Source organism: Lithobates pipiens, unplaced genomic scaffold (assembly GCF_037356315.1).
Source record: "Lithobates pipiens isolate NorthernLeopardFrog02 unplaced genomic scaffold, aLitPip1_a1.2 Scaffold_95, whole genome shotgun sequence".
Classification (NCBI taxonomy): Eukaryota; Metazoa; Chordata; class Amphibia; order Anura; family Ranidae; genus Lithobates; species Lithobates pipiens.
In genome coordinates, this window is record NW_027507918.1 from 372,181 (window position 1) to 444,269 (window position 72,089).

Sequence of the window (72,089 nt, forward strand, 5' to 3'; positions counted from 1 at the left end):
TCGCCTCAGGTCAGACAACATTTAAAAATCAATGTAAGTGAATGAGAGCCGTCTTAATACACGCTACTGAAGTCGCCTCCGACTTCAAAAGAAGTTCCTGTACTACTTCAATCCGACTTGTAGGCGACTTGTACCCATTGATTTCAATGGAGGTCGCCTCCAAGTCGGATCTCTGTCTATACAAAGGAGACTTTGACAGAATTATTAGCTCTGAAGGGGGAACTCCACGGCAAATTTCTGAAAAAAAAATTGGCGTGGGTTCCCCCTCCGAGAGCATACCAGGCCCTTAGGTCTGGTATGGATTCCAAGGAGAACCCCCTACGCCGAAAAAATGGTGTGGGGGTCCCCCCCAGATCTACACCAGACCCTTATCCGAGCACGCTTCCCGGCCGGCCAGGAAAGGGGGTGGGGACGAGCGGGCGCCCCCCTCCTGAGCCGTACCAGGCCGCGTGCCCTCAACATGGGAGGGTGCCTTGGGGGAGGGTGGGGCGTGCGCCCCCCCACCCCAAAGCACCTTGTCCCCATGTTGATGAGGACAAGGGCCTCTTCCTGACAACCCTGGCCGTTGGTTGTCGGGGTCTGCGGGCAGGGGGCTTATCGGAATCCGGGAGCCCCCTTTAATAAGGGGGCCCCCGGATACCGGCCCCCCACCCTATGTGAATGAGTATGGGGTACAATGTACCCCTACTCATTCACCTGTAAAATAAAAGTACAAAAAAAAACACAACACACAAGATAAAATAATTTATTGCACAGCTCCGGGGGTCTTCCGTCTTCGGGGGTCTTCTCGCCGGACTCCTCCACTATCTTCTTGTAGCTCTTTTACTAGCGGAGGAGCCTGGCATTCTTCTTCGTCGCCGCGGCCTCTTCTTCCGACTTCGGGGGTCTTGTCCCCCTCTTTGGTTCTTCTGCCGGGCCACCGCGCCTTCTTATAACTCTTTTACAGGCGGTGGCCCGGTCTTCTGTTTTTTTTTGTACTTTATTTTACAGGTGAATGGGTAGGGGTACATTGTACCCCATACTCATTCACATAGGGTGGGGGGCCGGTATCCGGGGGCCCCCTTATTAAAGGGGGCTCCCAGATTCCGATAAGCCCCCAGCCCGCAGACCCCGACAACCAACGGCCAGGGTTGTCGGGAAGAGGCGCTTGTCCTCATCAACATGGGGACAAGGTGCTTTGGGGTGGGGGGGCCGCACGCCCCCCCCAAGGCACCCCCCCATGTTGAGGGCACGCGGCCTGGTACGGCTCAGGAGGGGGGGGCGCCCGCTCGTCCCCACCCCCTTTCCTGGCCGGGCCAGGTAGCGTGCTCGGATAAGGGTCTGGTGTGGATCTGTGAAGGACCCCCACGCCGTTTTTTTGGCGTAGGGGGTTCCCCTTGGAATCCATACCAGACCTAAGGGCCTGGTATGCTCTCGGAGGGGGAACCCACGCCAAATTTTTTTCAGAAATTTGGCGTGGAGTTCCCCCTTCAGAGCTCATTCTCTGATTGGCCACGGCAAAAGCCGCCTGGCCTGGGGCGACTTGTAAGTCGCCCCAGGTCGTGTCTGAAAGTCGTGTTCAAACCGTCTCCAAGTTGCCTCACAAAGTCGTCCTGAAGTCGTGTCGCCCCTGTGTGAACCGAGCCTTAGAAAGTTGCTAATCAACCCAATAAATTAAATAAAAATACTAAATAGTAGGTATATATAATGTATCATAATATATAATACATGGGTCATGCAAAAAGAAGCATAATTAATTGTAGTAATAATCATGTTGACATATTTAATGTATATAATTGATAGACATAATTGGTACAAGCAATCACAATTAAAAAACTGAATGGATATACAGAGCAGGTGAACATGGTTGTACTATAAACTATAAGTAAATAGGTCGGTCACAGTCTCAAATGAAAAATCTTTGTTTCATTTGAGACTGTGACCGACCTATTTACTTACTCATTTCATCTCTTTATTTAGCCATTTTTGATGCATCCCACTCCTGATGATTGGCTGAAATCGCCATGAAACGCGTAGAGTCCATACTCAGGGATGCCAAGTCAAGTTTGCTACAATCATGAATTTCTTTTATCATTTATAGTTATATTTATTAGGATAACCATGTTCACCTGCTCTGTGTATCCATTACATTTTTTAATTGTGATTGCTTATACCAATTATGTCTATCCAATATATACATTAAATATGTCAACATGATTATTACTACAATTAATTATGCTTCTTTTTGCATGACCCATGTATTATATATGATGATACATTATATATACCTACTATTTAGTATTTGTATTTAATTTATTGGATTGATTAGCAACTTTCTATAGGTATACAGATTTTCCCCGCTGGGACAGTGACAATTAATTACATTTTAGGAATCCTAGACCATTTCAAACACATATCCATGCCTCATTTAAAGTCCCATAATCCACTCTCTTCATTTCTTTATATAAAGAGTTATCTCACATATAATATAGAATGTCATTGTATGTCACAGGATGGAAGAAGAGAGAGCTGTACTGGAGGATGATGGAAGAGATCACAGAGCTGTACTGGAGGATGATGGAAGAGATCACAGAGCTGTACTGGAGGATGATGGAAGAGAGATCACAGAGCTGTACTGGAGGATGATGGAAGAGATCACAGAGCTGTACTGGAGGATGATAGAAGAGAGATCACAGAGCTGTACTGGAGGATGATAGAAGAGAGATCACAGAGCTGTACTGGAGGATGATAGAAGAGAGATCACAGAGCTGTACTGGAGGATGATGGAAGAGAGATCACAGAGCTGTACTGGAGGATGATGGAAGAGAGATCACAGAGCTGTACTGGAGGATGATAGAAGAGAGATCACAGAGCTGTACTGGAGAAAGATGAAAGAGATCACAGAGCTGTACTGGAGGATGATAGAAGAGAGATCACAGAGCTGTACTGGAGAATGATAGAAGAGAGATCACAGAGCTTTACTGGAAGATGATAGAAGAGAGATCACACAGCTGTACTGGAGGATGATAGAAGAGAGATTACAGAGCTGTACTGGAGAAAGATGGAAGAGAGATCATGTCAGGTCACCTTGAGGCGAGGTGACAGGTGCACACCGTAGGGATGCGGAGTGCACCGCGAGGTTGTGGACCCTACGGCTGACTGCTGCAGACGGGGACAGATCCCACTGGGGATAGAGCGTGAGATTCCCTGGGGCGCGGAGTCTAAGAGCCAGCTGGTGTTCACCAGAGCTTCGAGTGGTGAAGATGGTCTTGGCTGCAACTGGCTCCAGGTCGCGACCCCCAGGGTTCCCCAGCTCACACCCACAGTAGGCAACAGGAGGATAGGGATGGTGAGGGACAAAGCCAAGGTCGGGGCCACAAGCAGAACAGAATAGTCGGATACAAGCCAAAAGGTCAGGGTAACAGGCAAGCAGGGATAGTCAGAACACGCCAAAGTCGGTAACAGAAATCAGTAGCAGAGCACACGACAGGAAACAGGAAGCTAATACACAAAGGCTACACAATGGTTGATCAGCACTGAGCCCTGCAGTGCACAGGTTTATATAGGACTCCCTGATAGGGCCTGGGGTGGAGCCATGCTTAGAGGAGAGGTTATAAAAACCACCAGGTGGAAGTAGCTGGCTTCTTAGTCTGAAGACATGAGGGAAGGTAAGCAAACACAGGAAGATCACTGCATAACCATGACAGATCACATAGCTTTACTGGAGGATGATAGAAGAGAGATCACAGAGCTGTACTGGAGGATGATAGAAGAGAGATCACAGAGCTGTACTGGAGAAAGATGGAAGAGATCACAGAGTTGTACTGGAGGGTGATGGAAGAGAGATCACAGAGCTGTACTGGAGAAAGATGGAAGAGAGATCACAGAGCTTTACTGGAGGATGATAGAAGAGAGATCACAGAGCTGTACTGGAGGATGATGGAAGAGATCACGGAGTTGTACTGGAGGGTGATGGAAGAGAGATCACAGAGCTGTACTGGAGGATGATGGAAGAGATCACAGAGCTGTACTGGAGGATGATGGAAGAGAGATCACAGAGCTGTACTGGAGGGTGATGGAAGAAATCACAGATCTGTACTGGAGGATGATGGAAGAGAGATCACAGAGCTGTACTGGAGAAAGATGGAAGAGAGATCACAGAGCTTTACTGGAGGATGATAGAAGAGAGATCACAGAGCTGTACTGGAGGATGATGGAAGAGAGATCACAGAGCTGTACTGGAGGATGATGGAAGAGAGATCACAGAGCTGTACTGGAGGATGATGATAGAAGAGATCACAGAGATGTACTGGAGAAAGATGGAAGAGAGATCACAGAGCTGTACTTGTGGATGATGGAAGAGAGATCGCAGAGCTGTACTGGAGGATGATGGAAGAGATCACAGAGCTGTACTGGAGGATGATGGAAGAGAGATCACAGAGCTGTACTGGAGAAAGATGGAAGAGATCACAGAGTTGTACTGGAGGGTGATGGAAGAGAGATCACAGAGCTGTACTGGAGAAAGATGGAAGAGAGATCACAGAGCTGTACTGGAGGATGATGGAAGAGAGATCACAGAGCTGTACTGGGGGATGATGGAAGAGAGATCACAGAGCTGTACTGGAGAAAGATGGAAGAGAGATCACAGAGCTGTACTTGTGGATGATGGAAGAGAGATCGCAGAGCTGTACTGGAGGATGATAGAAGAGAGATCACAGAGCTGTACTGGAGGATGATGGAAGAGAGATCACAGAGCTGTACTGGAGGATGATTGAAGAGAGATCACAGAGCTGTACTGGAGGATGATGGAAGAGATCACAGAGCTGTACTAGAGGATGATGGAAGAGAGATCACAGAGCTGTACTGGAGGGTGATGGAAGAGATCACAGAGCTGTACTGGAGGATGATGGAAGAGAGATCACAGAGCTGTACTGGAGAAAGATGGAAGAGAGATCACAGAGCTGTACTTGTGGATGATGGAAGAGAGATCGCAGAGCTGTACTGGAGGATCATAGAAGAGAGATCACAGAGCTGTACTGGAGGATGATGGAAGAGAGATCACAGAGCTGTACTGGAGGATGATGGAAGAGATCACAGAGCTGTACTAGAGGATGATGGAAGAGAGATCACAGAGCTGTACTGGAGGGTGATGGAAGAGATCACAGAGCTGTACTGGAGGATGATGGAAGAGAGATCACACAGCTGTACCGCAGGATGATAGAAGAGAGATCACAGAGCTGTACTGGAGGATGATGGAAGAGAGATCACAGAGCTGTACTGGAGGATGATGGAAGAGATCACAGATCTGTGTTGGGTACCAGGGGAGGGCTATGCACTTCTCTTAACATTATGTCATGGTTGCCCCCTACACATAGTTTTTTTCAACTCATTGCAATAACTCCTATTTAAAGTGTAACCCAAACAAGCTGTTTTGGGTGGAGCGGGATTTGGGGCTTTTTTGGTGACTGTGCCCCTGCAGGATGATTTGCCCCTCACATTCTCTCCATGTGACATCACATTAGTCAGGGTCTAATATGGAGTCAGAAGGACAGAAAATAATGAGGAGAACACAGACACCACATAAGAGCTGACACAGACACTTACCTTCCCACACTCAATCTAAGAAACAAGAAAGCTTTGTCTGGAGTTCCACTTTAACTGACATTTTTGTTACAGAATGATGGAAACATAAAAAGACTTTTAATAATGAAGATCCTTACGGTGATAATCCAAGGGCACTGAAATTAAAAGAAGAGAAGACACAGAGTTAGGTTTGATCTTCCATTGATATAAAAGTTACTTTATACAGAGTAATGACGATGTACCATGTGACCTGAGTCCCAGCAACCAATCAGATTTCAGCTCACTGTGGTCACATGTCATACCTCTGATTTGTTGTATAATCTGAGGACCATCTATATCAGTGGTGGTCAAAGTTCTTGATATAGCTGGGCCAGGGTCGTGGGGAAGAGGCTCTTGATCTTTTCTGGGGGATCTGCTCCACCCTACCTTCTCTTGCCAGCCACTCTGCATGCTCAGATATGGTGTTTGGTATGGATTTTCTGAGGAACCTCACACATCTAGTTCCCTGATTTATTTCTATGCACTCTGACATTTGGTGGAAGTTATGAGAGTGATCTAGACCCATCTTGGTGGACAGCTATTTTTTATCTTTCGGTGGGTGCATCACGATTGAGTTGAATGAACATCTCTGGATGGTGTGATCGATGTGGATGTACATCATGAGGCTTTTTTTATTAAATGACTTGTTAAAAACTGTGTCTTTTTTATTGTTTTTTGTGTGCCCCCCCCCCCCCCCCCCCCCCATGGCTGGTGCTACCACTAGGTGAACTAGGCAGCCACCTAGGATGGAGCCATGGACGCTGTAGAAGAACAGAGCCTGCCCAGCCCCAGCCACATACATAGGAAGATGATCCCTGTCCTTGTTGGCGCTATTCACAGTTAAGCCCAGCCGAACAATCACAGGTAATATAAAGGTGAAGGACCAATCACATGTGCTGATGTCATTAGTGGGCTGGCCATGGTTACCTTTCACCCCGCAGAGCAGTGCGGTATGGATGGCCAGGACTCAACACTCGTAGTGTCTTCTTCCCCCATGGAGGAGTGAGCAGGATCCGGTGTGCCAGGCCTGGCCTCCTCTGCCAGTTATGGAGCTGTGATGCCAGGCAGAGTGGAGGCGCTGTGCTGATCACTGTAGGTCCTGTATTGCGGCAGTGCAGACCCTGGCTAAGGTGACCTGGCTGATGTGTGTCTGGGGTCCCCCTTCATCTCCTCCTCTAGGGGTGCATGGTTTAGAAGGATGTGTGAGCTGCCAGGGCCGACTGTCCTGGAGCTGTAAGTGTCAGGTCAGCGGATTGGAGCTCTTCTGTCCTTCCTGAGAGTCCCTGCAATCTCCGGATCATTCCAAGGATTACTTCTACTGTATATCCTGAACTGCAAAGAGAACCACCTGACACCATCACCATAGGGGGGTCATCTGACACGACCATCAATATAGGTCACCTAACACCACCTCCATCATAAGGGATCACATGATACCATCATCACCATAGGGGTTCCAGGCACCATGATTGGTAGGCCTGAAGAAGGTAGTAAGAGGAGAAGCAAATCCTGATTTTTTTGGGGGGGTGCAAGTAGCACCTTTCCTGGGGACCCCCTTAAAATCCAAACAAGACTCAAAGAACCTAGTATGCATTTTGAGGGAACCAAAAGCAATTTCCTTTTCATTCATTCTGTGACATGAGCTACAGGAAAAGTGACATTTTCAAACAATATTATACAGTTTTAATTGTCTGCAAATACCAAAAAAGCACACAGACCCCTCCAAAGTGCACAGGAGGCCCAGGGCAGCCCGGCACATCCCTAAAAGGGAGCAAGGTGAAGAGGAATGGATATAGGCAGATGGTCAGCTGAGCTATTAAATGTTACTGACACAACACAATATAAAGCCGCTTGGAGAAATGTTACTGCTCCGCTACACATGACGATGAGGATGATGTCACATTTATTGATAAAGATGTAGTTACATCATCAAAGCTCATCTCTGATGATCAATACTCATCCAGTCACAGGACAAAGCAAGGCGAATAACCAAATTCAGAAATAAATGAATCTTTAATATCAGTGGCACCAATAGGAACCCAGAGCATGTGCCCCACATGTCCTATGGGGTGTCCCAGATCTCCCATGCCATGATCACCCACCACTTCAGCAGCCGACACCCCCCAAGCTTCTTGTCAGAGTATTAATATTTACAGGTGAGGGAAGCTGCCCCTAGGCTCCTCCTCAAATCTGATGTATCACATGACACAAGATGAGGAGGAACCTGGGAGGAAGAACGTCCCCGGTATTCTGCTGTGCTGGGGAGATACGGAGGAACAATTGTGCTGGGAGGGGAGGATTTGTATCTGAAGAGGGTGTTTTGCATAGAGAAGATTTGTGTTGGGTGAGGATTTGTACTTGGAGGGGGGATTGGGGGTGGGGGGGTATTTGTACTGTGAGAGGGTATTTGGGGAGAGAATATTTTCTCTAGAAGGAGGGGATTTGTAGTGGGACTAGGTTGGATTTTTTACATTTTTGTTTGGGGAGAAATTTGACTTACAGAGAGAATTTATGTTTGAGGGGTGAGTGTAAAGATGTTTGGGGCCCATTCATAAAAGATTTGGGGCCCGTGTCTGAAAGGTTTGGGCCCCATCCAGGAGAGATTTGCCCTGGGCCCGCCAATGTCTTAAAGCGGCCCTGATAAATCCGCTCATTATTAATATCTACTGTGTTACTGTATAAAGGAAATGTATAATGCCATGTGGCCTCAGGTGGGTGATCTGAGGGCCTGAGACATTGAAGATGAAACCCATGGTTCTCCTGAGAGCCGACTGGGGGAGGAGGTCTATAGATCCTGTCTGGTATCATGGAGGAAGTATGTATATTTTCTTTCCAGATGTGTAAAACTGAAAAAAAAATGATTTCAAAATATAGATTTCTTTTTTAAATAAATATAAAATAGTGTACACCAACCAGCAGAGGCAGATCTTGGCTTTTTTTCACATCTACCAATCAGGACAATAGAAGTCTACAGCCATTTGCAGCAACCAATCCTGTTCAGAGAAGAGCAGGAACTGGAAGCAGAGCGCCCAATCATTGGAGGTGTTGGGTCATGTGATCAGTACACTCTGGGGGCGGGTTTAGTGGAGATGTATATGGGAAAGGACAGCGTATTACCCTGACCTCCTGACCTCCTTTCTATAGATAACTCCGGGATAAATCCCAGCTCAAGGTATTGGGGATCTGAGAATCCTATTGGATGGAATGATGAGGAACACCAATAGAATTACAGAGGCCATGACAGTTATGGAGGGAGCCCCACCTAATTTACATGGAGATATTTCCACCTAAACCTGGAATGTGTAGAAATAGAACAGGAGAGTCTACAATATGATACTCACTGTTGTCAGGTGGAATACGACCATAATACGGGTCAGATCCGGGACGACCTGCAAGGAGAAAATCATTTAGAATTCAGTTGATTCTCAGGATTCATCTTTACACACAAACACAACATTCCTCTGTCACATCGTAACATAGAGAAGTGACAGCAAAAGAAATACCAAGAGGGGCGCTGAGTCTCCCCAATTTATTTTCCTTCATTTATAAACTGAATATTTTCGTTAACTTTTTTCTCTGAGTATAGATCTATGTTTGTCTCGAGCATGTTTGGACCCACTTATGCCCCGTACACATGATCGGATTTTCAGAAGGAAAATGTTCGATGGGAGCTTTTTGTTGGAAATTCTGCCCATGTGTAGGCTCCATCGGACATTTTCTGATCAATGTCCGATCGTGTGTACGTGGCATTATTGTTGACTGACTCTCTACCTCTGCTGGAAGTCTATTACACCCATCAACTACTCTTTTGGTAAAATAATACTTGATAAGATTCATTTTGAACTTCCCTCCTGACAGTTCCTCATCCTGTCCTCGTGTTCTTCATCTTTGCTTCATATTGAAAATCCTGCCCTCAGAACTCCATTCACCCCCTTCATGTATTTGTAGGTTTCGGTAATGTCTCCTTATTCCTCATTTCTTTATCGTACATCACGGGACACAGAGCAGCATAGTAATTACTATGTGGGTTATGCACCACCTATAGGCGAATGGACACTGGTACACTCAAAGACAGGCAGTCCCCCTTTATATAACCCCTCCCATACAGGGAGCGCCTCAGTTTTTTTGCAAGTGTCTTAGGTGTTGGTCACAGTTATGTTGTGCTAAATAAAGCTCAGTTAAAGGATTCCTGGCAGGATCATGGGGCTATGCTTTACTATCGGATCCATTCAAAGTGCTATATAAAAAAGCCAAAGTGAATGGTACCCAAGCCTCGAGGGAGAAGACAGAGGTTTTGCCTGTAACATTCCTGTTTTAAGGGCTGGACTCTGGGTTCCAACACCTTGGTTGTATTTATCATACCAGATGGTTGTCTGGCAGGGTGCTATACAGGTCCAATGGAGAGGTACCCCATATAGAAGGGACCTGGTTTTTGAAGGCATGTTACTACTCCCACTACACATGACGATGAGGATGATGTCTCATTTATTGATAAAGATGTACTTACATAATCAAAGCTTGTCTCTGATTTCCAATACTCGTCCAGTCACAGGACAAAGCAATGCAAATGACCAAATTCAGAAATAAATGAATCCTTAATATCAGTGGCATCAATAGGAACCTAAAGCATGTGCCCCACATGTCCTATGGGGAGTCCCAGATCTCCAATGCCATGATCACCAACCACTCTAGCAGCCGACACCCCCCAAGCTGCTTGTCAGAGTAGGCAATTTATGTTTGAGGGGTGAGTGTAAAGATGTGTTGGGCCCATTCATAAAAGATTTGGGGCCCGTGTATGAAAGGTTTGGGCCCCATCCAGGAGAGATTTGCACTGGGCCCACCAATGTCTTAAAGTGGCCCTGATAAATCTGCTCATTAATATCTACTGTGTTACAGTATAAAGGAAACGTATAATGCCATGTGGCCTCACGTGGGTGATCTGAGGGCCTGAGACATTGAAGATGAAACCCATGGTTCTCCTGAGAGCAGACTGAGGGAGGAGGTCTATAGATCCTGTCTGGTATCATGGAGGAAGTATGTATATTTTCTTTCCTGATGTAGAAAACTGAAAAAAATGATTTCAAAATATAGATTTCTTTTTTAAATAAATATATAATAGTGTACACCAACCAGCAGAGGCAGATCTTGGCTTTTTTTCACATTTACCAATCAGGACAATAGAAGTCTACAGCCATTTGCAGCAACCAATCCTGTTCAGAGAAGAGCAGGAACTGGAAGCAGAGCGCCCAATCATTGGAGGTGTTGGGTCATGTGATCAGTACGCTCTGGGGGCGGGTTTAGTGGAGATTTATATGGAAAGGACAGCATATTACCCTGACCTCCTGATCTCCTTTCTATAGATAACTCCGGGATCAATCCCAGCTCAGACCTGGATGGAAGGTGTAGAGGTGGAGGCTCCCATCCCCCCACATTACTCCCTGGACAATGATCTCCTCTCCAGGGACACGGCATGGACACAATGAGAAGGTATTGGGGATCTGAGAATCCTATTGGATGGTATGATGAGGAACACCAATAGAATTACAGAGGCCATGACAGTTATGGAGGGAGCCCCACCTAATTTACATGGAGATATTTCCACCTAAACCTGGAATGTGTAGAAATAGAACAGGAGAGTCTACAATATGATACTCACCATGACCACCTCCTCCTGATCCTTCATCTCCAGACGGGTCAGATAAGATATGACCTGCAAAGAGAAAATCATTTAGAATTCAGTTGATTCTCAGGATTCATCTTTACACACAAACACAACATTCCTCCGTCATATCGTAACATAGAGAAGTGACAGCAAAAGAAATACCAAGAGGGGCGCTGAGTCTCCCCAATTTATTTCCTTCATTTATAAACGGAATATTTTTGTTCACTTTTCTTGTCTGAGTATAGATCTATGTTTGTCTCGAGCATGTTTGGATCCACTTATGCTGTGTACAAGCGGTCGGATTTTCCGATGGAAAATGTTCGATGGGAGCTTTTTGTCGGAAATTCGGACCGTGTGTAGGCTCCATCGGACATTTTCCATCATAATTTCCGTTACACAAAATTTGAGAGCTGGTTCTCAAATTTTCCGACAACAATATCCATTGTCGGAAATTCCGATCGTGTGTACACAATTCCGACGCACAAAGTTCCACTCATGCTCAGAAGAGCACTGGCTATTGAACTTAATTTTTCTCTACGTGTTGTACGTCACTGTGTTCTTGACATTTGCAATTTCCAACCAACTTTGTGTGACCGCGTGTATGCAAGACAAGTTTGAGCCAACATCCGTCGGAAAAAAAACATGGATTTTGTTGTTGAAATGTCCGATCAATGTCCGATCGTGTGTACGTGGCATTATTGTTGACTGACTCACTACCTCTGCTGAAAGTGTTTTACACCCATCAACTACTATTTTGGTAAAATAATACTTGCTGAGATTAGTTTTGAACTTCCCTTCTGACAGTTTGGCATCCTGTTCTTGTATTCTTCATCTTGGCTTCATATTAAAAATCCTGCCCTCTTGATCTCCAATCACCCCCTTCATGTATTTGTAGGTTTCGGTAATGTCTCCTTATTCCTCATTTCTTTATCGTACATCATGGGACACAGAGCAGCATAGTAATTACTATGTGGGTTATACGCCATCTATAGGTGAATGGACACTGGTACACTCAAAGACAGGCAGTCCCCCTTTATATAACCTCTCCCATACAGAGAGCACCTCAGTTTTTTTTTCAGTGTCTTAGGTGTTGGTAACAGTTATGTTGTGCTAAATAAAGCTCTGTTAAAGTATTCCTGGCAGGATCATGGGGCTATGCCTTATCGGATCCATTCAAAGTGCTATATAAAAAAGCCAAAGTGAATGGTACCCAAGCCTCGAGGGAGAAGACAGAGGTTTTGCCTGTAACACTCCTCTTTTGACGGCTGGACTCTGGGTTCCAACACCTTGGTTGCATTTATCATACCAGAAGGTTGTCTGGCAGGGTGCTATACAGGTCCAATGGAGAGGAACCCCATATAGAAGGGACCTGGTCCTTGAAGGCATGTTACTACTCCCACTACACATGACGATGAGGATGATGTCTCATTTATTGATAAAGATGTACTTACATCATCAAAGCTTGTCTCTGATGTCCAATACTCATCCAGTCACAGGACAAAGCAATGCAAATAATCAATTTCAGAAATAAATGAATCCTTAATACCAGTGGCATCAATAGGAACCCAGAGCATGTGCCCCACATGTCCTATGGGTGTCCCAGATCTCCAATGCCATGATCACCCACCACTTCAGCAGCCGACACCCCCCAAGCTGCTTGTCAGAGTATTAAAATTTACAGGCAAGGAAAGCTATGTTTAGGCTCCTCCTCAAATCTGATGCATCACATGACACAAAATTAGGAGGAACCTGGGAGGAAGAACGTCCCCCGTATTCTGCTGTGCTGGGAACATATGGAGGAACAATTCTGCTGGAAGGGGAAGATTTGTGTTTGTAGAGGGTGTTTTGGGTAAAGAAAATTTGTGTTGGGGGAGGATTTGTGTTTGGAGGGGGGATTGTGGGTGGGGGGGTGTGAGACTGTATTTGGGGGAGAGAATATTTTCTCTAGAAGGAGGGGATTTGTAGTGAGACTAGGTTGGATTTTTTACATTTTTGTTTGGGGAGAAATTTGACTTACAGAGAGAATTTATGTTTGAGGGGCAAGTGTAAAGATTTTTGGGGCCCATTCATGAAAGATTTGGGGCCCGTGTATGAAAGGACTTGGCCCCATCCAGGAGAGATTTGTCCTGGGCCCACCAATGTCTTAAAGTGGCCCTGATAAATCCGCTCATTATTAATATCTACTGTGTTATAGTATAAAGGAAACGTATAATGCCATGTGGCCTCAGGTGGGTGATCTGAGGGCCTGAGACATTGAAGATGAAACCCATGGTTCTCCTGAGAGCCGACTGAGGGAGGAGGTCTATAGATCCTGTCTGGTATCATGGAGGAAGTATGTATATTTTCTTTCCTGATGTATAAAACTGAAAAAAAAATATTTCAAAATATAGATTTTTTTTTAAATAAATATAAAATAGTGTACACCAACCTGCAGGGGCAGCTCTCGGCTCTTGTTGACATCTACCAATCAGGACAATAGAAGTCTACAGCCATTAGCAGCAACCAATCCTGTTCAGAGAAGAGCAGGAACTGGAAGCAGATCGCCCAATCACTGGAGGTGTTGGGTCATGTGATCAGTACACTCTGGGGGCGGGTTTAGTGGAGATGTATATGGGAAAGGACAGCGTATTACCCTGACCTCCTGATCTCCTTTCTATAGATAACTCCGGGATCAATCCCAGCTCAGACCTGGATGGAAGGTGGAGCGGTGGAGGCTCCCATCCCCCCACATTACTCCCTGGACAATGATCTCCTCTCCAGGGACACGGCATGGACACAATGAGAAGGTATTGGGGATCTGAGAATCCTATTGGATGGAATGATGAGGAACACCAATAGAATTACAGAGGCCATGACAGTTATGGAGGGAGCCCCACCTAATTTACATGGAGATATTTCCACCTAAACCTGGAATGTGTAGAAATAGAACAGGAGAGTCTACAATATGATACTCACCATCATTTCTTAATAATCCTTCATCTTCAGACGGGTCAGATCCGGGACGACCTGCAAAGAGAAAATCATTTATAATTCAGTTAATTCTCAGGATTCATCTTTACACACAAATGCCGTGTACATGCGATCAAACTATCCGGCGGACCAGAGTCCACCGGACAATCCGCCCGTGTGTGGGCTCCGGCTGACTTTTTTTCCCCCAAAAATCCGGAGGACTTAGAAAGTAGTTTTGACTCAAAAATTGTCCGCCGGACTGCGAGTCCGGAGGACAATCTGGCTGTCTGTGTGTTAGTCCGCCAGACTTTTGAAATGAATGGACTTTCCAGCACATGGAGAAAAGTCAGTTAATTTTGAATGCCGCTCCAGGTAGGCGGGACTAGCGCAGGAGGTCAATGTCACCGAAGATTGATACGTCGCTGGCCCCGTCACCTGGTATGGACTTAATGGTCCATATAGGACCCTTATCTGAGCACGCAACCCAGCCGGTAAGGAAAGGGGGTGGGGATGCGCTGCGGCCCCCATACCCCAAAGCACCTTGTCCCCATGTTGATGAGGACAAGGGCCTCTTCCCGACAACCCTGGTCGTTGGTTGTCGGGGTCTGCAGGCGGGGGCATATCGGATTCCGGGAGCCCCCTTTAATAAAGAGGCCCTTAGATACCGGCGCCCCACCTTATGTGAATGAGTATGGGGTACAATGTACCCCTACCCATTCACCTGGTGAAAAAAAATGTAAAAAAAAAACCCACCAAACAAGGGTTTAAAATAATTTATTGCCCAGCTCTGGGGGTCTTCTTCCGTCTTGCGGGGTCTTCTCGCCAGATTCCTCCGCTATCTTCTGCTTGCTCTTTTACTAGCGGCTTTCTTGGTCTTCTTCCGACTTCGGCGGTCTTATCCCCCTCTTCGGTTCTTCTTGCCGGGCCTCCGCTTTCTTCTTCCAGCTCTTTTACTAGTGGTAGCTCGGCCTTTTGTCGCCGCCGCCTTTTCTTCCGACTTCGGGGGTCTTGTCCCCCTCTTTGGTTCTTTTTGACGGGCCTCCGCTCCTTATTCTAGCTCTTTTACTAGCGGCGGCCCGGTCTTCTGTTGTCGTCGCCGTCTCTTTTCTTCTTTTTCCTCTTCTTCCGTGAGATGTTGACTCAACACTCTCTCTGGCTGCAATGACAGGGACGCGTTGCGCGGCGACTTATATAGGGACAATGGGTGGGGTCACCTTATGATGTCACAGTCCCAGCTGCGACAGCGGCGATAGAAGACTGGGCCACTGCTTGTAAAAGAGCTAGAAGAAGGCGCGGAGGCCCAGCAACAAGAAACGAAGAGGGGGAAAAGACCCCCGAAGAGGGGGACAAGACCCCCAAAGTTGGAAGAAGACCCTCAGACGTCGGCGAAGAAGAAGGCCAGGCTCCTCCGCTAGTAAAAGAGCTAGAAGAAGATAGCGGAGGAGTCCGGCGAGAAGACCCCCCAAGATGGAAGAAGACCCCCAGAGCTGTGCAATAAACAATTTTTAACCCTTGTGTGTTATTTAAATTTTTTTAACAGGAGAATGGGTAGGGGTACATTGTACCCCATATGCATTCACATAGGGTGGGGGGCTGGTATCTGGGGGCCCCCTTACTAAAGGGGGCTCCCAGATTCCGATAAGACCCCCGCCTGCAGAACCCAACAACCAACGGCCAGGGTTGTCGGGAAGAGGCCCTTGTCCTCATCAACATGGGGACAAGGTACTTTGGGGTGGGGGGGCTGTGCAGCCCCACTTCCCCAAAGCACCCCCCATGTTGAGGGCACGTGGCCTGGTACGGCTCAGGAGGGGGGCGCTCGCTCGTCCCCACCCCCTTTCCTGACCGGCCAGGTAGCGTGCTCGGATAAGGGTCTGATATGGACCTGGGGGGGACCCCCACGCCATTTTTTTGGCCTCCCCTTTAAGTCTGTACCAGGTGATGGGGCCAGTGACACTTCCTTCGCTAGTCCCGGCTACCTGTAGCCGCACTCAAAATGAACAGACTTTCCTCCGTGTGTGGGCAGGTCCGCTCGTTCGGACAGTCCGGCGGACTTTACGGCGGTTTTTCCGCCAGACTAAGTCCGCTGGATAGTCTGATCGTGTGTACGCAGCATAAGGGTTAGAGAGGGTTTAGTTATTATCGATTTTGAGGAATGTCAATGACAATTTACCAATGTACACGAATGTTGTGTTGTTTATGAAGGACAGAGTAATAACTTGTGTTTATAAGTGTCTTTTCAGGTCCAAGGAGTTCCTGAAAGTGTATAAGAAGGTAAAAGTATAATAGGCTACTTCATTGTTTTTTTCTGCACCATTCTAAACCCTGTGTGTCTTCCTCCAGTTTGTAATGAGGAGGAAAAGGGGGGGGGGGGGGGATGAGAGAGGTGAGAATGCCAATTTATTCAAACCAATAATACTAACTACTCTAATTCTAGCCAAGGTTGTGACAGATGACTAGTTTGTTGTAAAGAAGATTGAAGAACGAGACAAGGATGAGAAGTATCTTTATATTTTTAAAGTGTATTTTCCAACTAGCTAAGAAAGTGAACACGACCTATGCATTTGGTAATACACCCCTTCCCGTAAATCTTCCATTTACCCTACCCCATACCTTTTCCCTTTTCCTTACCCCCCAATAAATAGACCACACCGGAGTTTAGAGTATAAAATGGACATAGCAGCCTTTATTTAACAAATGTTCAACCAAAATAAAATAAATAACTTTTATTACTATAATAGAAAAATACATATATTGCAACAGCAATTACAACTCCCAGTCGTTTGGTCTTTGACGGTACCTCAGTTTTCCTTTTAACGTTACCCTTTTCACCAATACACTTCGGGACCAAATTTTCACCACACCAGGCCTCCGGCCGTTTATCAGCCCGGAGACAACCCACTTTCCTGCAGTGTCACCAAACCCGTATTCCAGCCTACCCTTCCGCTGGGATACACCAAAAGGGGGCACATACCACCTATGAGCCCCCCCCCACACTTCCATCACATCAGTTTCTTTACCCCGTCAAAGACCAAAGACACCGCCACAGCCCGCAAGTATGACCAACTTAGCCTTAAGGGCCCCTCCACACCCGGAGGTCCCCACAGCCTTGAGATGCACACCATCCCCCCGCAGGTACATGCCCACATTCACCGCCTACCCACCATTCCTCTTTATAAACCTCCCTAAGGCCTTATTCACTTTACTCCTGGCCTTATTGAGCCTGACCACCGATCGGGCCATACGCCACGCAGTCCGTGCAACGATGTCGGACCAAACTAATACCATACCAGGAAAATCCCTGCGAAGCATCAAAAAGTCCCTTTTGATGTCTGCGATGATATCCCTGGTTGACCGGGCCCCCAAGTCATTGCCCCCCACATGTAGTACCAACACAGCCGGGGGCCTATCCAGTCTGGCGTACCGATGAATTTCCAGCACAACCCTGCTCCATTTCATCCCAGGGATCCCCAGCCACCATATGCACGCTTCCCTACGAGAAATCCCCAGCTGCCTTCCTTCTGGCCTGACATCCACTCTCCTGGCACCCCAAAAAATGTATGAATGCCTTAATATCCAGACGAGGCGTTCGCGACCTCCTTCTGAAATGACAAAACAAAGTACTAACAACAACTGTGTACACCCCTTTGTGCCCCCATGTCCATCTAAACCCCTTCTTCCCCCATGCACCGTAACCAGCACCCACCCCATACAGACCGCCTCCGAGCACCCACCTACACTAGTTGAGGCCTCACATAGGACTTAAACCGCCTTGATTCCCATCTCCCAATCCTCTTGACCGCCGCCTCATCCAAACCACATCTGGCAGCCTCTGTGGCCCGCCCCAATGTGGAAGGAGTGGGAGGCAAATTGCGAGCAATCCAAGCCCCCAGCCCGTAAACACTTCCAGAACACGGCCACAAATTGAAATCTGGATAAAAAGGACCCGTCCTCATGTACCAACAAAGGGCCCTCCCCCCGAGGTCTAATCCCCAGAAATTCCGACACCACCTGCACCGGGCATACCCCCGATCCTGGCAGGGTGAATAGCCATATATCCACCCCTCTCCCCCCTTGATCCGTCTTAGACCTACGCAGCTTCAACATCACCCTATCCGCCCACAGCGCCACATCCTGTCCCAACAGACCTCCCCCAACTTTCTTTGCTGGACTCGCCAATTCCCCCACCTGAAAAGCTCAAAAAAAATGCTAGCGAAAATGCTGTTCGGAACAACTGCGCTTCATAACGTGAAGTACATTGTTCCATCAATTGATCACAAATGACCTGTAAGATAGAGAATGTCACAGGTCTTCGCATATCCTTCCGCGGATTGCCCTTGCGGTACCCTTTCAGTGCCTGCTTCACCCAAAACCCTTTCGTGTTCATCTGTAAGCACCGTAGCACCAGATAGCACAACAGCCTGATCACCGGCTGCGAAGATGCCGAAACCCGATTAATCACCTGCACCACGCCCATGTTGTCATAGTGCAACCTGATCTTTAGATCCCAGCATGTCTCTCCCCACAGTTCCACTGCCAGTACCACTGGAAACAATTCCAGCAGCACCAGGTTCCTCGTGAACCCTGCCTCAACCCACGTCCATGGCCAGGCTTCCGTGCTCCATTGTCCCTGGAAAAAGGCCCCATATCCCGGGGACCCTGCCGCATCCGTCATCAACTCCAGGTGGAAGTTACTTACCGGCCCTCTCATCCAGACCGACCATCCATTGAACCCTTCCAAAAACGTCTGCCAAATCTATAAGTCCTCCCTATGCTCCCTAATCAACCGAATGAAATGGGTCAGAACCTGAGTTCCCGCTGTAGCCGCCAACAGCCGTCGGCAAAAAACCCTGCCCATCAGTATGATTCGGCAATCAAAATTCAACTTACCCAAGACCGACTGCAACCTCCGAAGTTGCACCTTCCTCAGGCCCACCAACTCCCTCAACTCCCCTTTGAGTCCTTCCACCTTGTCCGTAGGCAATCGGCATTCCATGGCGTCCGTATCTATCTCAATGCCCAAAAAAATTAAAACCGTAGCCGGCCCTTCCGTCTTGTCGGCTGCCAGTGGCACCCTGAACTTCTCCGCAATGTTCTGCAACGTGGCCAAGAGGATTGCACACACATTGGAAGAAGGGGGGCCCACAACGAGGAAGTCGTCCAGGTAATGAATCACCGATGCCCAGCCAGACACATCCCCCACTACCCATTCCAAAAATGAACTAAAAAGTTCAAACAAGGCACAGGATACGGAACAGCCCATGGGCAAACACTGGTCCACGTAGAACTGCTCCTGCCAACAACACCCCAAAAGACGAAAGCTCTCTGGGTGTAACTGCAACAGCCAAAACGCCGCCTTGATGTCAGAGTTCGCCATAAGGGCCCCCCATCCATAGTGCCGAACCCAGCCCACCGCAGCGTCAAACGATGTGTATGACACCGTGCAGGCTTCCGGATCTATGGCATCATTCACAGAACCCCCTTTGGGAAAGGAAAGGTGCTGAATAAGCCGGAACTTGTTAGGCTCCTTCTTAGGCACCACCCCCAACGGAGACACCACTAAATCCGGAAACGGTCGCTCTGTGAAAGGGCCGCACATTCTCCCCAACGACACCTCCTTCGCCAATTTCTCGGTGACCACCCCCGGATTCCGCAATGCGGGCCGTAAGTTTCGCGCCATCGAAGGAACCACTCGCAATGAACACGGAATTCTAAAACCCACTGTGAACCCTTCCCCTAACACCCGCGCAGCCCCCCTGTCCGGATACCTATTTAGGAAAGGCTGCATCTTTTCCACTCTCACCGGGGTTATCCCTCTAGAACGCAGGCTTGCCGACACGCTTGCCTTTTTTAAAACAACGGGAGAGTGAGTGATTTCCCCCGCACCCTGAACACTCATGCCTAAAACGACAGGACCCCCGAACTTGCAGGACCCCTCGTTAAATTGCCAGCACACCCCCAATTTTTTCCCGGGCTGGAAGTCCAGAGGCGGAGTTCCCCCTGGCCCCCCCTAAAAAAACTGCAGAGGTGCCCTCGCCGATGACATCAAGTGCATCCAGAGGCTGATATCCTTGTGGTCCCACCGAAATATCAGGACGTACGGCCCTCCTTTGCCGAAACTGCTCATCATAGCGCAGCCAAGCCGCACCCCCATACACTCTATACGCTTCCCCGATAGCATCCATATAACAGAACAGTGCAGAGCAGTGATCTGGCGCTGTCTCACCAATCACGCTCGCCATTATGGAAAACGCTTGCAGCCAATTGGTGAAAGTCCTCGGTATCAGCCGATACCTTCTCTTCTCATTGTCTTTCTTAGAATCATCTGGCTTGACCCTATCCAAATTGAACTTCTCAGGGGGCAGTAGCGAAAAGATTTCCACATACTCACCCTTCTTTATCTTGTCCCTCATGTCCTGCTTGAGATGTGCCCCCAAGGGTCCCTCATAACAGACATACACTTCGCACTTTGCAGCATCAGCCAGCTGGACCAGATCGACCCGTGCCGCAGACTCCTTCAATGTCTTCTCCTCCGCCGGACTCACCGAACTCGTTCCAGCCGACGCCGCCCCTTACTGTGAACTTACCCCTGCCAACATGCCCTCTGACGCCGGAGCCGCTTGCTGTGCGCCCGGAGCAGGCGACGCACTAACCACCTGCAGCAGGACCATCCCTGGCCCTGCCTCCACCCCTTGAGGCACGTCCACCACATGGGACACCCCCTCACTCGCGGGGAACCCAACCCCGACCTTGCCCCCAGGTCCTCCACCCAGGGCGTAACTTGCGGGGGCCCCCCTGCAGCATTATCAGCAAAGCGCTGGATCAGATCCTTCAAACCACCCAGCAAAGCCTGTAACGACTCCTGGGTCCCGCAGGAGGCAGGCTGCCCGCCCACCCCCTGCGGCACTCCCGCCCCCGACCCAGCTTCCCTACGGCCCCCCGCAGTAGCCCCAACATCCCCATCCAGCATTACCCCCAAAGCCTCTTGTAAAACATGAAAAGATCATGGTAATACCTTACCTGGCTGCCTGGGTCTGCTCCCTTCAGCCGTCACTCCGGATGCTCCCGCCGCCTCCTCGCGACCATGGACCTCTTCCTCCGAATCCAACAGCTCCCCTTCGGATTGCACATCTGCCGTGGATAGCATAGGCGTTGGTAACCCTCCAGTCGCCGGGCGTCCCGGGGGTGTGTCTGCGGTGCTAGTAGTTGCTCTGCCGTCGCCATAGGCCCGCCCCTCAGCCTCTCTGCTGTGCAAGGCACCCACACCGCTCCCCCATGTGGGCCCCACAGGCCTGCCTCTGCTCTCCCTCTCGGCTCCACTTCCACCCCTCACCGGCCTCCCAGCAGCGTCTGGTAGCTGCCGCGCAGGCGTACCACTGCCTCTCCGCCATCAGATCTCCCCCCGCGGTGACAACACTGCCGTGGCCAGGGGGACAGTTCTCCCTCGGTCTCCTGTCTACGCCGGTGGGGAGGGGGTGGCATCCGTCCCTAATACCCTGCTCCCCGAGCCCCGCCCAAGAAGAGGATTCCGCCCGGACCCCCCATGCGCCCCCGCTGAAGACCATTTTGCCGGGGGGGGGGGGGGGGGGGGGGCGGTGAGTCAGCTATCGGGCTCCTAGGAAGGCGCTGGGCTCTGGTGGAGGGGCCAGGTGAAAAGCGCTCTGGTGGCCTGGACCGCCGAGTGCGTGGTGTGCAATCCCCCCCCGCAGCAGGCCCCCCCGCCGCCTCCCTCGTGATGGCTGTCACTTGTGACTGCAGCCAGTCAGTCCCCCTTGTTGCTGCCACTGCGCGGAGCCTATCCAGTAGCTCAGCCACGTCCGCCATGCCGCCCAATTGACTATACTAAGGCTGGGAAGACTTTCACTCACCCCCCGCCCTGCCGCAAATACATCCCCGCTCTGGTCCACGGTCCGTCCGCGCTGTGCACCGCTGAGTACCTCTCTCTGCCAACTTAATGCACGTTGTGACCCACGCTTGCCGCTCGACTCCTCCCCTCATTTAAATAGTGTTCCGCTCACTTCCCTCCTGACTCTCAGCTCCTCCCTCCTTCTCCTCTTCTATCTTTTAATTTAACCCTGCAGGGGTTTACCCTAGCATCAGTCATGCCAGCCCTGCACCTCCGTCTTTGCCTGCGTTTCCGTGCCTCCCTGGACACATGGTTGGGTCTACTCTGAGTCTTCACTGAGCTCTAAGTGCCCCAGAAATGACAGTGGTGTATGATATATAGGCATACTGGTGTGAGGAGTTTTGACTAGTAAACTAGTACAAGCCAAACAGACACTTGTCAATAGAATTTAACAATACATTTCTGGAGGGTAAAATTAATTATAATTTTAACAATCGCTCTGGTTCTTGCCAGCTTTGGTAATGGGATAATTAGGTAGCCCACAAGTGTGATTCAACTTTAGCTTGGTATTAATGTGGATCTACAGTTTACAAGGTAATTCCCCTAATGCAAGAGGTTCATGTGTGCTGGTGAGAAGGTATGAATGGCAGGGACAGCTGTAAGGGAATTGCTTGTACACGGTGGGGGATGAGCTTATGAAATGATTGAACAATTTCTCATCCATTGAGGATGGGATGTTTTCATGTAACTGTTGAAGCTACAAGGAAGTTCCCACAATCCAAGGGTGGTTCCTGGGATTTCATAAGTAAAGATCGCTATACCTGGATCGGGGATACTGGTGACAAAGTTCAGGCCCATATGGATAAGGCTAAGAAACCTAAAAGGCAAAGTCAGAGCTATAGCCAGTGAAGGTTGGAATCCTCTTAAGGGTCTGGGAATCTGTGGGCATTTCATTTTTATTTTTGCAGCAGATCATAGTTGAAGGAAGTAGGGGTATATTTACTCATGTTGTTTTTGTTTCTATTCCTTCTATATGCCGTGATGAGGCGCCCCTGTTGCCTAATTGGACACGTGACCAGAGCCTGAGCAGATGAGCACATCTTCCTCAATGAGACGACCAAGAAGCCCGACCCACGAACAAGACACAGAGGATCCCAGACCAACCGGCGATTACTACAGCTCACCATGTCATCCCTCCTGAGGAACAGAGTCTACATGTCAAGCCGTGTTTTCCTTTTTATGGACTCATATGGACTGTAAGGCCAGGTGTAAGAAGAAGATCAAAATTCATCGAGGGACACATGGGATCATATGACAAAGAGGAGGAGCTGTTGTGGAAAATTGTATTGGATGTATTTTTAATATGTATTGTCATAAGAGTCCTCCTGTGTTCATTTTCCCCTAGCCCTCTCTGAAAGAGCTGACTGGGGCAGACTGACGCTGGTTGAGATCCGTTAGGTAGTAGATAACTTCCTGGGATTGGAAAGAGGTGTTTGTGGAGTGGGGGTATGTCCGCCAGCGAAAGGGCCCCTGTACATTATACAGACGATCGTCTGGGGGCATATGCTTGCTCTGCAAGGATTGGTTGTGGGCGGATGTGCGCTCATTGTCTCTGCTGTGTCTGATCACCACACAGAGATACGCAGCGCACATCTGTGGATAACCTTCCACCCACAAGGAGGTGTAGAGTAATCCAGGTATACATTGTTCTCTGGAACAATGTATCTACATTTCTATCAACAGAATTGTAGTCATCGTTCATTGGTTTTGTGTGGTTTCCATCATTGACTATTTGAATGTATACATGTCTGTGATTGTTTTTTTTTGAAGGAAAACAAATGTCTGATTGCCTGTCTGTGAAGACACCACCTTCTTCTGAATTGTATTGCATTGCATTGTCCTTATATGGTCATTCACATCCTGTGTTGCTGCTGTGAGGTCACAAGCGTTGTAGGAGGTGTTTAGCTGTTGGAGGCAAACCCTCCAGGGCGTGATTTCCTGTTGAAATGTAAATAAAAGATTGCTCAGCTCAGAGAGGTCACACATGCTGACCGATTGGAGAATGTAAGAATGCTGGTGATGTCTCTTTAATGGGGAACCAGAGGGGCCTGGCTGAGGAGCAGCCAGGCTGAGATGAGGATGTAGGAATGCGGGGGGAAGTCTGAATACTTGGATGAGTGGGTTGAAAGGTAAGAAGTATTATATCATTAAAATGTAAATGTTATTATTAGAAACAGGAGATTTGGCTGTGTGCTCTATGTACGACCAAAATTTCGCTGACAATACTGCCTAGCCCTGGGCTCTACAAGACTTCCAAAGTCAGCTTATCTTCCTTTAGAGGTCAGCTTAAAAATGTCACTGTTCTGTCTCCAGGACAGAGAGCTAAACCTGCTCAAATCTCTGAGGAGGAACCTGAGAGAAAGAACACCCCCAGTATTCTGCTGTGCTGGGGACAGACAGAGGAACAATTGTGTTGGGAGAGGAGGAATTGTGATCGAAGAGGGTGTTTTGGGTAGAGAAGATTTGTGTTGGGTGAGGATTTGTGCTTGGAGGGGGGATTGGGGGTGGGGGGAGTATTTGTGCTGTGAGAGGGTATTTGGTGGAGAGAATATTTTAGCTAGAAGGAGGGAATTTGTAGTGGGACTAGGTTGGATTTTTTTAATTTTTGTTTGGGGAGAAATTTGACTTACAGAGGGAATTTATGTTTGAGGGGTGCGTGTAAAGATGTTTGGGGCCCATTCATAAAATATTTTGGGCCCCTTGTATTAAAGGTTTGGGCCCCATCCAGGAGAGATTTGCCCTGGGCCCACCAATGTCTTAAAGTGGCCCTGATTATTAATGTCTACTGTTACTGTATAACCACTTGCCGTCCAAATGACAGCCACAGCGCGGACCTGAATTTCCAGGAAGCGGTCATATGATGTCCTCCTTATGCACGAGCCCGTCACGCCTCCTGCAGGGCACGCGCAGCATGCGCTGTGATCACCGAGTCACTGAGACTTGGGTGATCACAGATCCGAGTAAGGGGCCAATCCTGGCCCCTTACCATGTGATAAGCTGTCAGCCAATGACAGCTGATCACGGGATGTAAACAAAAGCTCTCCTCAGGCTGATAGCCTGAGGAGAAAAAAAAGCCGATCACCGGCTTATGTGCAAGGGACATCGGTCCCGAAGAAGAAGGCAGCACATCTGCCTCATCTGTGCCCATTTTTCGCCTGCCAGTGCCCACCAGTGCCACCTATCAATGCCCATGAATGCCACTTATCAATGCCCACCAGTGGTGCCAATCAGTGCCTCATCAGTGCCACCTAGCAGTGCTGCCTATCAGTGTAACCTACCAGTGCCGATCAGTGCCCATCACTGCCAGCTATCAGTGCCACCTATTAGTTCCATTTCTCTGTGCCCATCAATGACACCTATCAATGCCCTTCATTGCCACCTATCAGTGGCCATCAGTGCAGCCTATCGGTGCCCATCAGTGCAGCCTCATCAGCGTACATCATACTGGAAACTGAGTTCTCCTCCCTCTATTGCACACTGGATCAGGAAAATAGAAGATATAAAGAAAATGGAAGACCTGATTCTGACGGCTCAGAATAAACAAGATGTTTTTAAACAGACCTAGGACATCTGGGACGCCTTCGTATTCTTGCTGGAAGGGCGCCGTCTTCTGGTGTCTTAATGCTTGGTAGCTCTTATTGCCTGGCCCATGTGGTATGGTCTGCCATCGTGTCCCGCCTCTCTCTTTTCTGTTCTGTTACTATTCTCTTTTTATTTTTCTCTCCCCCCTCCCCTTTTCTTCCCCTCTTCACCCTCTCTCATCCTTTGGATAGAGTGAAAATTGGGAATGACAGCCCCCTTCCCCTCTGGTGCCGGATAGTGCCGGAGGGGCCTGGTGTTAGGGAGACCGCGGATCTTGTTACTGTTCCCTTGTTATCTCTTTTAAAGGTTTAGATTGGCAGAAGGTAGGCTTATTATTGCTTGTATATCCCTGTTAGGTATTACTTGCCTGCCTCTTGTTTTACATTTATCTGTTTGGTATTGTACCTTGGGGACTGTCTTCCCTTGTTTGGAGCTGAATAAAAATTATATTTGAAAAAAAAGAAAGAGAAAAATTACCTGAAAAATTTTATAACAAAATATATATAAAAAATAAAATTGGGGGGGCGTGGCCTGCAGCGGAGCCGGATGGTCGCATAATCCCGAAGCTCTGTTTTCACAGGGACCAAGCGACACATAGCAACCCTTCTAAGGCACCCCTTCACCCCATTTTCACAGCGGATCAGACTGAGATGACACAGTGAACATGCCCAATAAACAGCAAAATGATAGACGCCTGCAGCATCTGACAGACTTTTACTCCCTAAAAAACACAGGAGGTAAGCAAGATGGTGCCAAGGCCTACACTCCTCCGGCAGCCTCGATTAACAAAAAAGCATCAAAAAAAGAGTAATCATCCTCCCAAAACGACATCACCTAACAGCCAACACTCCTATCTCCCCTCCCCTTCATCAAACAGCCCAGCTAAATCCAGACCCAGGCTGGATGGCATCGGATTGAGCTTGGCAATGAGCCCGGCGCCAGACTCAGGAGAAGACACAAGGGAGATGCCAGAATCTATTGAATCCTTTCCCACACAAAACCAACCTGTGCTTGATACAGTACTGAAAGACATGCTACTGTCTTTTATGCCGCGTACACACGAGCGGACTTTTCAACATCCAAAGTCCGAAGGACTGAGTCCGTCAGACTATCCGATCGTGTGTGGGCTGCAACGGACTTTTGACTCGCCAAAGTCCGAAGGACTTTAGAATATGGAACATGCTTCAAATTTTTCCGAAGGAACTCCGCCGGACCCGGTCCCCTTTGAAAAATCCGCTCGTGTGTATGCTACTCCGACGGACTAAAACCGACGCTAGGGCAGCTATTGGCTACTGGCTATGAACTTCCTTATTCGAGCCGAGTCGTACGTCATCACGTTCGAATCCGTCGGAGTTTAGTGTGATCGTGTGTGGCCAAGTCCGCTCAGCCGAAAAGTCTGTCAGAACTCCGTCGGAATTCCAGCAGAACTCCGACGGAACTCCTTCGGAAGTCTGTCGGACATAAGTCCTCTCGTGTGTACGGGGCTTAAGAAGCACAATCCAGGCTGATATGGCCTCGTGTATGGACAGATTCAATAGAGATATCCAGGCAATGGGGGATAGCGTGGACCACATTGAGGTTAAGATGGGAGAATACGCTGACACCATAAGTTATCTTGTCAATGCCTAGGAAGAAAAAGAAGGGGAGAATAAGTGGATCAAGGCAAAACTAGCTGATATGGAAGACAGGTCGAGGAGAAATTACTTGAAAATAAGACGGATACCAGAATCAGTGCAACAAAGTGATCTAGGCCCTTACACAGCGACCCTGTTTAAAACCCTCATACCGAGCCTAACTGACCTGGATGTTACGATCGTCAGGATCATCCGCCTACCCAAACCGTCTCATCTGTCCGATCATATTCCAAGAGATATGATTCTACGTTTACATTTCTTCCATGTGAAAGAAAATCTAATGCCTTATATGCAGAAACAAGATCAAATACCAACACACTACCAGAACCTACAATTCTTTGCGGACCTCTCGCAATACACACTCCAAAAAAGGAAAAATTTGAATACAGTGACCAAAGTATTAAGGAACCACAAAATTCCTTACAGATGGGGATACCCAACAAAAATCACTAACCAGAGAAAATAGTTTCTATGTGATATCATCCCTAGATAAGGGAATTGCTCTCCTACAAGATTGGGGTATTCTCCTAGAACCAAATGGTGATAACCCCACAACCAGCACACCGCACCAAGTTGAAATTGAGTGGAAGGAAGTCACATAGTTACATAGTTACATAGTTACATAGTTAGTCAGGTTGAAAAAAGACACAAGTCCATCCAGTTCAACCAAAAAAAAAAAAACAAGAATATATATATAATAAATATACCAGCCCATATACCCAATTCTATACCCACAGTTGATCCAGAGGAAGGCAAAAAACCCCAGCAGAGCATGATCCAATTTGCTAAAGCAGGGGAAAAAATTCCTTCCTGATCCCCCGAGAGGCAATCGGATTTTCCCCGGATCAACTTTACCTATAAATTTTAGTACCCAGTTATATTACGTACACTTAGGAAATAATCCAGGCCTTTCTTAAAGCAATCTACTGAGCTGGTCATAACCACCTCTGCAGGGAGTCTATTCCACATTTTCACAGCTCTTACTGTGAAGAAACCTTTCCGTATTTGGAGATGAAATCTCTTCTCCTCTAGACGTAAAGAGTGCCCCCTTGTCCTCATTGTTGACTGTAAAGCGAATAACTCGACACCAAGTTCCCTATATGGACCCCTTATATATTTGTACATGTTTATCAAATCCCCCCTTAATCTCCTCTTATCAAGACAGAATAAATTCAGTTCCTCTAATCTTTCCTCATAGCTGAGTTCCTCCATGCCTCTTATCAGTTTGGTTGCCCTTCTCTGCACTTTCTCCAGTTCCCCGATATCCTTTTTGAGAACTGGTGCCCAAAACTGAACGGCATATTCCAGATGAGGTCTTACTAATGATTTGAACAGGGGCAAAATTATATCTCTCTCTCTGGAGTCCACACCTCTCTTAATACAGGAAAGGACTTTGCTCGCTTTGGAAACCGCAGCTTGGCATTGCATGTTATTATTGAGCTTATGATCTACCAAAACCCCCAGATCCTTCTCCACTATGGATCCCCCAGATCCTTCTCCACTATGGATTCCCCCAGTTGTACTCCCCCTAGTGTGTATGATGCATGCATATTCTTAGCCCCCAAGTGCATAACCTTACATTTCTCAACATTAAACCTCATCTGCCACATAGTCGCCCAATTAGACAGAGCATTGAGGTCGGCTTGTAAATTGGAGACATCCTGTAAGGACGTTATTGCACTGCATAGCTTGGTGTCATCTGCAAAGACGGAAATGTTACTCTTGATCCCAGACCCAATATCATTTATAAAGATAATAAAAAGCAAGGGTCCCAGCACTGAACCTTGGGGTACACCACTCATAACCTTAGACCATTCAGAGTAAGAATCATTAACCACTACTCTCTGAATTCTGTCATTAAGCCAATTTTCTATCCATCTACAAACTGATGTTTCTAAACCTGTAGACTTTACCTTACACATGAGCCGTGTGTGCGGAACTGTATCGAACGCTTTTGCAAAATCCAAATATATCACGTCCACCGCCACCCCTCTGTCCAAGGTTTTACTTACCACCTCATAAAAAGAAATCAGGTTTGTCTGACAACTCCTGTCTTTCATGAATCCATGCTGTCTGTTGCTCAAAATATTTTTTTCCTGCAAGAACTCGTCTATGTGGTCTTTTATTAATCCCTCCACCTCCAAAAATGCAAAATTGCACTCGTGAATTGGGCCAGAAGGTTCTTTTCTGGCTCCCTAGTCTTTGGAGAGGTGAAGTCAGGGATTATCAGGTTGAACTAAAACCCCCCGGTATAAACTAGCAGCAGATAGCTGCCCATAGGTGCCTGCACCTGCCCTACCTGTTGCACCATATTGGGTGCTTTAAACTTGTCTTTTTTGATCTATCGTTTTTCTCATTTTCTTTTTCTAATTTTCTTTCATACTTCATGTTGACAAACTCAAGTGACTAGAAAGAACATTTCACCATAAGACGACTACAACTAAGAACCACCAAAGAGAGACTTCCCTTCGGACATCATATGGAGGTATGGTCAATACACACATTATACATACTGAATACTGCCAAATTTGCTGGTACTGGACTTAGTTCACAAATACTAACAAAATAACCTTATAGAACCCTAGCAATAACACTTCCTTCAAAAGATGGCACTTAATATTATATATTTTAATGCTAAAGGGCTTAACCATCCAGCAAAACATAAGTCTCCTTGGAGGAAAGCTCTTCTGCATAAAAGTGACATACTCAGTGCACAGAAGACTCATTTCATGTCATCGGCTCCACCTAAATGCACACATAAGATCTATCCTTTTATCTTCACTGCAAATGCGGACTCAAAAACCAAAAGACTTCTTATAGCCATCAAGGACACAATAGCGTTTAAACTGCATGAAAAAATAAAAGACCCACTGTCATAGAACTGCCACCTAGAGGTTTGCCTTATTTAAACACCTCAGCAGCACTGTGTCTTTGCTGTCTGATCTGCAGCTCATACCTGTTCCTGTGACTTCCTGCTCCCGTGATCCGATCTGTTTCCTGTGTTTGACCTGGCTTGTTTGACTAGGATTAATCTCTGTTATCCTGACCCTGGCCTGACTTGTAACCACGCTCAACTCTACACTGCTTGATATTCTGTTGCCGAACTTTGCCTGTATCCTGACCATTCTCTGCCTGTTGTCTATATCTACATCTGATCATCTGTTACCAAACCCAGCTTGTCTGACTACTTCAGTGGTTCCCCAGCTTACCAGCCTGCTTCCTTTTTCCTGCTACACCAACTGGACTGACAAGACCAAAGATGAAACAGGCGCCCATACACCACCAGGCTCTTGTGGCCACTGTTGTAACACCGGTGGCCCTTGAGCCGGGGCTGTACGAGACAGCCTTCCCACTGCGCGTCAGGCTCATCTGGCAGGTACATAACACCCACAAGGCAGATTTCTAATACTCTTTTGTGACCTAAACTCAACCTCGTACATGATTGTCACGGTGTATTCCCCCAACAAACATCAGGTCCCCTTTTTCAACAAACTAATGAAAAAGATTCACATCCACCTCAAAGGCATGTTGGTCATATGTGGAGACTTTAATGTTATAGCAGATCAATCACTAGATTCCACATCTCAACCAAAACGTCATGCTCCTACTCTAGTTCCTTCTATTCATAACCACAATTTGTTTGACGCATGGCGCTGCCTACACGCCGGTGAAAAGGATTTTACATACTTCTCTCCACCCCATCAAGTCTCTACTAGGATTGATCTCTTCTTAATAGACCAATGAGTTCTGCTCCAAACCACCTCTGCTAACATCAATACAATAATTTGGCTGACCATGCCTCCATTGTCCTGTCCATAGCAGACTTCTCATCCACCAGACAGAAACCAATATGGCGATTGAACCCTTATTTTTTACAACAAGAAGATTCAAAAACAGCTCTCCGTAGAGGAATTTTTTTCTAAAAATGGGGGATCTGTTCAAGATCCTTTTATCCTATGGAACGCCTACAAGGCGTTTATGAGAGGCATATTGGTACATTTAGGAGCTAGAGTAAAGAGGCAGAGGCAAAAGCGGCTAGATGATCTCACAAAAGAAATTACATTTATAGAAGCTCAAAATAAAATTACAACTACACCATCTCTATCCAAAAAATGAACACAACTTAGACATGACCTCAGACTGTTATTATTAGACAATTTTGAAAAAACCTCCCGATGTCTAAAAATTAACTATTATGTGTATGGTAATAGAGCTAGTAAACTCCTAGCTCAAAACCTTAAAAGGACATAGATATAGAACTAAAGTACCACATATAATTCACTCAGGCACTAAACAAAAAAAATACCATCAATAAAAGATAGCTGACTCTTTTAGTTTCTACTATGGAGCTCTGTAAAGCTTGAAAGATGATACAATACAACCGGACCTTGACATTATTAACAAATTCCTTACCAAAATAGACATAATTAAACTATCTTCTGACCAGCTTCAGTCTCTAAACCAACCTTTTACTATACAGTGGTGTGAAAAAGTGTTTGCCCCCTTCCTCATTTCCTGTTCCTTTGCATGTTTGTCACACTTAAGTGTTTCGGAACATCAAACCAATTTAAACAATAGTCAAGGACAACACAAGTAAACACAAAATGCAATTTGTAAATGAAGGTGTTTATTATTAAAGGTGAAAAAAAAATCCAAACCATCATGGGCCTGTGTGAAAAAGTGATTGCCCCCTAAACCTAATAACTGGTTGGGCCACCCTTAGCAGCAACAACTGCAACCAAGCGTTTGCGATAACGTGCAATGAGGCTTTTACAGCGTCCTGGAGGAATTTTGGCCCACTCATCTTTGCAGAATTGTCCTAATTCAGTTACATTAGAGGGTTTTCGAGCATGAACGGCCTTTTTAAGGTCATACCACAACATCTCAATAGGATTCAGGTCAGGACTTTGGCTAGGCCACTCCAAAGTCTTCATTTTGTTTTTCTTCAGCCATTCGGTGGTGGACTTGCTGGTGTGTTTAGGATCATTGTCCTGCTGCAGAACCCAAGTTCGTTTCAGCTTGAGTACACGAACAGATGGTCGGACATTCTCCTTCAGGATCTCTTGGTAGACAGCAGAATTCATAGTTCCTTTTATCACGGCAAGTCTTCCAGGTCCTGAAGCAGCAAAACAGCCCCAGACCATCACACTACCACCACCATATTTTACTGTTGGTATAATGTTCTTTTTATGAAATGCAGTGTTCCTTCTACGCCAGATATACTTGGACACACACCTTCCAAAGAGTTCCACTTTTGTCTCATCGGTCCACAGAATGTTGTCCCAAAAGTCTTGGGGATCATCAAGATGTGTTGTGGAGAAATTGAGACGAGCTTTGATGTTCTTTTTGCTCAGCAGTGGTTTTCTCCTTGGAACTCTGCCATGCAGGCCATTTTTGCCCAGTCTTTTCCTGATGGTGGAGGCATGAATGCTGACCTTAACTGAGGCAAGTGAGGCCTGCAGTTCCTTGGACGTTGTTGTGGGGTCTTTTGTGACCTCTTGGATGAGTCGTCGCTGCGCTCTTGGGGTAATTTTGGGCGGCCGGCCACTCCTGGGAAGGTTCACCACTGTTCCACTGTTCCATGTCTTCGCCATTTGTGGATAATGGCTCTCACTGTGGTTCGCTGGATTCCCAAAGCTTTGGAAATGGCTTTATAACCCTTTCCAGACTGATAGATCTCAATTACTTTCTTTCTCAATTGTTCCTGAATTTCTTTGGGTCTCGGCATGATGTGTAGCTTTTAGGCCGGGTTCACACTATAGCGATGCGGGAACGCCGCGAATCCGCGGCGTTTACCCGCATCGCACACCTCCCGCCGGCAGTTCACACTGCCCTATGCGGACGGCTGGGAGTGTCAATGTTATGTTAATGACACCCCCAGATCCGTCGGCATATCGCAGTGCGATCTGCCGACTCGCACAGGAATCGGATCGCATGGTGTGAACCCCCATGCGATCTGATTCTGTTGCGGACCCAAAAAAGGGTCCCGTGCGAGTTTGCTGCAGGAGCGCTACGAATTCAGCCATACTATCTGTATGGCTGAACTCGCATCGCTACGGAGATCGGATGTGATTTGCTGTGCGAATCACATCCGGATCTCCCCCCGCAGCGGTGTGAACCGGGCCTTAAGGATCTTCTGGTGGACCTTACTGTGTCAAGCAGCTCCTATTTAAGTGATGCCTTGATTGTGAACAGGTGTGGCAATAATCAGGCCTGGGTGTGGCTAGAGAAATTGAACTCAGGTGTGGACAACCACAGTTATAGTATGTTTTAACAAGGGGGGCAATCACTTTTTCACACAGGGCCATGATGGTTTGGATTTTTTTTCACCTTTAATAATAAACACCTTCATTTACAAATTGCATTTTGTGTTTACTTGTGTTGTCCTTGACTATTGTTTAAATTGGTTTGATGTTCCGAAATACTTAAGTGTGACAAACATGCAAAGGAACAGGAAATGAGGAAGGGGGCAAACACTTTTTCACACCACTGTACCTGAAATCTATAATGCTATAAAATCTCTTCCCTCTAATAAATCACCAGAGCCCGATGGCTTCAGTGGGGAATATTACAGGGAATTTATGACTCTTCTATCCCCGCATTTACTCCAAATTTTTTTCCGCTGCTGCCTCTGCCTCTTTTCCTCCTGAAATGTTGGAAGCATTGATTGTTACCTTGCCAAAAACAGGGAAGGATCCAGACACACCTGCAAATTTCAGACCAATTTCGCTTTTAAATATTGACTTAAAGCTATATGCTAAGCTGGTAGCTGTAGGCCTCGTCTCCATTCTACTCACACCCATTCACCCTGATCAAACGGGTTTAACCCAAAACAGGCAAACCTCCGATGCTACCCGAAATCTAGTGAATATCATTCACATGGCGGAACAACAGAAAAGGCCTTCTCTGCTTCTGACGCTAGACGCAGAGAAGGCCTTTGACTGAATACATTGGCTATATTTGGCCAGGGTGTTGCGGTCATTTGGATTTGATGGTAACATATTTACAGCTATAATGGTGTTGTACTCCAAGCTATCAGCCGGAGTATATATGTCAGGAGTATTGTCCTCGCCCTTCACTATATCAAATGGAACTAGACAAGGGTGTCCATTATCACCTTTAATCTTTAACCTCCTGATGGAGCCCCTGGCTATTTATATTAGAAATCACCCTGACATTAAAGGCTTCCCAGCAGGTGACGGGGTATACACTATCAGCTTATTCGCAGACGACATCATTTTGATTTTGACCAATGTGGGCCCTTCCCTCGCTGAGGCACATGAATCCTTAGTCATGTTTAATAGTATTTCTTATTATAAGGTTAACGAAAGTAAATCTCACATACTTGGATTTGGAATTGACAAACATATGGAAGCTAAACTCAAATCACAGTATCCATATTCATGGAGCACTGAGGGAATACACTATTTTGTGTAACATTGGGGTGTTTAGCTCAAGTAGTTAGAGGCATTTTTCAGTCCACATCAGGCAGGCGTTTATAGTTAAGGGCCTGGTAGCCCACATTTATTAAAAGGAAAAACAAAATAGTCCATCCAGGAATCCCACGCAGGGGTCCAAGCTTAAATTAAATACACACAATCCAAATGAAAATGTTAGCCCACCTGGCTACTCTTCAGCAGTAGTGCTGCTATAGGTACTTGCCCCTCCAACGAACTGCTTGGACGCACACAGCTTGAAACCCTTCAACACACAGCTTTGGGCTCCTTGGACGCACACAGCTTCAAACCCTTCAACACACACAGCTTTGGGCTCCTTGGACGCACACAGCTTCAACCCTTCAACGCACACAGCTTTGGGCTCCTTGGACATGCACAGCTTCAAGCAGCAGCAAGCTGCTCACACACCACCATCCTCCACTCTACTACCAACAGCCCTTTGTTATATGGCCGGTGTGCAGCTGGGCACACACCCTGCTCGTTATCCTCAAGACCTGGACACAGGGCTGGAGATATGCAAACTCTGTCTCTTTTTCCTCCGATTTCATAAGGACAGAGCCTCGCTCTGTCACACTTGGTATAACACTGACATCCAATAATGAACAGTTGATAGATGCAAACTACACCCCATTCCTCAATGACCATACTACCACGATTCATCTACATATTATGAACCCTCCCTATCCCAGTCCCAAATTCATTCTTTTCTAAAGCAGAATCATTAATTAACAAATTCCCATGGCAAGGGAAAAAGACCAGATGCGCTTTCCAAAAATTGATCAAAACTAGGAGTGTGGGAGGTGTGGGACATGTCCTCATAAAGCAGATATTTTAGCACAAATCAGACAGTGGTTCACCCAGAGCCACACACCCAGATGGTATGAACTAGAGAATTATCAAAGCCCAAACAAAAAAAATATTTGACCTACTCATGGCTAGTAGCTTAATGACACAAACTCCCAAGGAAATCTCACCTATCATTACAAGCCTGGAAAATCTCCTAAAAATTCATACAGCTGATGCACCTTCAAAGCTGATCCCTTTACCTATCACAAGTCTACAACTCTTAATACCTAACTTAAATGTTAGACATTGGGTATCTAAAGGCATAACAACTGTTAACGATATCCAAATTGGCCCTTCACTCAAAACCTTTAGAACACTCCAAATAGAATATGGATTAAAAAATAGTGACATCTTTACCTATATCCAGATATCCCATATATTAGCAACGATTTCTAACCCCTCCATTGAATTACCATGGAGAATACCTCTATACTTTACTACCCCTACCACCACAATAAAGGGCATTTCTCTACTTTACAATATTTGAAACCAAAAATCAGTATTCACTAAATCACCCTCTATGAAGACGTGGGAAATCAACCTCACGACTTCTTACTCCAATGAACAATGGAAAAAAGCATTGTCATCTACCTACAAAGCCACTAAAACTGTTAATCTATGAGAATTGCATCAAAAACTACTATTAATATGGTACCTAACACCCACAAGAATAGCAGGTTTTGTTCTGCAATCATCCCCACAATGCTGGAGACAATGCGGCAATAGAGGATCACTAATCCACATATTTTGGAAATGCCCTTTATTGCAACCTCTGTGGTCAGCCATTTTTCAAATTATTCATCAAATAACAGGTATACAAGTTCCTAAAAATCCAGGGATGGCCATTTTATCATCAGACTTAATTCCACCCCCTTTCAGGAAAATAATTTCCATTATTCTACTAGGTGTAAGACTGGAAATTGCTAGACACTGCAAACAAACAGAAACCATTACTGAAATACTACAAACCATTAATCTACATATCTCCTACAAAGTTATGTTCGCTATCTCCCAAGGCTACTCCCAATCACTACAACCATACTGGAAACCCTGGACAGATTGGTATAATAAAAATGTAGTGCCGGCCCCTGACGAGCATGCGCTATATGTTTTTTTCAATTTAATATTCCTAAAAACACAGTTGGGTTTTAGGGTTAATTGTGCCAAATTATGGTTTCATTACCAGTCTTGCTGGGTTGCACTGGGTTCTCCTTGGCCACAGGTGAAGCTGTCACCACTGGCAAGTGTGAGAACGCCATTTAGCTATGCGTATTGAGGGCCATCCTTTTTTGGAACCAGCCCAGTTGGAGTGTCATCCTGCTGTGAATTCTGGGAGGTGGTATTTAAGGTACTGAGATCATGTGCTTCTGAGTTCCGGTCCAGAAGATCTTTCTGTCTGCTTGGTCCTGGTCCTCCTGACCAGCCGCCATGGCCCTCATGGCCTGGGGTGTGGATCCATCCAATTCCAAGTCTTGGGGCTGGATAGCCCGAGGCAAAGTAACTGAGAGGAGGATTCAAAGGTGGTCCGGTGCCGTCTCATCTGAGGAGAGGCCCAGTAACCGGAAAAGCACCCAGGGGAGGACTCTTCGGGAGGAGGCCATGCACAAGGCTGGCTCCTCTGAAGGAGCCTGGAGGCTCAGTTGAAGGACACTAAATGGATTTAAACTCATACGGTATCGCTGGACTGGCTGCGAGATATTGGTACCGTATGATACCTTAAATTTACCTACGTCCCTCAGCTACATCCAAGTTGTGGCAGAGACTTTGCTCAAATATTCTACAGTGAAGTCTGTGGCAGAGACTTTGCTTTACTTAAACACTCGGCTGCTAGTTCTAGTGAGAGGAGGCCTATCCGGTAGCTGTAAGAATCCAGTTGTGAAATGCTAATTCTCTGGATTTCTATTGTGAGAGACTTTCTATTTCTGCAGTTCCAAAAGTACCTGAACTTTCTTTCCTAACCCTCTACCCGTTATTGAGAAACTGTGTTATCTTTTCAATAAATATCCTAAAAAGAGGATCCAGTGTCAGTTTCTGCAATTCTTTGGGCCATTTACCATGGGAAACCCCTAGACGCAGATAAGGTCAAGAAGGTAATGGTAAGCACAACAAAACCAGCAGCTCCTTCAGGGGTCAGTACTGCATGTGGAGGCTTGTCGTCCGGGATTTACTGTTACCCCCTCGCAACGAAAGGAAAAAAGAGAACTGTACACGCGGTGATCATATGGTAGAGGGTTCATTTTTTTGGACTGCGCCATTTCTGTAAGGAATGATTGACATCCACTGTTGGCACGTAAACCATGGGAGAAGTTGTGTGACCGGAGGAGCCAGTGGGAAGAGCCTTGCCTGTTTCTTTTCCCTGCTCGAGGCACCACGTGAGGGTGTCGTAGGAGAGAGAGGAAGTAGGCTGTGTTTTACTGCAGAAAGAGAAGAAGTGAAAATGTTCTGAGTGCCAGGGACATCATCCAACATGGGACCCAGGATGCCTTCAGTGAGACTGCCTGGGACTGTGTTGACAGATACGGGAATTCGTCTGTCACCTCAGGGGCGTTTTGTCCTGTATACGTCTGGTGACATCGAGGCTCTTGGAATGCTTTATGGAAAGTGTGAGGGACTGGTCACAAGTCCCCGGTCATTTGTTCGTTGCCTCCGGTGTGGGGACTACCTATTCAAGGTGGAACAACCCATCGTGCCACCAAGGGCTTATCGCATGGACTGGGCCATGGGCGTTGCCACCGAGGAGTCCATTATCTACACTCCTGTGGTGAGGCCTACAACCTCTACATTGTCTGCTGCTGCCAGTGTCCCAGAGGGAGATGCTGTTACTGCCGTTACCGGAGGAACTACTCTGGATGTCATGGACACCACTTCGTCCACTGTCACCACAACTACCGCGCCTGCGTCAAGGAAAGTGGGCCATGTCAAGGCCTCATGCGGCCACAGTAGAGGACCATCTCAAAGTTTATCTGAACCGGATTGGAGGTAGGAGATCGTTCCGGAGAAGTCTGCCAACATTACTGGTGAGAAATCTGTGGCAGAGACTTTGTTCAAATATTCTACATTCAAGTCTGTGGCAGAGATTTTGCTTTACTTAAACACTCTATTGGCTGCTAGACCTAGTGAGAGGAGGCCTATCCGGGAGCTGTGAAAACCCAGTTGTGAAACGGTAATTCTCTGTATTTCTATTGTGAGAGACTTTCTATTTCTGCAGTTCCAAAAGTACCTGAACTTTCTTTCCTAACCCTCTACCCGTTATTGAAAAACTGTGTTATCTTTTCAATAAATATCCCAAAAACAGGATCCAGTGTCAGTTTCTGCAATTCTTTTGGCCATCTACCACGGGAAACCCCTAGATGCAGACGAGGCCAAGAAGGTAAGCCCAATAAAACCAGTAGCTCCTTCGGGGGTCAGTGCTACACAAAGTCTGCTAAATACTATTTTCAGAACAAACTGAAATTGAGTCTCCCCAATTTATTTTCCTTCATTTATAAACTGAATAGTTTTCTTAACTTTTCTTGTCTGAGTATAGATCTATGGTTGTATCGAGCATGTTTGGATCCACTTATTGTTGACTGACTCTCTACCTCTGCTGGAAGTCTATTACACCCATCAACTACTCCTTTGGTAAAATAATACTTGCTGAGATTAGTTTTGAACTTCCCTCCTGACAGTTTGGTATCCTGTCCTCGTGTTCTTCATCTTGGCTGCATATTGAAAATCCTGCCCTCAGAATTCCATTCACCCCCTTCATGTATTTGAAAGTTTTGGTAATGTCTCCTTATTCATCATTATTCCTTCCTCATAACTGAGCTCCTCCACCCCCCATAACTGAGCTCCTCTATCCCCCATAACTGAGCTCCTCTATCCCCCATAACTGAGCTCCTCAATCCCCTATAACTGAACTTCTCCACCCCTCATAACTGAGGTCCATCATCCCCCATACCTGAGGTCCACCACCCCCCTTAACTCAGGTCCGCCAGGCCCTTAACTGAGATCCTCTATGCCCCATAACTGAGCTCCTCTATCCCCCATAACTGAGCTCCACCATCCCCCATAACTGAGGTCCGCCATCCCCCATAACTGAGGTCCGCCATCCCCCATAACTGAGCTCCTCTATCCCCCATAACTGAGCTCCTCTATCCCCCATAACTGAGCTCCACCATCCCCCATAAGTGAGCCCCACCATCCCCTATAACTGAGCTCCACCATCCCCCATAACTGAGGTCCGCCATCCCCCATAACTGAGGTCCGCCATCCCCCATAACTGAGGTCCGCCATCCCCCATAACTGAGGTCTGCCATCCCCCATAAGTGAGGTCTGCCATCCCCTATAACTGAGCTCCTCCATCCCCCATAACTGAGGTCCCCCAGCCCCATACTTTAGGTCCTCTATCCGCCATAACTGAGGTCCTCCATCCCCCATAACTGAGCACCTCCATCCCCTACAACTAAGCTCTTCCACCCCATAACTGAACTTCTCTACCCCACATAACAGAGCTTGTCCATCCACTATAACTGAGCTCCTCCATTCCCCATAAATGTGCTCCTCGATCCACTATAATTAAACTCCCCCACCCCCATAACTAAGTTCATCCACCTCCCATAACTGAGCTCCTTTATCCCCAATAACTGAAGTACTCCACCCCCCTATACCTGAGGTCCTCCATCCCATAAGTGAACTCCTCTGAACCCCATAATTGAGGTCCTCCACCCTGTATAATTGAACTCCTCTATAACTGAGCTCCTCCACCCCATTATTGAGGTCCTGCACCCCACATAACAGAGCTCCTCCATCCACTATAATTGAGCTCCTCCATTCCACATAACAGGCAACCATCACAAATTTTGGTTTCCCCTACACAGCTTTAGATCTGGGTCCCCACTGGGCTTGACCACAAAAATTCCCCAGGGCCTATCCACTGGCCATCCCACAAGTCCCTCAGTGTACCCTCATTTATTGTAACACTCTTAGCCCCTGTACACACGGTCGGAGATTCTGACAACCAAATCCGTCGGATTTTGTCTGTCGGATTTTATCCGAAACTGTTGCATACACACGGTCGGACAAAGTTGTAGGAAAATCCGATCTTTCAGAACGTTATTTCGTTACGATGGGACTACATTCAGGCTAGTAGCCAATAGCTTTGATGTAGGAATTTGATCTGAGTATGCGTGGCACTTGGTCCGATCAGAATTCTCTACACATGATTGGAGTATGTCCGATCGGAGCATTTTGTCGGAAAATATTTCCAGCAAGTTGGAAAATTTGGTCCGACGGATATTCCAACGGAAACAGTCCGGTGCATACCACACACAGTCGGAATATCCAACAAAATGCTCCGATCGGACACATTCCGTCTGAATCTCCGACCGTGTGTACAAGGGCTTACAGCTTAATACATGAAAATGAAAAGTGTATTCCAAATCATAAGTGGTTTCAAGATTTAACAGTAAGGAATTATATTTTGCTCAAAGAGAAACAAACAGACAGCCCCATATATTCAGCAAAGAGACAGCTCAGTCCAGCAAAGAAACAGCTCCGTATATTCAGCAAGGAGACATACCGATATATTCAGCAAAGAGACTGTCCAATCCAGCAAAGAGACAGCTCCATGTATTCAGCAAGGAGAAATACCCATATATTCAGCAAAGAGACAGTCCAATTCAGAAAAGAGACAGCTCCATGCATTCAGCAATGAGACATCCTGTTATATTCAGCAAAGAAATGGCTCAATCCAGCAAAGAGACATCCCAATCCAGCAAGGAGACAGCGCCATAAATTCAGCAAGGAGACATCCCTACATATTCAAAGAGATTGCCCAATCCAGAAACGAGACATCTCAATCCAGAAAAGAGACATCCCCATATATCCAGCAAAGATACATGCCAATCCAGCAAAGAGACACCCCATATATAAAATAGTGTACACCAACCAGCAGGGAAAGCTCTCGGCTCTTGTTCACATATTCCAATCAGGACTATAGAAGTCTACAGCCATTAGCAGAAACCAATCCAGTTCAGAGAAGAGCGGGAACTGGAAGCAGAGCGCCCAATCGCTGGAGGTGTTGGTTCATGTGATCAGTACACTCTGGGGGCGGGTTTAGTGGAGATATATATGGAAAGGACAGCGTATTACCCTGACCTCCTGACCTCCTTTCTATAGATAACTCCGGGATAAATCCCAGTTCAGACCTGGATGGAAGGTGGAGCAGTGGAGGCTCCCATCCCCCCACATTACTCCCTGGACAATGATCTCCTCTCCAGGGACACACGTCCACAGCCATTAGCAGCAACTAATCATTTAGAATTCAGTTAGTTCTCAGTATTCAACTTTACACACAAACACAACATTCCTCCATCACATAGTGACATGGAAATTTATAGATAGGCAACTCTTATCCTCATAATGATTAGTGGTTCCAAATTAATAATAACTACTGCAGTAGGGAACAGACACAAAATATACACTCCACATCTTTCCAAATATCTGTTCTGCTTTATTACTCAATTGACTCAATTGAAGGTTTTATACACATGATTAGGTAGGTATCACATTAATATTACAATTGTACTTTCATGGTAATAAGGGGCGTAACATAGGCAGGCTAATTCTAATCAGGACATGAAAGAATGAAAACATTTCCTGAAAACATTATTAGTGCCGTGTGTAATACATATAAAATAGAATACAATTATATACAGAACTTACAAATTTCCTTTACAGTCTCCTCTCTTTGGATCGATATTTTGATCACTAACCATACCTGTTATCACCTTTAACCTGGAACCTCCACACGCTTAGGTGAAGGTAGTCCTGGCCAATAGTGATGGACGAACTTCCGACGGGACGTTTCGCGAACGCGGCCGATAGCTCGCGAAACGGAAAGTTCGCGGCGGGCCCCATTGACTTCAATGGGAGGCGAACTTCGCAAACCTTTAGGTCAAATTTGCTGCCACAAAATAATTATTAGCTGGGCAAACATAGTCCCACCACATGGCCAATGACATAACACATGTATGAGGTGAATTTGGGATCGACAACTACAAGCATTCTTTTTTTATATGGGAAATTGTTCTGACAATTCAGGACTGTGGAGCGCATGAAGGCAATGGAGGAGAGGGAAGGTCAGGGACCAGGGTAGGCAAAGAAGAGGGTGCAGGAGATGATCACCAGCAGCGTGACATACAGCAATGACACCTGCACTGTGATAGAGTCATCTGACAGCAGCACCGTGATAGAGAGCACTGACATCAGAAGCGTGACATTAAGCACTGACATCAGCACCGTGATATACAGCACTGACAGCAGCACCGTGATAGACAGCACTGACATCAGAAGCGTGACATTAAGCACTGACATCAGCACCGTGATATACAGCACTGACAGCAGCACCGTGATAGACAGCACTGACATCAGAAGCGTGACATTAAGCACTGACATCAGCACCGTGATATACAGCACTGACAGCAGCACCGTGATAGACAGCACTGACATCAGAAGCGTGACATTAAGCACTGACATCAGCACCGTGATATACAGCACTGACAGCAGCACCGTGATAGAGAGCACTGACATCAGAAGCGCGACATTAAGCACTGACATCAGCACCGTGATATACAGCACTGACAGCAGCACCGTGATAGAGAGCACTGACATCAGAAGCGGGACATTAAGCACTGACATCAGCACCGTGATATACAGCACTGACAGCAGCACCGTGATAGAGAGCACTGACATCAGAAGCGGGACATTAAGCACTGACATCAGCACCGTGATATACAGTGCTGACAGCAGCACCGTGATAGAGAGCACTGACAACAGCAGCGTGACATTAAGCACTCACACCAGCACCGTGATATACAGCACTGACAGCAGCACCATAAGCAGCCCCAGGAGGAAGTCAGCACAGCACAGGGATGGTGTGATCCCCTCATAATAAGCAGGCCCAGGAGGAAGTCAGCACAGCACAGGGATGGTGTGATCCCCTCATAATAAGCAGGCCCAGGAGGAAGTCAGCACAGCACAGGGATATCATAAGCAGCCCCGGTAGAAATATGACACCGCTCAACCTCTTCAAAGAGGAGGGTAGGGGCATATAGTACGGTGTGCTTTTTTGGGACAAGGAAGTGAGCCAAATGAAGAAAGAAGGTCTGTGTGCTTGATTAAAAAAATTGTTTATAGACATATACATGGTCTACTGGTCACATGTGTTGAATTCCTCCGAGATCCATGCCTCATTCATTTTTAGAAATGTGAGGTAGTTAACACTGTCGTTAGCTAGGCGAGTACGCTTATCGGACACGACCCCCCCTGCTGCGCTGAACGTCCTTTCGGACAGGACACTGGATGAGGGGCAAGCCAACAGTTCCATTGCAAATTGGGCAAGCTCTGGCCAGAGGTCAAGCCTGCCCACCCAGTAGTCCAGGGGTTCATCACTCCTCAGAGCGTCCACATCGGCCGTTAACACCATGTAGTCGGACACCTGATGGTCTAGGCGTTCCCTGATGCTGGATCCGCATGACACCTGTCGATGGGTCGGCTGAAAGAATGACCTCATATCTTTTTTTTTTTTTTTTTTTTTTGCCACGTCAGCGATACTTCATCAGAGACTATCAATCAACTTTACGTTCATCATCGTCTCTTATTTTTAGTCTTCACATCATTGTGGCTGTTTTATTATTAATCTCTTTTATGACTGAAAGAAATGTTTATACAACTATTTATTATATATTCTTTAAAAATATTTTTCCATCCTATACCTATTATTTAATAAATGTTAATCTCCAACCTCCCCCCACCCCCCTTACCCCCATGTCAGTAGTGTCCCTTTGCCAATTAGTTCCCTCTTAACCTAATCTTTGTGTTCTTAGTTGTGTAATATAGCTCCATTCTCGCTTAAAATCCTTCCAACCTCTCCACTTTTCTATAAATACTGCCCTTTCTTCTTCTTCTCTCAAACTTAGGCTTTCCAGATTAAATATTTCTTCTACCACATCTACCCATTCCCATGTTGTTGGACCTTCAACCTCCTGCCATTTTTTGGGGATCAGTTTTTTCGCTGCGTTTAAAAGATGCGGGATGATTGTGTCCTGATATTGTTTGACCCCCCCTCTGTACCATGGAAGAGTACTATCCAGGGATCTAGTTTCAATGTTATTTGAGTTATTTCCTTTATCATTTGTAGGATCTTTTCCCAATATGTCTTGATTTTGGCACACTCCCACCAGATATGTGTCATAGATCCTATTATTCCACAACCCCGCCAGCACTCGGCAGTCCCTTCCTGGTGGTATTTGGATACCTTATCCGGGGTATTATACCATCGGGAGATACGTTTGTAATTCATCTCGGCTGTTTTATTATCCGTTGCCGAAGAGTGTGTCATTTTCAGTATTTTATTTATTACTTCTTTATCCTTTTGTGACCCCAATTCCCTTTCCCACTTATTTATATATGGCGGTGTTTCTCTACCGCTGGCCCACATCAACAACCCATATAGCTTTGAGATTGTACCCTTAACTCTATTGGCTGTACATAATTGTTCCAGCCCAGTCAGTTCATCTTCGGATCTAATTGGCTGGGGTAGTTTTTCTATGAAATGGGTCAGCTGTAGATAGCGCCACCTATCTCTCCTCATAAATCCTATGTGTACTAACTCTTCATGTGAAAAAAGTTTCCCTTTTTTAGTTATACACTTTATTTGTGACCCTACGTATCTTATCCAATTCCCTCCTATCTCCCTTCTACCCGGGGGAAAATATTCATTATCTTTCAAAGTTATCAACGGTGAATTATAGTGACCATTTAATATTTCGTATACCTTATCCCATATCTTCAGTGCAATCCGTGTCAACTCATTTGTGTCTATATCTAATTCCCTTTTTTTTGGAGGGTTCCATATTATCTTACTAAGTTGTGCTTTACTATATATGTATTCTAAGTTAACCCATCTTTTCTCATCTTTTCTTCCCTTCGCCCATTCGACAATTCTTGACAACACTGCCGCCTGATAATAGTATTGTAAGTCAGGGACCGCCAATCCTCCTCTCCTTTTTTCTTGTTTTAATACACTATGGGAGATCCTGGGTTTTTTATTATTCCAAATGTATTTACTCATTAGTGATTTTAATTTTATAAAATAACTGGGGGGTATTTCGATCGGCAACATCTGGAATTTATATAAAATTTTTGGAAGGATAGACATTTTGAACACATTTATTCGACCTATCCAGGAGATCGGTCTGTTACCTATCCTTCTGAGTTCCGTTTTTATTTTGTTTAATAAAGGGATAAAATTTAGATGGCATATCTTATCTAAAGTACTTGCCAATCTTATTCCCAAATATTTCAAGTCTTTAGTCCACTTGAATTTACATTGTTCTTGGATTAGTTGTACCTCTTGCGTGCTTACATTTATATTGAGGATTTCTGATTTTATTTGATTAATTTTAAAATTTGATAATTTGCCGTAATCGTCCAGGGCCTTAATTATCCTAGGTAATGAGCCTTTAGGATTACTTATATAAAACAGTACATCGTCCGCATATGCTGCGATTTTATGTTCCTCCTGCCCCGCCATAATTCCTATTATTTCCGGGTTGTTTCTTATCGTCGCAAGTAGGGGTTCCAGCGCCAGCACAAAAAGAAGGGGCGACAGTGGGCATCCCTGTCTAGTCCCATTTTCCATCTCAAAGGAAGAGGAGGGCAACCCGTTAATATTTACGGTCGCTGTCGGATGATAATACAACATTTTAATCCATTTGACCATCCTTGGGCTGATACCCATTTTGTCCATTGTCTGAAACATGAAACTCCAGTCGACCCTGTCGAAGGCCTTTTGGGCATCTGTTGACAATAATAAGGCCGGGGGTTCCGTCCTCTTCCTTTGAGATAGAATCAATAGGGTTCTTACTCCATTATCTTTTCCCTCCCTGCCGGGAACAAACCCTACCTGATCCGGGTGTACCAGTATATTCATTACTGTCTTCATTCTATTTGCCAATACCTTAGCAAATAGTTTAGTATCTACATTTAGAAGTGATATTGGTCTATAGCTGGCACACTTGGTCTCATCTTTTCCTTCCTTTCATATGAGCGTAATTGAGGCAGATAGCGCCTCTTTACTCATAGCGTACTCTGTACCTATTCCATTCATATACTTACAGAGTTTTGGTATCAGAATATCTTTAAACCTTTTATAATAACTAATTGTCAATCCGTCAGGTCCAGGGCTTTTCCCAGGAGCTGATTTTGCCAGCGCCTCATTTATTTCTACTTCCGTTATGGGGTTTTCTAAATATTCTTTATCAATTTCACTGATCCTAGGGAGTCTTGCCTTATTTAAATATTTATCAGTTTCTTTTAATTTCTCTTCTATATTTATCAAACTATTTTTTACTGCATATAGTCTCCCATAATATGTTTTAAATGATTCAGCTATTTCTTTTGAAGAGTATACCATATCCCCGAATTCTGTTTGTATTTTCTCTATATAATTCATGGCTTTTTTCTTTTGGAGCATCTTAGCTAAGTATTTAGTGGGTTTGTTTTCTTCTTGATATCTTACATTACTGAGTTGGTTATAATATTTTTTGGTTTCTTGTTCCATTAGCCCACGTAGTTCTTCTCTTTTGGATATTAATCTCTGATATATCTTTTTATCTACGATACCCTGTTTATGTTGTTGTTCTATTCTTAAAATTTCCTCCTTTAGTTTATTGCTCTTTTCTGCCCGTTCTTTTTTTTTCTGCGAACCCCGGGCGATCAGGATCCCTCGAATATACGCCTTATGGGCGTCCCACAAAGCCTGCCCAGATATTCCCTCCGTCTCATTAATCATAAAGTACTTCTCTAATTCCTTACTCACTATTTCACCTCCTTCCTTATCGTATATTAGTGTATCATTTAACCGCCATCTAGAGGCTTGTTTGCTTTGTCCGGGAATCTGCATTTTCATCTTTATAGGCGCGTGATCTGACTGTGTTATTATTTCTATACTTGTTTCCATTACCATCTCTAGAGCTCTGTGCTCCACAAAAATATAATCAATCCTGGAGTACGTCCCGTGCACCGGGGAGAAGAACGTATAATCCAATATTTTGGGGTGTTGTACCCTCCATACGTCCACTAGTTGATTTTTACTTAAGTTTTGTTTTAGCTTTTTTAATTGGACGCTACCCCTTCCCAGTGCGCGGGACATACTATCTAGTCCGGGGTCCAGGCAGACATTTAGATCCCCCATTATAACTACATGACCACTTTTAAATTCTTGTATTTTAGCTAGTATTCCTTTAAAATTTTTTATAGGATTTTTATTCGGGGCGTAGATATTGACCAATGTATACCTGATGTTTCCCAATTTTCCTTTCAGAAATAAATATCTTCCTTCTGGGTCTGTTTCCCTTCCTTCTACCGTGAAACAAATATCTTTCCCAAACCCTATCGCTACTCCTCTTGCACTTTTTGAGATCGTATCCCCGTAATACCATCTCAGATGGTCTTTAGAATAAAGCCTAATCCTTGACGTGTGTGATATATGTGTCTCTTGGAGGAAAATCACGTCTGCCTTAAACTGTTTTAATTCTACCAGGATTTTATGCCTCTTTTTTACTGTGTTAAGCCCCCTGACGTTATAAGACAGGAAATTTAAATCAATTTTTTTGTTATCCATGATCTCTATTTAAGCCTTGTTTTCTTTTTTTTTCCTTGAGGGTATCACTACTGACATATCCTTCCCTCCCCCTCCAACCCAAACCCCTCCTTCCCCCCCCACCCCTCCTTCCCCCCTTGTTTTGGCCACCATACGGCCCTCGACTTATTAATTGGCCTGAAGTCTCTGGCCATTTCTAAGTCTTTTAATGCCCTGAGGTGGGGTCCTGCCTTTTGCCTCCATTCCCTCCCTCCCTAGATATATTTCCAGAATAGGAAGGGGGGGAATGGGACTGCCCCCCATCCGGCCTAATATTCGTACTATCTCCTCCCGCCTCCATCCCTCCTCCCGTCTCCCCGAAGATTTTTATCTCTTCTTCTTTTATTTTAACACGCATGTCTTCAAGATAATTCCTCTGGCCTGTCTGTCCATCCAGGTAAAATTGGAGTTTGAATCTCCAATTTCTCGCAGAATTCTCCCAACTCTTCAGGAAAACTTAATTTGGCTGTTCTTCCATCTTTAAATGCTAACAGGCAAGCTGGGAAGCCCCATCTGTATCTGATATTCCGTGCTCTCATCTGTTCCAGCAGGGGTTTTAGAAGACGTTTTCTAGAAAAGGTCTCAGGTGCCAGGTCTGGAAAAATTTGTATCTCTGTTTCTGCATATTTAAATGGGGCTTTTCCCCTTAATTTCCTCCATATTTTGGCTTTATCCTCAAAGTGTTCAAATCTTACAATAATATCGCGTGATCTTCCCCTTCCTATTTCTTCCGGTTTTATCTTCCCGACCCGATGCACCCTCTCTATTCTGGGAAATGCCTCCTCTCCATTATCTAATATAGGACCAAATATGTCTTTCATAATGTCTCTTATTTCTTCTTTTTCGTTCTCTGGGACATATCGTATTCTCAGATTTTGCCTTCTATTGCTATTTTCTTGATCTTCGAGTCGATAAAGAACTCTTCTCTGATTCTGGAAAACTATCTTGACTTGTGCCTGTACTTTATTTAACTCTTGTACATGTATGTTAGTTCTTTCTTCCACTGCTTCGACTCTGGTTAATAAGTGCCCTAAGTCGCTTCTTAGCATACTGATATCTGATTTTATGGAGTTCTCCAGTTTTAGGAGCATCTCCCTCATCGTGCCTTTTGTTATTTCCAGCTCGTCTGTCCTTTGATCTTCACTTTTACTTAATTCCAATTCACTTTCTGTTGTTAGATCATCTCTAGATTGATCTGGGGTTTCCCCTGTTGTTTTTTCAGTCTCTTTGTTTTTCCCATGGTTAGGGGGCGCCTTTTCCTTCCCTCCACCTCTCGGACTTGCTCCTTGGGTCATGTATTGTTTTATGGTGCTTTCAGTGATAGTATTTTTTGGGGTCTTCAGGCCTCCCCCTTTAGTGGTTTGCTTTGAGGCTCTACTCATGTTGCGTTTTTTTTTTATTTCACATGGTCGTCTCCCCAGTTTGCTGGTCTCCTAGTATCCTTTCTTCGCGGCAGGGAATTTTCAGCAGGGATGCCCTTTTTGCTTTTCTAAATACCCAACTGAGATCACCTTTATTGCCTACTACTTCCAACCCAATCTTTCCCAATTAGTTTAACTAATCTCTCTGGAAGATATGTAGAGTTTATTTATTTATTTTTTTATTATAGATTATTTATTTATTTATTTATTCCCCCCCCCCCCCCCCGTATGATATCCCTATTGGGGGTGGCTATTATTACTCCCTCGTGGCTTATTTTATGAGACTTCTTTGATATGCCTCATTGCATTCCTCTAGAGAGGTGTTCCATTCCTTTATGGGTATATCCATAAGGGTAAGAAGGTCCCCGGCGGAAAAAAGAAAAGAAATTTACCCACAGCCGCTTTACTTATCTAGCTGGGAGTTATTCCACTTATTCCCAGCTACTTATCCACCAAACGGCCTCTTATATATATCCACCAATGTGGTCACCTTATACATAGCTGAGGGATTTTTTTTTTTTTCCAGTAAATATATCAATCTAGTTATTCCTTCACAGTTATTCTTCCGTATTTGTAATCCGTCAAAAAGGAATACTTTCTAGACCAATGTGTAAGAAGAGTCCATGGATAGTATATAGTGCAACAATCAGACTTATCTGTTCCGCCGCAGTCTCCTCAATCACCACTCACCCAACACACGCCTGTAGGGTACTATACTAGGAGATTAGTAAGTTACTAATGAGTTTCCCCTGCTGTTTATGCCTTTCTCCTCTTCTGGTCTGTGCCTATTTTCTTTTAACAGTCCCTCAATTTATATAAGGACATTTGCCATGTATGTAGTCATGGTTACTATGATAGGCTCCTACTATGCTGCTTGAGGGTAGCAAGGTAGTTATCCACACATATAATGTCCTTCATGCAGATTGTTACTGTATTACCCGGTAGTCTTGTACAGTAACTCATGTATTGATAGATGAACAACCGTGAGTAACTATAAGGGACTACCATCCGTTTCTATCCAGGTTTCTCCTTCAAAATTCCTGATATTGTCCTCGGATCCCCTTAATTAGAGGTCCGCGGTGGTAGTCTGCAGATAAGCGACTGAGGGAGTATCCATGCATTTATATCATACTTATTTCTTTCCCTCTTCCACTTTAAACAAGTATGTATTTTGGACAATTTCCCCCTGCGTTTCTTTCCCTGCAGTCTGGTGCCTGATATTTATTCACAGACAGTCACGGCATTAATCACAGCATTAATCTTAGTTACATCTCCCCAGGAGGACTTATATCACCATTCATGCTGTACCTTGTTCTTACTTCATTTTTTCACAGTGAGTGTTAAAACATGATCTTATTATATAAACAGCTATTGTTTGCAGGAGTCTGCGGCACTTATCTGTTTCGCTCGCTATTCCTCCATGTGTACATCTGCATCCAGGTCTCCTTATCTGCCTGTATGTTGTTGTTTAGCGTTCTGCTGAGACACCTGCACCGAAGGGATGGGTGGGACGGGGGGGGGGGGGGATTGAACGGAGAGCCAGCTACTGTCACCAGCGCAATTTCTTTATCCTTCGGCCGGCGGGTAGGCAGGTTTCGGAGTGGCGTCCTGCGGCGGAATCTTTCGTCTGCCTGAGCCTCTCACCCTCCGGCATGTCCCGTTCTTAACTTTCCTTCCGCGCGCCTTCTCCGACCAAGCCTCCTCGTTACCCCTCCCTCTCACTAGAGCGTCCCTACGTCATCCCCAATGATGATGATGAAGAATGACCTCATATCTGAAGTCACCAACACATCTTCAAACCGGCCTCTTCTTGCAGGCGCTGTTGGATTGGTACCCGCAAATCCTTCTCTGGGAGTGGGAATTGCTCCTCTGCCAGCGCATGCAAAAGCAGAATGCAGCATTTCTCGAATCAAGGCCTGGAAGTGCTGCATTCTGACAGCCCTCTGCGACGGCGGTAACATTTCCGCCATTTTGTGTTTGTACCGGGGGTCTAAGTACGTTGCCACCCAGTACTGGTCCTTGACCCTTATGCTTTTTATACGGGGGTCCCTATTAAAACACTGGAGCATGAAGGCCCCCATTTGCACTAAAGTGGAAGCGGTGTGGTGGCCTGGCTCCTGCTCATCATCCAGGATAATGTCGTCCTCTTCATTCTCCTCTCCCCATCCACGCACAACAGGGATCCCAGAAAGGTTTAAAGCATGCTCTTCTTGCTCCTCCTCATCTGCCCCGGCACCATCCTCCTCTGACTCCTCATCAGACTCCTGTTGTTGACTTGTCTCAGATAGATTAGCCCCCCCTGGGAATTCATCCAGCATTGCGACTTCCTCATCTTCCCGCTCCTGCTCCTCCACAGCTTGATCAATGACACGACGCAATGCACGCTCCATAAAGAAGGCATAAGGTACCATGTCACTGATGGCGCCAGGGCTGCGACTGACCAGTTTGGTGATCTCCTCAAATGGCCGCAGAAGTCTGCATGCGTCGCGCATGAGCAGCCACTGGCGCGGTGAAAAAACCCCCAGCTCCCCAGAACCGGTTCTGCCGCAGAGTTCATACAGGTAGACGTTAACTGCACGTTTCTGCTGGAGCAGCCTATCAAGCATATAGAAGGTTGAGTTCCATCGCGTCGGGCAATCGCAAATAAGACGTCTGACCGGCAGATGGTGTCCCCGCTGAATGTCAGCAAGGCGAGCCATGGCCGTGTAAGATCTTCTGAAATGGGCCGAGATTTTCCTTGCCTGCCGCAAGATGTCCTGGACCCCAGGGTATTTGACAAGGAATCGCTGCGCGACCAAGTTTAAGACGTGTGCCATGCATGGCACGTGTGTGATTTTGCCCTGTTTCAATGCGCTAATCAGATTGCCACCATTGTCACACACCACTTTACCAACTGTCAAATTGAGCGGTGTTAGCCACTGATCTGCCTGTGAACGCAAAGCTGAAAGGAGTGCCGGGCCAGTGTGGCTCTTGGCTTCCAGGCACAACAGACGCAGCGCGGCATGGCAACGTCTCACCTGGCATGTGGAATAGGTTCTGGGGAGCTTGGGCGGTGCAGCGGAAGAGACGCTAGCAGCGGAAAAGGAGGAGTCAGCCGAGGAGGAGAGGGAGGAGGATGGAGTAGGAGGAGGAGGAGAAGAAGAGTCAGGCCTGCATGCAATCCGTGGCGGTAAAACCAAATCTACACGGGTGCCACGGGTTACATGCTTGACGGCCATCAGAAGGTTCACCCAGTGGGCAGTAAAAGTGATATACCTTCCCTGCCCGTGTTTGCTAGACCACGTGTCTGTGGTCAGATGTATCTTGGCACCGACACTGTGTGCCAGAGATACATTCACTTGCCGCTGAACGTGGCCATATAGCTCTGGGATGCCCTTCTCTGAGAAATACTTCCTTCCTGGGACCTTCCATTGTGGTGTTCCAATGGCCACAAATTTGCGAAAGGCCTTCGAGTCCACCAGTTTATATGGCAGTAGTTGGCGGGCTATGAGTTCTGACAAGCCAGCCGTCAATCGTTGGGCAAGAGGGTTATCCGGCGTCATCATTTTTTTTACACTCGAACATTAGGCCCACGAAAGCCTGCCTTTTTGCAGAAAAATGTGAGCTTGGCGTGATGGAAGGTGGAGTGGAGGACAATTGTGAGGAGAGAGGAGAAGTAGAAGACGAGGCTGGACGGTGAGAGCCTGGAGTGTGGCTTTGTGTGTTCCGTTGCTCCCACTGGGCTCGGTGATGGCTGCCCATGTGCCTTCTTAAGGCGGTCGTCCCTAGGTGAGTGTTGGGCTTACCGCGACTAATGCGTTGACTGCAAAGATTGCAGATGGCAACGCTATTGTCAGCAGCGGACACGTTAAAAAAAGCCCACACTGCGGAGCCATGTGCCGGTGTCCTGGGAGCGCCAGATGTGACCGTACATGGTCGATGACTCGCTCCTGATACATTTGCAGTCTGCTTTGTCCCTCCTGTGCAATGTAAGTTATTCCTGCTTCTCCTCCCTATCTGCTGGTCCATATCTCCCTCTGAACTCCCCTCCTCTTCCTCTCTTGTGGGCACCCACGTGACATCACTAGACACGTCATCATCAACGTCACCTTCCCCACCGCTATAAGTAGAGATCTCGGAGTAGGCAGCAACACCGGGGATCAACCTCCTCCTTGGGCTGATCTGGGTACTGTCGTCAGACTGCTGAGTAGCGGTTGTTGCTACCTCCTCTTCCTGATCCAATACCAAGAGTGGCTGCGCATCAGAAATGTCCTCTTGATATGGATCGGAAAATAATTCCTGTGACTCAAGCGGAAGGTATGTGGTGGTGTTGTTGGTGGTAGTGTCTTTGGGGGGTGCACATAGCAGAGAGTGAAGAAGAGGGTGCAGATCGAGAGGATGAGGAGGGTGCAGAAGAGTAAGGCTGAACGAGCCATTCAACCAAGTCTGGTGCGTCCTTTAAAGTAATTGAACGCACCTTCTGCAACTTCCCACTTTGGCTCAAGCCTGTTGCTCCTGCCCTACCCCTACCACCCCTGTGGAAAGGCCTGCCTCTTCCTCTGCCTGTCATTTTTTAAATGACCCTGTGACAAAACTCTTAGTCCCTATACCGATGAAGGACTGCTGCAGTATAGGGCAGCGGTCAGCAGTAGTGCACCTCAACCCTATGTATTGTGGACCGATAGCGGTCCTTACAGAACAGCAGACTGTACCGCACTCAACCCTATGTACTGTAGCACCCTTCACCAAGTTACCAGTCCTTATAAGGACCTTTGTGGACCAAGCAGGTTGTGTGTGACTGATTAGCAGACTGTACGTCAGTCCCTATACTGCTGAAGGACTGCTGCAGTATAGGGCAGCGGTCAGCAGTGGTGTACCTCAACCCTATCTATTGTGGACCGATAGCGGTCCTTACAGAACAGCAGACTGTACCGCACTCAACCCTATGTACTGTAGCACCCTAGACAGACCAAGTTACCAGTCCTGATAAAGAGCTTTGTGGAACAAGTGAGTTGTGAATGTTTAGCAGACTGCAGCAGAAGGGCAGCAGTCAAGTATAATATTCTTTCTATATTTGGAAGAAAGAATATTATACGTGTACAAGCCTATTACCGTACCACTGATACCAGTCCTGAAAAGAACCTTTGTGGAACTAATAGTAACAGCAACTCTTTAAACTGACCCTCACTGCCTGACACACTGCTTCCTTCCTGTCCCTATACAAACTGGCAAAACAGAGGAGACTGGAACAATTAATGGTCACTCGAATGGCACTTTTGTGGACCTGATAGTAACAGCTAATGATGATGATGATGATGATGACTAATCTGGCTGTCCCTAAAATAGCAGCAGACACAGCGCTCTGTCCCTTTATCTAAACTGACAAAAGACACTCAGGCTGCTGCAACAATCAGTAGCACAGCAAACCTATATACACCTAACACCTATACCAGTCCTGAAAAGAACTTTTGTGTACCAAATAGCTAGCGTTTTATCTCTCCCTACTCCACACAGCAACCTTTCCCTATCGTGACAGAAGAAAGAATGTAAAATGGCCGCCTAACTTATTTATAAGTTAGGGGGAATGTCCAAGTGTCCATGTGCTGTCATGTCTCAATTGGCTGTCCTGTACCCCATGATGGATGTGTCATCAGGTCAAAGTTCCTTTACACAGTAAAAACACGGAAGTCCGCCGGGCGAACGGCGCCAATAGTCCGCCGAAATGGCGGACCGCGAACAGCCGAAATTCGCCGTGAAACGACCGCCGGGCGAACTGTTCGGCCATCACTACTGGCCAAAGAGGTAAAAACTCCATTGTGGAGAAAATAATAACTGAGCAGCTTTTTCATTACAAAATGACTTTTCATTGTGAAAAACAAATGATATATTTACAGAGTATTGGCTGCACACTCCTGTGTCCAGAAAGGCCTTCTAGCTTAACTGTTGACATGCTGACTTATCAGCATTAGGGATGAGCCGAACACCCCCCAGTTCGGTTCGCACCAGAACCTGCGAATGGACTGTAAATTTTCACAAACTTTAGAACCCCGTTAAAGTCTATGGGACTCGAACATTTAAATTTCAAAAGTGCTAACTTTAAAGGCTAATATGCAAGATATTTTCCTAAAAAGGGTTTGGAGACCTGGGGACTAGTGATGGCCCGAACCTCCGACGGGACGTTTCGCGAACGCGGACCGCGAACGAGGCCGACCGTTCGCGAAACCGAACGTTCGCGGCGGGCCCCATTGACTTCAATGGGAGGCGAACGTTTCACACCTTCAGGTCGAATTTGCAGCCACGGGGTAATTATTAGCAGGGAAAACATAGTCCCACCACATGACCAATGACATAATACATGTATGAGGTGAATTTGGGATCGACAACTACAAGCATTCTTTTTTTATATGGGAAATTGTTCTGACAATTCAGGACTGTGGAGCGCATGAAGGCAATGGAGGAGAGGGAAGGTCAAGGACCAGGGTAGGCAAAGAAGAGGGTGCAGGAGATGATCACCAGCAGCGTGACATACAGCAATGACACCTGCACCGTGATAGAGAGCACTGACATCAGCACCGTGACATACAGCATTGACAGCAACACCGTGATAGAGAGTACTGACAGCAGCACCGTGACATTAAGCACTCACACCAGCACCGTGATATATAGCACTGACAGCAGCACCGTAAGCAGCCCCAGGAGGAAGTCAGCACAGCACAGGGATGGTGTGATCCCCTCACAATAAGAACCCCCAGGAGGAAGTCAGCACAGCACAGGACTTTTGTGGACCAAGTAGGTTGTGTGTTAGTGATTAGCAGACTGTACGTCAGTCCCTATACCAATGAAGGACTGCTGCAGTATAGGGCAGCGGTCAGCAGTAGTGCACCTCAACCCTATCTATTGTGGACCGATAGCGGTCCTTACAGAACAGCAGACTGTACCTCACTCAACCCTATGTACTGTAGCACCCTAGACCAAGTTACCAGTCCTTATAGGAACTTTTGTGGACCAAGCAGGTTGTGTGTTAGTGATTAGCAGACTGTACTTCAGTCCCTATACCAATGAAGGACTGCTGCAGTATAGGGCAGCGGTCAGCAGTAGTGCACCTCAACCCTATCTATTGTGGACCGATAGCGGTCCTTACAGAACAGCAGACTGTACTGCACTCAACCCTATGTACTGTAGCACACTAGACCAAGTTACCAGTCCTTATAGGAACTTTTGTGGACCAAGCAGGTTGTGTGTTAGTGATTAGCAGACTGTACTTCAGTCCCTATACCAATGAAGGACTGCTGCAGTATAGGGCAGCAGTCAGCAGTAGTGCACCTCAACCCTATCTATTGTGGACCGATAGCGGTCCTTACAGAACAGCAGACTGTACCTCACTCAACTCTATGTACTGTAGCACCTTAGACCAAGTTACCAGTCCTGATAAAGAGCTTTGTGGAACAAGTGAGTTGTGAATGATTAGCAGACTGCAGCAGAAGGGCAGCAGTCAAGTATAATATTCTTTCTATATTTGGAAGAAAGAATATTATACGTGTACAAGCCTATTACCATACCACTGATACCAGTCCTGAAAAGAACCTTTGTGGAACTAATAGTAACAGCAAGTCTTTAAACTGACCCTCACTGCCTGACACACTGCTTCCTGCCTGTCCCTATAGAAAGTGGCAAAAAAGAGGAGCCTGGAACAATTACTGGTTACTGGAATAGCTCTTTTGTGGACCTGATAGTAACAGCTAATGATGATGATGATGATGACGACTAAACTGACTGTCCCTGCAGCACACAGCGTCCTTTCCCTTTCTCTAAACTGACAAAAGACACTCAGGCTGCTGCAACAATCAGTAGCACAGCAAACCTATATACACCTAACACCTATACCAGTCCTGAAAAGAACTTTTGTGTACCAAATAGCTAGCGTTTTATCTGTCCCTACTCCACACAGCAACCTTTCCCTATAGTGACAGAAGAAAGAATGTAAAATGGCCACCAGATCGGGTGTATTTATAGGTTAGGGGGAATGTCCATGTGCTGTCATGTCTCAATTGGCTGTCCTGTACCCCATGATGGATGTGTCATCATAGGTCAAAGTTCCTTTACACATTAAACACGTAAGTCCGCCGGGGCGAACAACGGGAAAAGGCGAGCGAACGAGCGGACCGCGAACGACCGAAATTCGCTGCGAAACGACCGCCGGGCGAACCATTCGGCCATCACTACTGGGGACATGGATCAATGCAAAAAAAGTTTTAAAAACTAAGGTTTTTTCAGGAGCACTGCTTTTGACGCTTAAAGTGAAAAAAAGTGAATATTCCTTTAAATATCATGCCTGGGGGGTGTCTATAGTATGCCTGTGAAGTCGCACATGTTTCCCGTGTTTAGAGCAGTCCCTGCACAAAATGACATTTCTAACGGAAAAATAGTCATTTCAAACTGCTTGCGGTTTTAATGTAATGTCTGGTCCCGGCAATATGGATGAAAATCATTGAGAAAAATGGCATGGGAACCCCCTTGTATGGATATTAAGGGGAACCCCATACCCAAATTAAAAAAAGGAAAGGTGTGGGGCCCCCAGCAGCTATATACTGTGAACAGCAGTATACAGGCGGTGCAAACAAGACAGGGACTGTGTCTGTTTGTTGTCAAGTAGAATGTGTTTGTAATTTTGAACTGGTAAATTCTTAAAGTGTAGCTCCAGTCAAAAGATCTTTTTTTAAGCTTTTTGGAAAACATAGGGAAGGGTTATCACCCCTGTAACTTTTTTTGCTGTCTGTATACCTCTTCAGAAGATTTCACCGGACTTTCTGTCCCAATGACCAATGTTTTTTGAAAGTTTGGGTTTTTTAGTAAAACAAGGATTGGGATAAAGCATCAGTGGAGAGGAGACACGTTTTTCCCATATCAACTCTTAGCCCTTGTACACACGGTTGGAAATTCTGATGGAATGTGTCCTATCGGACCGTTTTGTCGGATATTCCGACTGTGTGTGGTCTCCATCGGACTGTTTCCGTCGGAATATCCGACGGACCAACTTTTCCAACTTGCCGGTAAAATTTTCAGACAAAATGCTCCGATCGGACATACTCCGATCATGTGTAGCCTACTCCGATGGACAATGTGCCACGCATGCTCAGATCAAATTCCTAGACCAAAGCTATTGGCTACTAGCCTGAACGTAGTCCCGTCTAACGAATTAACATCATCACGTTCTGAAAGATCGGATTTTCCGACAACTTAGGCCGCGTACACAGGGGCGGATTGTCTGCCCAACTAAGTTCGTCAGACAATCCGACAGACAGTCCGTCCAAATTTTGAATGAACGGACTTGCCCACACACGGCACTTTTTGAGCGGACTAATACGGCAGACTAAGTTCGCCGTACTAAGTCCGCCCAACTTTTGAAATGAACGGACTCGCCCACACACGCGGAGGAAAGTCCGCTCATTTCGAGCGCGTGTCAAGGTAGGCCGCCTGGAATGGACTTAAAGGGGAACCCCAACGCCGAAAAAAATCGGCGTGGGGGTCCCCCCAAAGTCCACAACAGACCCTTGTCCGAGCACGCTACCCGGCCGGCCAGGAAAGGGGGGCGAGCGAGCGCCCCCCCCCCCTCCTGAGCCATACCAGGCCGCGTGCCCTCAACATGGGGGGTGCCTTGGGGAAGGGGGGGGGCGCGCGGCCCCCCCACCCCAAAGCACCTTGTCCCCATGTTGATGAGGACAAGGGCCTCTTCCCGACAACCCTGGCCGTTGGTTGTCGGGGTCTGCGGGCGGGGGGCTTATCGGAATCCGGGAGCCCCCTTTAATAAGGGGCCCCCGGATACCGGCCCCCCACCCTATGTGAATGAGTATGACAATGTACCCCTACCCGTTCACCTGTAAAATAAAAGTACCAAAAAAAAAACACAACACACGAGATAAAATATTTTATTGCACAGCTCCGGGGGTCTTCCGTCTTCGGGGGGTCTTGTCCCCCTCTTCGGTTCTTCTGCCGGGCCACCGCGCCTTCTTATAGCTCTTTTAGAGGCGGTGGCCCGGTCTTCTGTCACCGCTGTCGCTGTCGCCGCCTTCCGTTCTTCTTCTTCTTCTCCTTCTTCTTCTTCTTCTCCAGGAGATGTTGACACGACGCTCTCTCCGGCCGGAATGCCAGAGCCGCGCTGCGCGGCCACTTATATAGTGACAATGGGGCGGTGTCACATGGTATATGTCACATGGGTTGGTGTCACATGGTGACCCCGCCCCCCTTACGATGTCATAGTCCCCATGTGACATCAACCCATGTGACCAACCCAGTGACATATACCATGTGACATCGCCTCATTGTCTGGCATTCCGGCCGGAGAGAGCGTCGTGTCAACATCTCCTGGAGAAGAAGAAGAAGAAGAAGAACGGAAGGCGGCGACAGCGACAGCGGCGACAGAAGACCGGGCCACCGCCTCTAAAAGAGCTATAAGAAGGCGCGGTGGCCCGGCAGAAGAACTGAAGAGGGGGACAAGACCCCCGAAGTCGGGAGAAGAGGCCGGCGGCGGGAGGAAGAAAGCCGGACTCCTCCGCTAGCAAAAGAGCTACAAGAAGATAGCGGAGGAGTCCGGCGAGAAGACCTCCGAAGACGGAAGACCCCCGGAGCTGTGCAATAAAATATTTTAACCCTGTGTTGTGTTTTTTTTTTGTACTTTTTTCACAGGTGAATGGGTAGGGGTACATTGTACCCCATACTCATTCACATAGGGTGGGGGGCCGGTATCCGGGGGCCCCCTTATTAAAGGGGGCTCCCGGATTCCGATAAGCCCCCCGCCCGCAGACCCCGACAACCAACGGCCAGGGTTGTCGGGAAGAGGCCCTTGTCCTCATCAACATGGGGACAAGGTGCTTTGGGGTGGGGGGGCCGCGCGGCCCCCCCTTCCCCAAGGCACCCCCCATGTTGAGGGCACGCGGCCTGGTACGGCTCGGGGGGGGCGCTCGCCCCCCTTTCCTGGCCGGCCGGGTAGCGTGCTCGGACAAGGGTCTGTTGTGGACTTGGGGGGGACCCCCACGCCGATTTTTTTCGGCGTTGGGGTTCCCCTTTAAGTCCATACCAGGCGGCGGGGCCCGCGACGTCTCCTTCGCGGGCCCCGCCTACCTGGAGACGCGCTCGAAATAAGCAGACTTTTCTCCGGGCGGGAAAAGTCCGCTCATTTCGAAAGTACAGCGGACTGGCACACACACGGGCGGACTGTCCGCTCAAACCAAGTTTGGATGGACAGTCTTATGGAAATTCCGTAAGACTTTGTTCGTCAGACAGTCCGCTGAAAAAGTCCGCTGAAGCCCACACACGAGCGGACTGTCCGTTCAAATGTGTTTCGGCGGACTAAGTTGGGCAGACAGTCCGCCCGTGTGTACGCGGCCTTAGTCTGACAGTGTGTATGCAACATCACTTCCGGACTTATTCCGGAATTAATCCGTCGGAATTACTCCGATGGATTTGGTTTCGGAATCTCCGACCGTGTGTACAAGGGCTAACAGGAGAGAATTTCCCTTCCTAGGTGTGGATTTCATCTCACTTCCTGTTGTCTCCCTCTGTTTGCAAGTAGGAGATGTTTGTAAGTTGGATGTTTGAAAGTAGGGGCCTGCCCTATATGCTCTGCAGAAATGGCGGCACAAGGTGTTGGTTTTGCCACAACATTGTAAGGCCTCAAAGTGACTCTTGGTGGGAGCTGGAGCGCCCTGCTGTGAACTATTATATCAAGAATTGTAATTCAAAACTGATGGCAATGAGTGTAGCCCTTCAAAAGCGCACTGCCCCAACTGTTCCAATAAATAATCAGTGACAATTATCCGTGATAAACTAAAAACAAACGAAAAAACATATGTCAGTTAAAAAACCAAAGCTGCTACCTTAGTGAAAATAATGCTTATACAAATAACTTATACCTCCAAACATGTACTGCAAAAATATTTGAAAAATAATTAAGTAGCCATCATAATATAACAAATGTGCAAAATGAAAATAATTCAATATTATATATAATATATCTGACTTGTCCCAGCAAGAAGTCAGAGTGACGAAACATGTTGAGGGTGTGGCCACACGGATACGAATGTCATTGACAGAAAGACACTGGTGCTCATGGTTAATCTAGTTTATCGGGAGCAGTGGCTGGGAAGTGGTTAAATCTGATAATGCACACTTTGGGTTCCGCTATATCCACATTGCAACGTCTGATCGTTTGATGAAAGTTTGCTGTGATCTTTTCAATTGATACTGGCATTTTTTTATCTAATATGTGAGTTGATATATTGAAGTGATGTGTGTGGTGTTTGAATACATTTTTAAAATGATATCACGCTATGTGGAGCATTGTATTTCACTTTTTACATATGGATGAGCCTTGCCTGGAATGATAGTGGGATAGACCCAAGGGGGGTTTACACTGCTTTTTTGCCAAACACGAAAGTGGGAGGCAACATCAGTCGGTGAGTGCGTTTCTACTGGGCAAGGTGTCACAAGCACATTGGCGTGGTGGAAGTCTGAAAGAATTTGTGAAGATTGATTTTCTTTTGTGATTTTCAACATTCTGTTAAATGGACTTTTAGTTCTCTATATCACTGTATCACGGGGTGATAATATTGAAGTATTTTCATTTTTGCACATTTGTTATATTATGAGTGCTACTTAAATATCTTCCAAATATTTTTGCAGTACACGTTTGGAGGTATAATTTAATTGTATAAGAATTGTAATTACATGCCATTGTTGAACAGTAGTAGAAAAAATGGACCTTTGGTGGTTGTCAAGGACGTCCCGGTAATCCAGCTGTATATGGAAGACCTGCCCACAGAATCCCTATCCTAAGAGCTAACCGGTGCACAAGGGTGCGTGTTAGCGTGAACGGGCGCACGCGGGTGCGTGATGGCGTGGACGGGTGCACGCGGGTGCGCGATGTCACGAACGGCGTACGCGGACGCACGCGGGTGCGCGCAGACATGCCGTGTGACTGTTTTTGGAGCCCAGAAGGCTATTTAAGGAAATCTGTCACTTTGCCTCCTTGCTGTCCAGTCTACAGCGTTTCCTGTGATCCTGCTACCTGTTACCAGTTGACTTGATTCCTGTCTACCCGGCCTGCTCCTGACGACATCTGTTTGCTGCCTGCCTCCAACCCCGGCCTGCCTGACTACGCTTCTGCCTCTTCCTTTGGATTAATCGCTGCCCGCCTGTTACCGACCCGGCCTGTACCTCGACTACCTTTCTGCTTCTGTGTGGTACCTGATCTGCCCGCTAGTATTCATCTGACCTGTCTGACTCTACCTGTGTTCCTGCCTGACCTCTGAGTACCTTCCTGCTACCTGCTGTTCCAGCCTCCTGCCGTACTACAGACACCTGCTCGCTGTCAGCTCTTTCAGAGTTCCTGCCTAGCTCAGGCATCTCCATACGTCCACTGTTCCAGTGTTCCTGCCAAGTTTTTGTGCACCACTTCACAGCCTGCAGATCCTGCGCTCCTGCTGCACTACAGAACTCCTCCCAGCGGTCTGCTGTCTTCCGGTCACCAGTTCCAGCTTGCTATTCCTGCCTGCCTTTCTACTGCTACTTCAGGGGTCCGGACCAGTCCCACACCTGACATCTATCAGGCACTTGTGCCCTCTGAACTCTTGAGTCCCTGTCTCCTCTACCAGGGGTTCTTGAGCCAGAGGCTTATGAGAGGCCGCTCCCTGCATTCTGGGCTTCAACACCAGGTATGTGACAGTGGTGATGGTGCTGGTGCCACAACACTGTAAGTCTTCACAGTTACTTTTGGTGGGCGCTGGAACGGGCCCTGCTGTGAAATATTATACCAAGACTTGTAATTAGATGCACCTGTTGAACAGGGGAAGAAAAATTGGGCCTTAGGCATTGGTGCCACAACACTGCAACACCTCACAGATACTCTAGTTGGAGCGCAGGAATGAGCCCTGCTGCAAAGTATTGCATCACAAATTGTAATTACTGGCCCCTGTTAAACAGGGGCTTAAAAATTGGGCCTTAGTCACTGGTACTGGTGACACAACATTGCAACCCCTCACAGATACTCTAGTTGGAGAGCAGGATTGAGCCCTGCTGCAAAGTATTGCATCAAAAATTGTAATTACATGCCCCTGTTAAACAGGGGGTACAAAATTGGGCCTTAACCACTGGTGGTGGCGCCCAGAACCAAAAATGTTCTTACAAGCTATCAGCATGATCATTGAGGAGGAAGAGGATAGTCACTCAGCATAACAGGATAGTCACTCAGCAGCAGCATAGGCAGTCTTTAAGGGATCTGACATTTCAAAAAAAAATATTCGGTTACATCAGCATCAGGTGCATGGTAGCTGGTGGTGATCCAAGAATGATTCATTTTTATGAAGGTCAGTCAATTTCAGGGCTGGCTTAGCCGTTTCTTCTCAGGGCTGGCTGCTCAGCTGCCGGCTAATTGCCAGCTCTCATCTCTCTCCACAGTTACCAGCTGTTCTTGATCATGCTCGTCTGACCTGCCTACTTAAAGCTGTCCAGCTCACTTCCCCTCTGCCTTCGGTTCTGTTAAAGACTGGATTGCTGACATCCCTTCTGGCTCCTTATCCTGCTTGCTGTTGCTCTACTTGGATCCCTGACTTCTGGCCTGGCTGATTACCCGATCTGGTTATTGAACTCTGGCCTGGCTGACTACTCGATCCAGTTACTGGACTCTGGCTATGCTTTAACTACGCTTTCTCTATTTACCTATTTTCATTTTTATTTAATAAACAAGTGTGATTTAATTGTACTTCTGTCTCGGTCTGATTCATGGTTTCTGACAGTCGATAAACTGAGTCGGCGGACAGGCGCACCCTGTGATCGGTTACAAAGCTTCTAGCAGCACTGAATGTGCGTTCCAAAAGAGCACTGGATGCAGGACAGGCCAGTAGCTCAATTGTATACTGTGCAAGCTCTGGCCAGTGATCCATCCTCAAGACCCAGTAAACCAGAGGATTTTCGGTGGGAAAGGTGTCCAAGTCTGACCTTGCCCCTAGGTATTCATGGACCGTGTAAATCAGATGCTGGTGGTGGTTGCTGGAACCGATCATACCTTGGGGCTGTGGACTAAAAAATTGTCTGAACGCAGATGGCCACCTTCTCCACCGCTCCTTCTGTGACTGACCAAAGCCTCAGCAACACGTTGTCCAGGATCAGGAATTTGGAACCTCCCAGTCTCTGGGAATGCATTGCACAGACCTTTCTGCAAGGCCTCCCGAAGATGTTTCACCCTCTGCTCCCTCTGCGAAGGCAAGACAAGTTCCGCAACCTTACCTTGTAACGTGGATCAAGGAGGGTTGCCAGCCAGTAATGATCGCCCTCCTTGATCCGACAAATAGAAGGATCCTTCCGCAGACTTTGCAGGATCAGGGAGGCCATGCAGCGTAGGTTAGCAGAGGCATTTGGTCCGGAATCCTCTGGGTCACTAAGGATGACATGATCCGCAGCCACCTCCTCCCAGCCACATACAATTCCACAGGTTTCTTGGGACTGTGAATGATCCCTAAAAGACTGCTACTTATGCTGAGTGCCAGGCTCCACCTCCATGCTGACACAATCCTCCTCCTCCTCCTCTCCCTGTGTGATCGGCGGGCCAGCAGGAACACTGTCTGGATAAAGGGAGCCTTGAGAGGCAAGGAAGTCTTCCTCTTCCTGCCTCTGTTCTGCCTCAAGTGCCTTGTCCATTATTCCACGCAGCGTATGCTCCAACAGGTGGACAAGAGGTACAGTGTCACTGATGCATGCACTGCCACTGCTCACCATCCTCGTGGCCTCCTCAAATGGTTACAGGACAGTGCATGCATTCCTGATCATGGCCCACTGGCATGGGGGAAAAAAAACAAGCTCCCCTGACCCTTTCCTGGTGCCATAGTCGCACAGGTACTCATTGATGGCCCTCTGCTGTGTGTGCAGCCGCTACAGCATGGCCAACGTTGATTTCCACCTGGTGGGCATGTCACAGATTAGGTGGTTCTTGGGCAGGTTAAATTCCTTTTGGAGGTCAGCCAGCTGAGCACTGGCATTATATGACCTGAGGAAATGCACACAGACTTTCCTGGCCTGCCTCAGGACATCCTGTAAGCCCGGGTACCTACCCAAGAACTGCTGCACCACCAAGTTAAGGACGTGAGCCACACAGGGCACATGGGTCAGTTGTCCCTGTCGGAGGGCAGAGAGGAGGTTGGTGTCATTGTCGCAAACCACCATTCTTGGCTTAAGCTGGCTGTGGCGTCAACAATCTCTCGGCTTTCCCTGCAGAGCTTACAGAACCTCTGTCCCAGTGTAGCTCCTGTCCCCCAAGCAAACCAGCTCAAGCACAGCAAGGCATCTTTTTGCCTGCGTACTTGCATAGCCCTTTGAATGCCTATGGAGCACCGCTGGTTCCGAGGACAAAGCACAGGAAGAGGCCATGGAGGAAGAAGAAGAGGAGGGGGTGGAGGAGAGAGGTGTGTCACAACCAATAGTAGCATTTTGGAGGCGTGGTGGCGAAACAAACTCCAACACTACTGCACCTTGTCCTGCATCCTTCCCAGCTGCCAGAAGAGTCACCCAATGCACAGTGAAAGATAGGTAACGTCCCTGTCCATGCCTGCTGGACCATGAGTCAGCGGTAATATGCACCTTACCGCTGACCGCCCTGTCCAGTGGTGCCAAGACATTGCCTTCCACATGCCAGTAGAGAGCCGGAATCACCTTACATGAGAAAAAGTGGCATTTGGGAACCTGCCACTGAGGAACCGCACATTCCACAAGCTCACGGAAGGAGGAGAGAGAGGGAGAAGAAAGGAGAGTGGTAAAAGGAGTAGCAAGAAACAGAGTAAAGAAGAGAAAGAAAGACAGGACAGTAAAGCAACTAAACAAGTGCAAACCACATCTTCACCTTTTTCCACATAAGGAATATTGTAGAAATACATCTCCCAGAGAGTGACCGCACCCCCTGGGAGAGGCAGGATTCGCACCCCGGGAGAGAGGGAGGGGTAAAAAGGAAAAGCTAGGGTAAGAGGGGGAGGGCCAGGGCAAAACAAGGGAGGGGAGGGATGATGAGGGAGGAGAAGAGGAAAGAAGGGGAGGGAAGATCAGGGAAGAAGGGTAAAGGAAGGGACTGCATGAGGAATCAGAGAACAGCAGCAAAACAATGGGAGCATCAATATATCAATTAACACAGGTAAAAAAAAAAAAAAAAAAACATACCAGTAAGCAGCCTATTGCAGGCAGCAGGGCCTAAGTTAATAAAAACAGAAAAATTGTGAACCATTACCCTGTATATACCAATCCGTAACAAAAACGTTGTGAGAGACAAAAAGTGAGGGAGCAGTTGCAAACCCAACACACGGAAGGGTTGGAAAACAACTTGCGAAGCTGCAGGGCAGCAAACATCCATCCTGCATTGAATCAATAAGGGTAGCAGGATCTCCAACACAAGGAAAGGTACCGAAGCTTATTAAAATGAGATCTTCAGTGAAGAGCTGTGCGGTGAGGATGAGTGGTCGAGCTGCTACGCTTGTAAGGCGGTTTTTCAGGACTCATACGTTGGGGGGTGCCAGCATGGGGCTCAAGTGCAGATCCTGGCGAGAGGCTTCTGGTTGAGGGGGCATGAGCAGTGTCCATTTCTGCAGGATAGTTGAGAAAGTGTTCCGCCTCAGCAGGAGAAGTGAACGTGCGACGGGTACCATCAGAGGAAGTAACATGGAGTACCGCTGGGTACGCTAGAGTGAACTTAACATGGTTGTTAAAGAGGGCCGCACAGATCGGTGAAAAGGCTTTGCACATCTTCATGACTTCAATGGAGTAATCAGCAAACAGAAGCAAGGTCGCCCCGTCAACAGTCAGGGAACGTTGGGATCGAAACTTTTGTAGAATGGCATGCTTATCAGCATAATTGAGGTAGCGGACAATGACCGCCCTGGGTTTAGAGCGCTGTTCAGTGAGGTGGCCTAGGCGGTGGGCCCGCTCGACAATGCATGGCGTTTTGAGGCCTAATTGTGCAGGAATGGCTTCGGCGCAAATGTCAGTCAGGTGTGCAGCAGTAACCGATTCAGGCAGTCCCACAACCCTCAAGTTGTTCCTTCTGGCCCGATTTTCCAAATCGTCGATTTTAATCCAGAGGTCCCTGTTAGAATGGGTAAGGCGTGCTATGGCCGCCGACTGTGCTGTGGTGTCATCCTCCATGATGGAGATACGTTCCTCTGCGTGTGTGAGGCGTTGGGCCTGCAGGTGAAGCTCAGTGCGGAGCTGTTCCATGGTCTTATGTATAGCAGTGTCTATAGTGGCAGTCAGCGTGGGGGTCAGGAGTGACACTACTGCCTGTGCGATGTCAGCAGAGGGGGCCGTGGCGGCGTTGGGAGCCGCCGGAGACAGCGGGGGAGGCTCTGTGAGACATTGCATAGGCGCCATCTTGGCCGCTGTCTCGGCCGGGTCCGTGTCAGCGGCGGTCGCCGCGGCGAGCGACCTTTGCACGGATCGCTCCACAAAGCGATCCATCGGCGTCTCAGATACTCCCAGAGTCAGGTGGGGGGGTCCCCGAGGCAAGTAGCAGGCTTAGAGGCCAGTTTCAGGGGGGTGAGCGGTCGGAGCGGCACCCGCTTACCTCCTCCTCATGTGGCGCCGGAACCGGAAGTTAAAAAGGAGATTTTAATTATCCAGACATAGACTGCATTCGTGCATTCATCTAATGCTCGCCAGTTCCTAAATGTCTTGCAAGACAATTTTATGGGTCAGATGGTAGATGCACCAACTAGAAATAAAGCGTTACTGGATCTACTGATTACCAACAATACAGATCTGATCACGGATGTGGAGATACGGGCAATTTAGGGAATAGCAATCACAGGTCAATTGGCTTGCCTATAAATCACGCAAATAGGAAACATAAGGGGAATAGACATTGAATTGAATTTAAAAAGAGCCAACTTCCCTAAACTAGAAACCTTACTAAAAGGCATAAGTTGGGATAAAATCTTAGAACAAAGAACGCAGAGGAGAGATGGGTTTGCTTTAAGAGCATATTAAATAAAGGTGTTAGCCAATGCATCCCATTGGGTAATAAATTAAAAAAAGTGAATAAAAGTCCTGGATGGCTTAACTCCATTGTAAAAATGCATATAAAAGCAAAGGAGAAGTCCTTCAAAAAATACAAAACTTAGGGATCATCATCAGCATTCAGAATTTATAAAGAATGCAACAAGAAATTTAAGGGTGCAATAAGGACGACTAAGATAGAACATGAAAGACACATAGCGGAGGAGAGAAAAAAAAATCCCAAGAAATTCTAAGTATGTAAATAGTAAAAAAGGGAGGACAGACCATATTGGCACCATAAAGAATGAGGAAGGACATCTGGTTACAAAGGATGGGGAGATGGCGAAGGTATTGAATTTATTCTTCTCCTCAGTCTTCACGAGGGAATCAGGGGGCTTCAGTAACCAAAACTGCAGTGTGAATCCTCAAGACACATCACAGGAAGCACCTCCATGGTTAAGAGAGGACAGAATTAAACTTAGACTTGGGAATATTAACATTAATAAAACACAAGGACCAGATGGCCTACACCCAAGGGTACTTAGGGAACTCAGTCAAGTAATTGCCAGACTATTGTTCCTAATTTTTACTGACAGTCTACTGACTGGAGTGGTACCAGCTGATTGGAGAAAAGCCAATGTAGCACCAATATTTAAAAAGGGCCCAAAATACATCCCTGGGAATTACAGACCAGTTAGCCTAACATCAATAGTATGTAAACTCTTGGAGGGGATGATAAGGGACTATATACAAGATTTTAGTAATGAGAACAGTATCATTATCAGTAATCAGCATGGATTCATGAAGAATCGTTCTTGCCAAACCAATCTACTAACCTTCCATGAGAAGAAGGGATGAGCCAAACACCCCCCATTTCGATTCGCACAAGAACTTTCGAAGGGACCGAAAATTCATGTGAACTTTAGAACCCCATTGAAGTCTATGGGACTCGAACATTCGAAATAAAAAGTGCTCATTTTAATGGCTAATATGCAAGATATTGTTCTAAAAAGGGTTTGGGGAGCTGGCTTCTGCCCCAGGGGACATGGGTCAATGCCTAAAATGTTTTTAAAAATGGCTGTTTTTTGGGGAGCACTGATTTTAATGACGATTAAAGTGAAAAAAGTGAAATATTCCTTTAAATATCATGCCTAGGGGTGTCTATAGTATGCCTGTGAAGTGCCACATGTTTCCCATGTTTAAAACAGTCCCTGCACAAAATGACTTTTAACAGAAAAAAAGTAATTTAAAACTGCTTGCGGTTTTAATGTAATATCTGGTTCCAGCAATATGTATGAAAATCATTGAGAAAAATGACATAGGTAGCCCCCCTGCCCATTACCAGCCCCTTTGGGTCTTGTACGGATATTAAGGGGAACCCCATACCCATATTAAAAAAAGGAAAGGCGTGGGGCCCCCAGACCCTATATACTCAGAACAGCAGTATACAGGCGGTGCAAACAAGACAGGGACTGTGTAGGTTTGTTGTGTTAAGTTGAATCTGTTTGTAATTTTCAACTGGTACATTTTTAAAGTGTAGCTCCAGTCAAAAAATCAATTTTTAAGCTTTTTGGAAAACATAGGGAAGGGTTATCACCCCTGTATAATTTGTTTTGCCGTCCTTCTTTTTTCATCTCACTTCCTGTTATCTCCTTCTGTTTGCAAGTTGGATGTTTGAAAGTAGGGGCCTGCCCTATATGCTCTGCAGAAATGGCGGAACAAGGTGTTGGTGTTGTCACAACATTGTAAGCCCTCAAAGTGACTCTTGGTGGGCGCTGGAGCGCCCTGCTGTGAACTATTATATCAAGAATTGTAATTATATGCCATTGTTGAACAGTGGTAGAAAAATTGACCTTTGGTGGTTGTGGTGCTGGTGCCACAACACTATAAGTCCTCACAGTTACTCTGGGTGGGCACAGGAACGGGCCCTGCTGTGAAATATTATATCAAGAATTGTAATTACATGCCCCAGTTAAACAGGGTCTGAAAAATTGGGCCTTAGGCACTGCTTACTGGTGCCACAACACTGCAACCTCTCCCAGATACTCTAGTTGGAGTGCAGGAATGAGTCCTGCTGCAAAGCATTGCATCAAAAATTGTATTAAATGCCCCAGTTAAGCAGGGGCTGAAAAATTGGGCTTATACACTGCAACCTCTACCATATACTCTAGTTGGAGTCCAGGAATGAGCCCTGCTGCAAAGCATTGCATCAAAAATTGTAATTACACGTGCCTGTTAAACAGGGGCTGAAAAATTGGGCTGGTGGCACTGGTGCTGGTGCCACGACACTGCAACCTCTCCCATATACTCTACTTGTAGTGCAGGAATGATCCCTGCTGCAAAGTATTGCATCAAAAATTGTAATTACACGCCCCTGTTAAACAGGGGCTGAAAAATTGGGCTGGTGGCATCACCCAGAACCAAAGACATTCTTCCAAGATATCAGCGGAGGAGGAAGAGGATAGACATTCAACATAACAGGACAGTCACTCAGCATCAGCATAGGCAGTCTTGAAGAGATGTGATATTTAAAAAAAAAATATTCGGTTAGATCAGCTTCAGGTGCTTGGTAGCTGGTGGTGATCCAAGACTGATTCATCTTTATGAAGGTCAGATGATCAACCGAGTCAGTGGACAGGCGCACCCTGTGATTGGTTACAAAAGCCACTAGCAGCACTGAAGGTGCGTTCCGAAAGAACACTGGATGCAGGACAGGCCAGTAGCTCAATTGCATACTGTGCAAGCTCTGGCCAGTGATCCATCCTCAAGACCCAGTAAGCCAGAGGATTTTCGGTGGGAAAGGTGTCCAAGTCTCACCTTGCCCCTAGTTATTCCTGCACCACGTAAATCAGACGCTGGCGATGGTTGCTGGAACTGATAATACCTTGGGGCTGCGGACTAAAAAATTGTCTGAACGCATCGGTCAGACTGCCACCTTCTCCACCACTCCTTCTGACCGATGCCTCAGCAACACGTTGTCCAGGACCAGGAGTTTGTAACCTCCCAGTCACTGAGAATGCACATTGCACAGACCTTTCTGCAAGGCCTCCCGGAGATGTCTCAGTCTCTGCTCCCTCTGCGATGGCAAGATAAGGTCCGCAACCTTACCCTTGTACCGTGGATCAAGGAGAGTGGCCAGCCAGTAATGGTCCTTCTCCTTGATCCGAAGAATAAGAGGATCCTTCCGCAGGCTTTACAAGATCAAGGAGGCCATGCAGCAGGTTAGCAGAGGCATTCAATCCGGAGTCCCCTGGGTCACTAAGGACACATGATCTGCAGCTATCTCCTCCCAGTCACGTACAAGTCCATGGGTTTCTTGGGACTGTAAATCATCCCTACAAGACTGC